This window comes from Crocodylus porosus, unplaced genomic scaffold (genome assembly GCF_001723895.1).
Source record: "Crocodylus porosus isolate Cpor-Errol unplaced genomic scaffold, CroPor_comp1, whole genome shotgun sequence".
Classification (NCBI taxonomy): domain Eukaryota; kingdom Metazoa; phylum Chordata; order Crocodylia; family Crocodylidae; genus Crocodylus; species Crocodylus porosus.
This window is the reverse complement of record NW_017728922.1, coordinates 4,160,195-4,227,658: the sequence shown is the minus strand read 5'-3', so window position 1 is coordinate 4,227,658 and position 67,464 is coordinate 4,160,195. Positions and strand designations below refer to the sequence as shown.

At 46.7% G+C, this 67,464-nt stretch overlaps 1 protein-coding gene across 1 annotated transcript; it reads right to left on the bottom strand.

The window, feature by feature from the left end:
• Nucleotides 1–13,705: 13,705 nt before the first annotated feature.
• HNF4A (hepatocyte nuclear factor 4 alpha) lies at nucleotides 13,706–41,150 on the bottom strand. Its single transcript, XM_019539619.1, has 10 exons — nucleotides 40,915–41,150; nucleotides 33,428–33,602; nucleotides 31,537–31,631; nucleotides 29,370–29,476; nucleotides 23,332–23,487; nucleotides 19,365–19,452; nucleotides 18,153–18,308; nucleotides 17,576–17,812; nucleotides 16,651–16,776; nucleotides 13,706–15,173 (listed from the first exon to the last, which is right to left on the bottom strand). Exons 1-10 carry the CDS (start codon nucleotides 41,033–41,035, stop codon nucleotides 15,031–15,033), a joined length of 1,404 nt encoding a protein of 467 aa, XP_019395164.1. The 5' UTR covers nucleotides 41,036–41,150; the 3' UTR covers nucleotides 13,706–15,030.
• Between the last annotated feature and the right edge of the window lie 26,314 nt (nucleotides 41,151–67,464).

The following is a 67,464-nucleotide window of genomic DNA, read 5'->3' as shown; positions in this document are numbered from 1 at the left end:
AACTGCGTGGCGGTGACAGCAGCATTTCAAGTCAGGCAGTGCTGAGGGAGTGCCTTGACTTCATGCCTCATTGTCATCTACCTGATCTCATCTAAACTCCTCATCCTACAGGTATTAATGACCCTCTCTCCTTTGCAATGGTCTTGATGTTCTACCAGTCAAGCTAGCCTTTGTTCTGCAGTCTATTAGCTGCCCCTGGTAAGGAAGCTCCTATTTCACAGCCTTACAGATAGTTGTAAAATCATTCCAATGAAAATTTTTTTGCTTCAATCTTAAACTGAATAATCCAGTTCTTGGCCCCTAGCATATTAGTAAAGCTTCTAGTTTATTTTTAACTGGATAAAAATATGTTGTTTTATATATGATGATCTCACCATCTGTACCCTCCTTTCCAAAATTTGGTATCTGCCCATGCATGCAATTTATACTGGTTTAAACCTCTCTTCTCTGAGGTAAATACACTGGTGAAAAATACCAGTATGGATTTGTAAAGACTGAATAGATTGGGAAATCCCATACCATCACCTCGGGCCTGTGAGAGACTTTCTGAAAAAAGCCAACAGCAAAGCGAGCTGAGGCCAGGAGCTGTAGTTGAATTCTCCAATCAGAAGCAAAGGTTTCTGTACAATAAAATGATCTTGAAGGATTATTGCACATTTCAGAGAAGTTTTCATGCCTTATATGAATGACAGATGGAATCCAAGACACATAGTCAGTTTGTAATCATCTTTTGACCTTTTCTAGGGTCTCTCAATTTCAGGAACCACACATGTGTTATAGATTTTAGCCAAGCATAACTCACAACCTCAGTAAAACAGGAAAGGGAGATAATGCTAGAAGTTGCAGGAAAAAACCAGGCCAGCTCTCTTCAGTAATATAAAATAGATTTTGGCCTGGTGTCTGAATTAATAAACCTTTCATTTTACCAAACAACATCACACAATCATCCATGACCATATTCATGGCTCATCTAAAATGTGGCATGTTTAGTAGCCCAGCACTCCTTTGTACTTTGCTGGACATATTGGTTCAACTTGACTTGGTCAGAAGAGCCCCACTATTGAGTCTACACCCTCAAGCTCTATCTCAGGAAGATATGGTCTCCCTTCTGCGGAATGACTCATCCAGCGAATTATGGACACCATACATGCTGAAAGGCTGTATAGAAATGTCAGGTGTTATAAGAGGAGGTGCGCATAGTGGATATGACTGAACACAGTTTTGAGACCAGATGTAACAATTTGCTTACTGCATAACCCAGGAAGTAGTCAACTACTTACTTAGAAGTAGTTTATGGTTTGGGTCTTTCTTTTGAGGAAGGACAGCCTGTTTTTCCCCTGAAGGTAAAGGAGCCTTCCCTGTATATAAAAGGCTACAGTATTTTCCAACAAGATTCCCACAGCTCCTAACACGGGCACAACATGGTGTGGGACTTACAGGTGGTTTGATTTATTCCTTTGGATTGTTTTGAATCATCAGAAGGTGTCACTAAAGTTGTCCTTATTCCTATTGGATCATGGCTCATTTCAGTTTTTGAATATTTCTCATTGTCTACATGGGGGGTGGGGGCAACCTGCCATATGAGTGCCACAGTTAGTACAGGCAGCCTGTGTGTGTGGCATGTAGCAGATCCTGAAGGGGTTAGGTAGCACAGTGCCAGAGAGGGCAGAAAGAAGAAAGCAGAGCAGTATATCAGGCAGGAGAAGGGGACTGGAGTGGCACTTGGGGAAGATACAGGGCTAATTTGTGGCACACCTGCCAAAAAAGATTGGCCCCACTGACCTAGATGATAAGCTCTTTGGAGCACGGATGGCTTGTTACTTAGCACTTTGTACAGGACCGAGCACAGTGGGGCCCTGATTGCAGGTCAGAGGCTCCGCTACAATACAGTTGCATATATCATTCTAACATTACTCTGTGCTCAGTCTCCAGATTTGCCAGATTTTGAAAGCGATCAGTAGGAACATTTGGGGAAAAAAGAGGCAGATCATACTACTTCACTGCAAGTCATTGCAAAAGAGAGCTCTCAAAAGGGATGAAGTAAAAAATACTGAATGCTCAAAAAACACAATCTTCATCAAAGAGAGCCTCAACTAAGGGGATTTGTGCTACTTTTGCTGTATATCCTTGGTGCAATTCAGCCCTGCAAGCAACAGAGGGAGACAGAGACAGTTTGACAAGCAGAAAAAAGCCAGGCAAACAGACCTATTTGCCTCAAAATCATTTTCTCTGGTTTAGTCCAGATGCACTTCGGTGTCAAGGTTTTATCATCCAAGGGTAACTGGCATGCAAGTAGAACGACCCACATGCGGCAGCCTAACTGCAGCTTTCCTATCTCCTAGATGTTTACCAGAAAAGACTCCTTTTTTAGAAAACTGGGTAATAATCACAGTGCTCAGCAAACAGGTACACTGTTTCTCTCAGCTAATGACCCTCTCTCCCTTTGCAAATGGCTTCCTGCTGTGGACTCTTCTGAAGTGTTGGCATTTTGTGTAGATTTCCATCGTCTCCTCTGTCTTTACAGTACTTGCTATATTGGTTCTTGGCAGACTTTCCCCGAGACACATCAACATTTGGAAATACTGATGGGCTGTTCGGGCCCAATCCATCTCCTGCCAGTGGAAAGGCTCATAGTCTGGAATCGGAGCTGGATCTGGACCTTCCTTTAGTCTTATTAACAACTGAGAAAACCTTTGCTTTAATGGCAATTGGAAAAAAAGAGTCCAAAGAACCATCTGTCTGTGTATCTGCAACTTCATGGAGGGAATTAAGAGGTCTCAGCAAATGCCACCCTCTGTGGCTAACTAGACTCAGTTGTGTTCAGAATATTCCATTAGGCTCTAGAAGAAGGTTTGTAACTAGCAGAACAAGGAGGTGTTGAAACAGCCTCCCAGTAGAAACAAGGGGGCAAAAACATAACTACTTCCAGAGTTATATGAAGTGGTTCCTATGATAGCAGGACTGAGGACATCTCTTCTAGTTCTTTATTTGTATATTCTTAAATGAATATTGGGACAGTTAGCAGAGTACTGGATACCAGCAGTTAGAGGTAGAGACCCCCTGGGAAAGCTTTCAAGATGTTTCCAGAGAGAAATGCAAAGGAGAATGTTTTTCCAGTCATATAATGACTTGTTAATCTTCTGAGTCAGCTATATGTTCATGTCTGGGTGGTACCCTTATATTGCTACAATATGGCTTTGCAAACCAGACAGGAATCCATAGCCTTCCAAAACACAGCAGCAGCTCACTGCAGTTCAGACCCATTTAATGACCACAAAGATAATAAAAAAACACCAGAGAGGATCCAGAGCCTGCTTCCATAACAAACTCCCTTCTTCTAAGTAGCACTAAACTTGCCAGAGACTGTTGCATTTTCACAGGTTTACAGCTGCTCAGATAATTAGGATCTTTGCTGAGTTGTAAGAGAAGATTGTCTCTTGCTCCCTCCTAAAAGGCACATTTTAGGACCAAAGTTAGCTTTTAAAAGTGACTTGAAAGACTTTTCTAAATACCTTTTAGCTGTGAGACCATGGCTCTTTTGTATTTGTACACCATGACCATAAGCTGCTCTCTGTCAATAATAACTATAAAACACAGTTCCAAATCAGCAACGAAAAAATCTAGAGTACTGAAAATCTTATGAATAGAAATGTTTTTTAAAGAAGTTAATGTCAGCTCCCCCTCTCATTGGCCAGCACCCCAGTTTAGCATTCAGTCTTCCCTCAGCAAGGGGTGATGGCATCTTAAACAGCTCAAGGAGTTGCTCCATATTTAGGGCCACTATGGAGATGGGTCAATTTATGGCCGCTGGAGATCTGTTCCTACTTATCCAAAATGTGCACCAGAAGCTCCAAACTAGGGACATGACAAATGTGTGAGATGCTCACATTGTTACTGCCTGAGTTGTGGTTGCTGTGAATCTCAGCCTCCAGAGCTGTCAGGCCAGCAGTAAACATACACTTGCTGATTAATTGGGAAAAGCAACTTCGAATTAAGTAAAAATAAGCCTGAAAAGCTTTTGTAGCCATGAGCTGATGTGGAAAAACAGTAAGTGTACAGCTGCTGAGCTTGAGCCTACACACAGGGGCATTAATGTGTCTTAGTCATTGGGTCCTTTGGATGGATTTACAGGAGATCTCGTTCCAAGTCCTGCCAGTCTTTCGATACTTTCACTTCTATCGTGAAGTTTTTTGTGGAAAGAATGATGTCAATAGGATGTAAGTGCCTAATTCCTCATTGGTGGTATCATTCTGTCAGTACTAATGCAGCGTTTCAAAGTTAATTGGTTAGTGAAAAAAGATTTGCAGCCCTCTGCAATGCTATCTATGTGGCACTAACCGTTTGGGACCCAGATAGATTTGTTTCAGTCCAGCATCTGAGCTGCTTGAAATGGTTTTGGAAAATGGCATCACAAGAAAACCACGTTATTATTGCAAACCGAATGCACAAGGTACCTTGTACACTGCTGCTTCTGAAAAGCCACTTTAACAACTGTCATTCTAGGAAATCTTCACAAACGAGTGAAATACAATTCCGGGAATTCCAGCATAGGAAAACACATATTTTAGCAACAAACTGCTCTTTCCAGACACATTTCACTGAAAGCAACTATTGCAGGTTGAAGGGATGTGCTGCCATTTGGAAAAGAGGGACAAAGTTAAGCTGACTGCAAGACAGTGCAGTAAAATCTGAGAGAAGGAGCTCAGCTTCCGAACCTTGCGGATTTTCTGAGGAGGCCTTGGGGTGCTCCAGGACAGTGCAATTTTCTGTATTGTCTGTTGTGGGCTGTTTCACTGAATGTACAGTACGTCATGTTCTCATATACCAGAGTAACTGGCCATTAAACTTCAAATAAATAAATAAATAAATAAATGTCTGGATATTTCTTCCTATGTGGTTTGTGGATTAGGTTTGCCTAACAGAACCAGCTAAACTCATAGATTTTTTCAAAGAAATGGTCAGGACTTGGATCCAGTTAAATTCAAAGCACTACATTTTTAGGCATGTATGACTTGTTCTTGAACTGAACAAGCTTCTTCTTGTTCTAGGTCACACCTCAACTTGAAAGGGGGGATTTTCTAGTTCTACTTTAGATAGAGCAGAGAACCACGATGGTATTTGGCTGATGAAGTATCTCAAGGATTAGCTAAACGTGTGAGATTCCTATCATTCAAGACAGCAGGCATCTGGCAAGAACTGCTCCTGAGAGGCAGGTGTTCTTGAATAAGAACTCAAACTCAGTGTCTGGATTAGCCTTTCTCTTGATTCCCATACCCAGGCTAAATCTAATTAGAATCTGAAGACTGTTGTCACCCAACTCTGATTTGGAAATATACCAGTAGTATTTAAATGTATTCTCTTCTGGTTTTGAATATGGAGTATGGGTTGGGGGGATATGCTCAAGTAACTTCTCACTCCTCTTACAGATCCTAGTTACAATGGCACTATATTTGCAAATCAGGATGAGAGGAAAAGCAGTATTGTCAGTTCTAGGCATGCACAAATCACGAGAAAAGCCACACAAGAAAAATAGCCCAACTTTTTTTTTTAATTTCCTGGTCTCTGAGTTTCCACTTGACCTTAGACTGAGTCTCTAGATGTTTTACAATGGGCAAAAATGTTTGAGAAGTGTAACAAGCACATTTCCAGGCACTTTGGCCTTCCTGGTTTCCTCTTGTTGTGTATTATTTATGTCACCATAGCAGGCAGGGAAAGGCCTTAAGCAGGTTGGAGCCCCATTGTGGTCTTGTTTGGAGACCTGAGGAGACCAAGGTGTTTCTTGCCTATGATATTTCCAGAATTAATTTAAAGAGGAAGTAGTGGAAATGTCTCAAGGAGACCTGTTTTCCTGAGGTTTCCAATCTGATATCTAACCTGAAGAGGCACACGTTTTTAGAGTAGATTCATGCCAGCTGGGAGATGCAAGCTGCATTTGAATAATGGAGAGGGAATCGCTTCTGTTCTAATCCTCCCGCAGCACCAGCAGAAGTCCTGCAAACCCTCCCTGGAGGACTCCAGGTGGGTCCTGTTTGAAGAAGCTGCTGGGGAAGTGTACCCTCTTTTCTGCCTATCTTATCCACCCCCAGGCCTGTACAGAGAGAGATTTGGGTCTGTTTTCTTCTGCCCAAACCTGCCCCTGCAGAATATCCAGTGCTAGGTGCCCTGTGTTCTCATAAACCATGCAACATAATGACGAACCAAACTCTGAGAGAAGCTAATCTAGAGGTGGGATCTAGGGCAACCTGTGATTTGCAATCTGCAACTTGCTTGGAGCTTAGATGCCACATCTGATTTGCATATTAATTTGCATTAGCACTTTCTTTGAACGTGCCCAAGTAACATTGCTTCCCTCTAGGTGGGTGAGAACAGTTTGCTGTCCCAGTTCACAACCACTGCAGTCCTGCGGCTAAATAGTTTTGTTCTTGCCCTGACATGCATTGGGAGCTTTGCCATTCTTGTTTTACCCTGACATGCCTGTATCATAGGCATCATGTTCTTCTCAGTTCTTCTGCCCTGAGCTCTTCCCGGGTCTTGTGACTTTAGCTGCCATTAAGCTATGAACAAATGACTGTTGGGATGAGTTGATATTTAATGGGTTTCATGTAAAGCTCTTCACTCATTTACTTATTCAAACAATCGGAATACCCAGCCTGGGAAAGTTATCTTGGCTTCTCTATGCTTTGCCATCATTAGCAATAAACCTTTTACAGTCCTGGTGGGACGTGCAATTTGTACGAAGACGAAAACAGCGCGACTTCAAACAGCATCGTTAGAAGAGAGAGATTTGAACTGATATTTAATCACTAAACTGAGCAAACATAACAGTCTAGTAATAAAGATAATCTTCCTGCAGCGTATAGTACAGGAGAGACTCACATACGTTCTCAAGGTTTGCAGCCTGAAGCCCTAGACCCCTAGAAGTTATACAAGCCCCATGGGCTTGCTTTGCCTCTCAGTGAGCAGTCATTTTGACAGGATTTCCTGGCTGCACCAGTTCGGGCAGGGAGCCCCTGCATCTCAGCATCATGGCCCTGATTCTTAAGTCCTGTTGTATCACTTTGGCAGTGGAAAGGGGTGAAAATAGCCCTTCATAATAGGGGGCAGAAGGCTTCCCAGGTCTGGGTAAATCTGCTCTGGTGAAAGCCCTGGTAAATGGGTTTCATCAAGGCATTACTGAAGTCCTTCTCTCTCTCCACATCTGCCAGAGCACAGAGCATAAGTCAGAGAGCCCTGCAGGTGCTCTGCTTTATGGAGAAGGCCTGGCAGGACCATGTGCAGGAAGCACAAAGGTAGCTGAAAGCTTCAAGGTACGTTTGTTGCAAACACACCTGTGTGTGTTTTTTGGTCAGAAGAAGCAAATACAAAGATGACAACTTTAGCTTTGAGAGGCCTTGTAAACTTAGCCGTTAACCTACACAAACATGCAAACTTATGCAAACTGTGGTATGGTGCACTAATACCGCCACAATTCAACCTTGGAAACATGTACAGTCAAGCAAATACATACAGTACAGTGCGAATTCATACTGCTCCATATAAATATGCGAACATCTGTAAATGAACAAATCTGAAAACTTATGCAAGGAGACAGTTGCGTGCACACACGCAGAGCTGCTCTCTCTCTCTCTCTCTCTCTCTCTGTCTCACACCCCGCCACATGCAAATAGGCAACTATAAATAAGCATGCAGTCAAACGGACAATGCAGCATATGCATACAAACACACAAATGGTGGTTTGTGCTAGGACAAGGATCATTTCCTCCTTAACATGAACAGCGCGTGCCCTCGGCGACTGTGGGGGCACAGTGGCGGCAGGAGCCTGGCAGGGGTAGCAAGCGCTGACCATGGGTCGGCAACCACCCGCAGGCGCCGCCAGCAGTGTCAGCGGCAGCCAGGGGCAATCAGGGACCCCCTTTGTGCAGAGGATGCACCACCATGCGCAGGGGGTGAATGTGCACCTGTGTGCACCTCCAACGTGTTGCCCCTGCCCCTTAATATTACCTTCTATTTCTGATTTTTTTTTTTCTTTTGAGAAATCTGCTGTTGAGGAATCTGCTTCTTGCCAGTACCTTGATGAGCAGTTTAAGTAAAGAGGCCAAGGATGTTACAAAAAGAGTGTCTGCTGTGTTTAGGGTCCCTGGAGGGTTAAGGGAGACTTTCAGGGACAAAGCAAGTTCTCGTGCTGTACCTGTTGCCCTGAGTTGTGAGGGAAAAAGTGACATTTCATACAGGAAATAATAGAACTGAAATGCAAACATCGAGCCTGCAAAACTGCAACCATTTTCTCTCTCCTCATGCCTCTGGGAATGCAGTGGAAGATGTCTCCAAGGAACTGTCCCTGTATATAAATCCTGACTTACCATAAATCAGTCAAAAAGTATTTCCTAAATGATGACTTGGGGTGACTTAAGTGGAGAACAGAATTGAACTGGGGATCTCAAGGATTTATTTTGATATCTGTCTATAACCACCCAGCACATAAAAAGCTTTGTCAAATGGTAAGAGCAGGGGGACTCTGCATTAAATATCAAGGATTCTCTTTCTGACTCTTTCCGACTTGTATTGTTCTTGGGACACAGCTGCAGTGCATACATCTCTAACTGATAACCCTCAAAACAAGGACCTCCAGAGCTGAAAGGATACACTGCTACAACTCAGACTAAAAGACTAAGACCATTTGGCTGGGGCTGTAATTTGACTCATGAACTCTGCAGATTAGCACAGAGCAGGACATATAACACACGCTGACCAGTGGCTTATACATGTATATTTTAAATGGGGATACAATATTACTACTGCTACTGCTGCTACTAAAAGGATTTGCACAAAAGTTTCTGAGATGAGTATAAAGCATGACATCACAAAAATGGGAATATGGTGCATGGGGCACTCTGCTAGAAGTGTGAACTAAAAGGTGAAAAGGAGTATGTCCAGACAAAGCTGCAGAGAATTAAGTATATAAAACGCATTAAGGGATTTTTCATTCATTCCTCTTCATGAAGTGCATGCTGTGAGACTAGATATGGCAGCTACTGAAAAGGAGGGGAGAGAGCACTTCCTTGTGGCTTTTTCCTTTCCATTTATGAGTCTTCAACTGAAAATACAAGGAAGCACTGATAAACATGATGTGTTATGGTAGGAATTAAAGAAAATCTAGGGCATTAAAAGCATAATCATAATACCAGTTACTGTCCAGCTCATTATGTTCCCTTACTAAGAATGATCTCCAAGCAGACGTGTTGCCTTAACAGCACTAGTAATGTGTACAAGCGTCCCAGCTCAATGGACTGCTGGGGCTAGAAGGATTTTTGACTTTGACTCTCTTGGTTGCAGTTAAGTAGTTTTAGATCCTCCCCTAATTCCTCCATGGCAAGTTCTGCTCCTCAATAGAACAGAAATAGTGAGGCCAATGGCATAACAAATGCCACTTGCAAACTCAGGAAGTTTAGTTCTCACATCACCTTCATCTCCCAAACTAGGTCTTTCCAGGTCTATCCTGGCATAAAACTAGCGTAGCTCTCTTAGTATCAGGAGACCTAGGTTTCTTTATGTCAGCTGAGGATCTGGTCCTGCTGAGTGAAACAAAGTGAATACAAAGCCTGACAAAGCTGCACTCTTCTTTACTCCATGTGTCAGCTGACAATTTATTGCTGTTTTATTGGCTTGGATGGTAATTTATGGCTCTTGCTGTGCTTACTATTGATAGGATCTTACTTCTGTAAGCAGCTTAATTAGGAACCGTGAGCAGGATTTTAAATGAATGCTCGATCATGCCCTCCCCTCCACTTCTCTGGGGGGAAAGGGACTTCATTGCATGTGGCAGTGTCCCCAAAATGAACTGTGATATGTGGAATCAGCCTTGAAGGACCTGCACAGCCTGGCACTTGGAAATGCCTGCCTCAGCAGTGCCACGTTGCTGAGCTGTCCCTCAGCCTCCTGCTTTTATGGCTATCTGTGCTTTGTGTGTACTTGCGAGTTTAATAGCAGCAATAGTTGCTTTTGTCAGGGATGATATACAGGCTATAAAACTCAGTTACCACTTCTATTTTCCATTGAGATATGAAAGCACTTGGAAGAGGGGAAAAATTCCAGGGCCTATGAGCTATTTCAGAGCAGCGTTACATAAGAAACAAAAGAAGAATGGATTTTACAGTAGCCAGGGCACCAAAATACCACTTCCTTACACCTCAGCTTGGAGTGAGGTGTAAGGAAGTGGTATATTGTTTCGACTGTCTAGGGAAAAACCCCAAATCTAGAAAGTAGGGTCAGAAAAGAAGAGTACAAATGAACATGCTCATAAGCAGCATCCAACACCCACCTCACAGTGTGCATTTGCACCACCAAAGACTCTCCTAGGGAGAGCCCCAGAGATGTATGTGCTGCTCACTAAAAAGATATAATGTGGGTGCCTCAGTGGGGTGCTGGGTACATCCCCTAAGCTCTGTCTTTGACATGCTTATTGGTGTGTGCTGAGTACTTTAATAAGCTGTTATACCCACTTTGGTGTGTTGGGTCCCTGGAGCTGGCTTGTCACACTTCATTGTAGCACTCCCGAGGATGGTCTTTTGATGGTGAAAGCAAAGTCAGCCATGGTCCTGGGAGTCATCTCCCCAGGGCTGGGAAGGAGACCCAATAGTATAAAGCACTGTCCTACTGTGGACTCTCCAAAACTTCTGAAGCTACTCCTGAGCAGGGAAAAAGTCAATGAAATATTACAACAGAGGATGAGATTAGGGCTGGAATTGTGTTTGAAACAGTTGTGAGGTTCTTTTCCAACCCAAGTTGAACTAGCAAAGAGAATTCCTGTGTAGGTCGGACACTGATTTAAGATTAACTAGGCAAAGGGTAACCTCGATAGAGCAATTCATGGGAAGGACTCCAGAAGATTTTATTGCTTCAAAGATTTGATACTGTACCTGGAGTTATTAAACACATACCCAGGTAAAACCAACGGCAGAGTTGCACTGTTGCTGGGCCACACTGAGGGAGTCATTGTCTTTGTTGCACATTGTTAGAGGCAAGAAGCTAACCTGTTTCCTTGTACTGAGGCCAGCTGAACAGCAGGTGCTTGTGTGTGCGTGATGGTGGCAGAGGAAGAAGATTGCCTGCTCCTTTCTTTGCTGAATGGCATTTCTAATTACACAGTGTAGTTCAGGTTCCTGGACTGTCAATTTGCCAGCTAGAGATGGGGTTGTAAGCCTTGAAGACATGATGATGTAGACCTAGATCAAGTCTGGGCTCTGGTTTTTTGATGGGGCAAAGTAGAAGCCTGGGGTATGAACAGCCCCAAATTTGGGGGAAGCCCTGCACAGACTTTGTGTCTTGGTCTCACTTTTACTTAAAAGTTTTACCGGCCTTTAATCCTTCTAAAGAGAATCAACTGTACAGCCTTAGGAGTCAAGCAGGTCCAGAGACGAGGTATGTGATCATCTCCCACTAGAAAACAGACACCAACCAGTTTCACACGAGCCCCGGAGCAGCTACCTGACCCTGATAGGCAAAGCTGACCTGAGCAGGGTGCAGGGCCCGGGGCAAATCAGCCCATGCGCAGCCTTGCCCCTGCTCCAATCCCACGGGCCCTGGACCCAAAGAAGCTGCCATCAGCAGCAGCAGCAGCCTGGGGTAATGAGATGCTGGACTCGGAGATCCCGCTCCACGCAGCCCCACCCTGCTCTGCGGGGCCCCCCAAAGTGCCCCAGTTTGCCCCCTGCCCCCAGAGACGGCCCTGCTGATAGGAGTGCTTTGCTATGACTGACTGTCCCCTGGGGACTAGAACTGAAAAGCTCAGTGTCTCCCCCCCAGTGTTTGCCTTCCTTACCCCAAATCTGTAATCACCACAGAAATCTTGGCCCCACTATCTTGCTGTGCATGTCACAGCAGGCCTGATTGGGTTCTTGTAATCAGAAGAGCAGGTCCTTAACTGCCCTCCTTAATCTTTAGTGCCTTGCTTCACTTTTACAACCGGTAACAAATTAACTTTCACTTTATCACCTTTTTGTGCCTCCCATGCTCAATTCTGTCTTCAGTGATACCCACTGGCGTCCCTGGGTTTGTTCAGTGTCACTGCAGCAGAACCGTCATCTCCACATGCTCCAAAACCATGTGTCTGCCCATGCTCTGACACTGGGAGATTGACTTAAAAGTTATTGTATTAAAATAATATTGATAAACTGGCTTCTTTTACTTTGCTTTCTGGATTGTGAGCTTTTAGATTGGAGCTGCTTTATGTTTTCAAGACTTTCCTCTGGAAGTGTTAGGGCAAGAAGCTGACAATTTATTTAAATAAAGGCTGAGAATTTCATGCAATCTTCTCATTCCAGCACCTGGAGCTTTTAAGACTCATTCCAAATATCTTGAGGCTTGCAATAAAAAGGTGGCATTTGGCCAGGCTGCAGACGGCCCATTTGTTTTTCGGTTGTTTTCTTTTTTGGGGGTGGGGGAGTGCGGGGGAGGCAAATTCAGCTCTGGTGTAACTGGAAACAAAGAAGCATTCCTGCTTTATGCCAGGAATGAGCTGGGTCCCCTGGCTTTAAATTCATCCTCACAGAAGAAAGAAATCCATCTGTCCGGGAAAAGTTAGAAAATATTTTTGCATTTATTTCTGGGGTTTTTTTATTAATACAAACTCTAGTGAAGAAATAGTTCTCTGTTTCCATTGGAAGGCAGTAACCAGCAAAAATTAATGTACCATATTGGGGATGTCTGGCACAAATGAAATAGACGCCAAAAAAATCTTCCCCACCAACTACCTCTACTGACAGAAAAAGTGGCTGCAATTGGAAAAGACAGTCTCGTTATTAAGTTGTTCACAGTTAATTTCCTGATTATAAAAAATCAACATGATTTACAGAATAATTTATAGAAAATGATTGGCTTCATCATTGCAATAAATTACTCAGCGGAATGACACCAGGCTGGAGGTACAACACAATACTTTGACACCCGCACTGCAGGGGTGAGTTGCTTCTTTTTGCATTGGCAGTCGAGGAACCAGGTCTGCAGCTGGGCTTAACTGGGTGATGGACACCAGCTGGGGATCAGTCCCAAGAGTTTTTGGCAGTTGTGACTCCACCACTTCTTCATGTTCTTGCAAGGCTAAGACTCCAGAGAGATGCAGCAGGGGGGGAGGGGGCGGTCAGCAAGCACTAGGGTTTCCCCGGAAGATGATTGCAGTTCTGATGTAGAGAGCAATGGCTAGCATATCTTCAGGAGTTTCTGGGGAACAGATGCAGTACATGTACTATCCAGCCTTTTCTCATGGAAGTTCTCCATTCCAAGTGTCCCTTTCCCCTCAGTCATAGTGCTGCCAAACAGGAGGGTGCAGGCTTCAGAGCAGAGCTCTACCCAGAAGCCAGAGCTCTGGCAGACCTCTGTCAGTCACAGCCCTGCAGCCAACTCCCAGAAGAGGGAAATGCTCTGAAGATGAAGTCCTTTTCCACTTTCTGCCTTAAAACCAGCGCATGGCTTTCCCTCCCATGGGGGATAGGAATCAGTGTGGTATCAGCACCAACAGGCTTCAGTGAGCAAAAAGATAATGTAGGAATAGGTAAAGTGGGGGAGCTTCCATAGGAAGGTGCAGGCTCAGAGCTAGGAGGAGCATTTGCAAGATAAAACATCTCTCTCTGGCCACTTGAGAACTTTGCTGAAAAATTTGAGGTTCCATGGTTTCATTTCTGCCCTCATGTGTCTATGGTCTGTATCTTTGGGCTGTCGTGAAAAATCTGTCACCTTGGCCCTTAGCATATGAATTCTGCTGGACATTTAATCATTTAGGATTGAAGACAAGCTTGAACTAAAGCCCTGGATTTCAAACACTGGGGAAACAGCTCTGATCGTCTTCCTGGCTGGGGCCCTTCTCTCCTTACTCTTCCCCACTTCTCTTCATGCCTCTTTGCTCCATATCCGCCCAAGTACAGGTTCTACTTCACCCCTGTGAAGAAGTTTCTGTTTAATGCTAACCACGTAAGTGGCAGTAGAGGCCTAGCAATGCCGGGGATTGGCACTGCTCCCTGCCAGTCATCTCACTGAGGTCTGTGCAGGCTTTCAGGGTGATGAGTAAATACTGTCCTTCATCTCCGTCTTCCTTGAGACATTCCCTAATATCTGCTGAGCCCCCATGTCCCCACCATCATTCCAGTCCATTTAGCAACAATACTGGCATAACATAATGGCAGACTTGGTGACATTTGTCCCCTTCAGTCAGTATTGTGGGAAGGAAATCATAGTGCTGGGATCATGAACTACAGCATCCCTCCAAGAGATGAAACATCTAAACTGGCAGTGACTCCTAATGGGCCAATGATGTCCCAGCCCACATCAGTCACTATGTGGACCAGGCTTTGTGTAATCATTAGTCATGAGGGTTCATTTTACCAACATTTAAGGCAGAACGTTATACCACAGGATTTTGTCATCCCTGAAAATAGCTTCTAATGACCCCTTAGCCCTGACCCAAGTCAGTAGATGTGGACAAGGCAGTAAGGCGTTGGTTATTTCAGTAGTGACTGATGCAAAGCGCAGTCCTCTTCTCCTGGGACTGTGCTTTCCAGGGAATTTTTAGCTCCATTAACTTTGGCTGTGGCTTGGAACTATTTTGGGCAGCTTTAAAGACAGCAGGCATCTCCTTTCATGCAGACGCAATGGGTTTATCTGGAGACTCATTTTTAATGTAGTCGGGTTTGCTTTGAAACAACTCCAAGGCAGTAGAGAAATGGCCAGGTGCAACTTCATAGCCAGTCAATGCAGATCTTGAGACAACCGTCAGCAGGCTTGAGGTTGGAATCCAGGCTGTCTTATTAGCAATAAGAATTTCACTGAGGCTTTAACTTGCAGTTATGTAACTCTCAGCTGGCTCCTGGCACAGGCTTCGTGTAGCCCCATGAAGACAGCTTTTTGCTGTTCCAATAAACAAGTCTGTGTGCTTGTGCTCAGGAATCTATGGGTGGTTCCTTTTTTCATAGTGACAGAGTCATTTGGGGGCTCTCTCCAACACAGTCTTTCTAAAACAGACTGATTTCCTTTTGCTTGATGCTAGATGACTTCTTGTTTTGTGATGGTGGGTTGAGGGATTGAGGTCGGCTGTTTTGCCACGGTAGCGATGGCCCCAGGAAGTAGCTTGTACTGCTCAGACCCTGAGCCTGCAGGTGGGGAAGGCTGGGGAGTTTCTGGTGTTGCTGAAAAAAGAAAAACTGTGTTAGAAAGAAAAAGGGAGCAGGACTCTGCCAACTCAAGGCACAACATTCAGATCCAGTGGACCAGGTTCCATACCCTCCAAGTCTTGAGTGTGGTGTTGGGTCTGGGGTTTTATATTAGGTCTCTCTATCATTGACACAAGAAACATGCTCTGCAGTGGGAAATGGCTTTTCAAGGCTTTGGGTGCTTGCCATGGCTTGACCTGCACAGCAGGTTAGCACTGGCAGCCACAAGTAAATGGTGTCAGACTCATGGGGGAATCTGCAATAAAAAACTCAGGACCAGGGGGGCTGTCTGGTTTTTGCGGTGCTCTGAACATTCACATTGTTGAGTTTAGATGTTATTTGCACATGTGAGTGTTATGCTTCATAGGTCAAAACCAATGGTCCTAACCCAGCAATATGACATTTTGGGGGCATTTGGGGATAAGAAGAGGAGAGGGAGGTCAAGGCAGAGACAACATTCAAAGAAAGTCTGCTGGTTTTTCACAGAAGCTGTGAGGCCAAATCTATTGGGGCAAAATGTGACACTGGTCAGGCCGCAGCTAGAGTACTGTGTCCAGTTCTGGGTGCCGCACTTCAAGAGGGATGTGGACGTGGACAACATGGAGAGGGTCCAGAGGAGGCCACTTGCATGATTAGGGGGCAGCAGGGCAGGCCCTACGAGGACAGGCTACGGGACCTGAACCTGTTCAGCCTCCACAAGAGAAGGCTGGGGGGTGGGGGGGGGTCTAGTGGCCTGTTATAAACTAGTCAGGGGGAACCAGCAGGCACTGGGGGAGTCCCTGTTCCCCCGAGCACTACCAGGAGTGACTAGAAATAACGGTCACAAGCTGGCAGAGGGTAGATTCAGACTAGATATCAGGAGGCGCTACTTCACTGTCAGGGCAGCTAGGATCTGGAACCAACTTCCAAGCAAGTGGTGCTGGCTCCTACCTTGGGGTCTTTAAGACAAGGCTAGACAATCACCTTGCTGGGGTCGTTTGACGCCAGTACAATTTCCTGACATGGCAGGGGGTCGGACTTGATGATCTGCTCAGGTCCCTTTCGACCCTACTAACTAACTAATGCCACCATCACTCAAGTTCTTGGGAGTCTTTCTACTGATTGCAGTCATTACTGACTTGGAACCTCAGTTCCCAAATTAAATTAGAGCTGTTGTAAAACAGTTGCAGTCTGCTTGGGGAAGTCTTTATTGAAACAGTTACTCAACCTATTGTAATCAAGCCTATCCATCCTTTACATGCCTGTCTGCCATTTCTACACAGAAAGATCTAGCACACCCATTGACAGTGTGCCTATCTTGGACTAATGTCTCTTCACAAGCTGAGAACACCATCATGATGGGTGAACTGTTTAAATCCACAAAGTCCCTAGAATGTCCGTATACTTTTTTACTGTTCCCAATCATCCCATTTCAATTTATTCCAAACAAGTGAGGTCTCCTGGGGATACTCACACATCTGCCCATTATGCATCTGGTGAGCAGGCATCGTGTTGGCTACTATGACGTTCGTCCCCAGATTCTCCTGGATCAGGTGAGGGTGCAAAGGGTGATGAGGATGAGGTGCTTCATTTGTTGAGCCTGAAACCATTTCCATGTCAGTGACTGCCACCAGGACAGAGCAGGAAAGCACTTGCCCATCCCAAAGGGGAAAGACCCCCTAGCGTCAGATTTTCCCAGCCTGGCCAGTTCTTCCACGGACACCATGCTGCTCTGCATTCTGCTCTGCCTTTTATCATGCTCAATGTCCTCCCAGGCCACAGGGGAAGAATTACATGCAGGAGCAGCTGCGGGGCAACTGTCTGCTCCAATATGTCCCAATAAATCATTACGTTATTTCTCAACATCTAGTAGTAAATCTGGACCATGTTCTTAACCAACCATGCTGGTTTCCCTTGCTCCCATGACTCTCAGAAGAAGGAGAAGAGGCACAAGTTAAAAAGCTGGCCTGCATCTCTAATACTTTGAATGTGCAGAGGTCAGAGAGGCAGCTTGTTATTCCTTTAGCAACTGTTTCCTCTGGAAAGCAACACCTTTGCTGTGGAGTTGTTTCCATGGGGGACAGATTGCAGGGAGAAGGAGTGCGGAGATGGCAGGAGGAAGTCAGTCTGGGTGCACAGGACTAAGTTCAGGGGTGGCTCTGTAAACAGCTGCATAAATAAAAAGCCAATTTGGTTTCAGAAGAATGGAGCACTCGCCTATTATTATCAAGCATATGGCATGTTAAAAAGCTGTAAATGCTCAGCTCACTCCAGCTCAGGGCTCTGAATGAGGACAGATGACCCGGTGGATCTGAGCACAGGTCTGGGAGCCAGTCTGGAGGCTGACTGACAGTGACCATTTGCAAACTACCTAGTAGAAGCTGAGGGCTGATACTCACCCCCCAGCAGCATCTCCTGCAGCAGGTTGTCGATTTTGGCCATGCCGAAGAGCTTGACAAACTGGATCTGCTCTATCATCTGCCAGGTGATGCTCTGAAGGGTGGGAAGTAGGAGAAGCAGCTCGCCGAAGCGGCCCCGCGAGTCGTACTGCCGGTCATTGATGTAATCCTCCAAGCTGACCTGCACCTGATACCGCATCCTCTTGATCTTAGCTGGGTCGCTCAGCCCTTTGGCATCTACAACAAACCATGAAACAAGAAGCTGCATGCTGTTTTGTAGGAATTCTGGGAAATGGTCCCTGGGCTCAACTTGGCCTCTGACTCCATGCACCCTGACATGGTAGACCTATGGTTCTTCTCTAGGGCTCATCTCTCCCAGCATCTCTGCTTCACATAGCTTGGGGGGAGGAAAGCACTTATATTTCTATTATTCCATATCCCTGCATCAAGTAGAGCAGCCTTGGAGCTGCTGGCTTATGTGGGTGAGGACAGAAACTGGCTGCCCTTGCCTGGTTGTTGCAAGATTTGGAAAGAGCAGGCTGTCTCTGATGGCTAATCCTTGAAGGCTTGTTCATACCTGGGTCAAAGAAGATGATGGCTTTCAAGCAGGCGTATTCATTGTCATCAATCTGCAGCTCCTGGAATGGCAGAACCAGTTCATCGAGGATGCGGATGGCCACACGACTCACCTCCACCAGCTCTGGGCAATTCCTTGGGATGATATGGTCATTTCCTTTAGAAAAACAGAATATGTCAATGGCCTTCTCTGCTCATATGCAAACTAGCAGTAAAAGGGATATGTGCTCCTCAGATGTTACATTCATCAAGATTTATAAAGTTTACCATGGCTTCACATATTGATATCCAAACACCAGTACTAAGCTTGGGGTTAAACGTGTGTAAGTGGAGATACATCATTATGGCCTCTGGAATTAAGAGGCCAATTAAGACCTCAAGAACCCTGAGTCTGCTGCTAGCATGTCAAAGTTGATAACATTTTCCCACCCAGCTTTTGTATGCTTTCTGCTGGCATTGAGACATCAGAAAACTTCTAATAAACTTTCCAGGAATATCCTCTGATTGCTAGCATTGCTGAAGCCCACATCTGCACTGATCTTCTCATTCTGGCTACCTAGACTGAAGGTACAACATGCCACAGTTGTATCTCTGTTTAAACAAGAAGATAGACTCTAAGGCATTTTTGTACCATTCTGGAAGTGTCAAGGGGCCTTAATTTGTTCCTTAATGATGTGGGCCTTTTAACACTGCAAGGTGGTATCACAAATATGAATGTGAACCAGGACCCTGGACTCTAAGGGTATGTCCACAATCCAGTCTGTCCGAGCTCTCACTCCCATGCACAGACACCAACTGGAACATACAGCAGTGAGGTCACTCTGGGAATGTCCATCCCAGCCCTCCTGAGACTGTCATCTCTGATGTATTTGAGAGTGGCCACTGGGGATTCTTTCAGAGTGGCTTTTCCACTGCATTCCCAGATCTGGTGCCTCTAAGCAGGAGTGGTAGGCAGGGAATGCTCAGATGCATCCCCCCTAGGACCCACTGGGTATGCAGTTTACACACATTGTCAAGAACTGACTGAACACCTGGACTGTGTTGGGCTCTCTGAAATGTAAGATAATTCCGATCCAATAGGCCATTCACCGAAAATATGACAGGGCAAAATAAAGCACCCTCCCTCTTCTAAACCAGAAGCAGAAAACTCATGGATCAGTGAATGTGCTTCATTGTGGGAATCATCAGTGTTACAGCAGAGAGGAGCATTTACCTAATAACAAGACATCTTTAAAGACCATTGACCTCTTGGCGGCTCCCAGGAGTAGGTGTTCTCCTGCATGTGCCCGCAGCAATGCCACCTGGAAGGACAGGGACATTTGGGTATTAGTGGGAGAACATGGATGGAGCAAATACTTTCATTCATAAGCAGAGTATAAAGAAAGCAGCCCCACTTCTGTACCGCATGGTTATATCTGGGGTGGGAGTTAGATTCTTTCTCCTGCTAGTGCTGGGGTTTAAAAGAGGGAGGTCTAAAATGTATCTCGGCAATTCCAACTCTGTGCAAATGTCCAAAGCATAAAACCTGAAAGGCATTTGACCTGAAAGCACCAGAAATCCCAATACACAAAGCACTGGGAAGTACTATAAATGTCAAAACAGCAACAAGCCAGACTGTCCCCTATCCCAGTCCAGAACATTGCAGCAGCCAACCAGTAATCTCAATGCACTGACAGTGGCCAAAGTAAAGCAGACTCTTACCAAGTGCAGAAACAGTGTCCAGTGCTTACAGGTGGAAAATGGGAGAGGTACAATGCCCTGTTTAAACCCAGAAGAGCAACTGTGCATCTAGTGTAACCAAGCAAAGGCAGAGACAGAGGCACTGCCTATTCCACTGTCCCAAGGGCAAGACGATGGTCAGGACTTATCACAATGTTTCATTAGAATGTGATCAGGAGAAACTGTGACTGACTTGGGTGACAGGAGAAAGACTGGGGCTTCCTCAGTCAGTTGGGCTCCAAGGGAAAGTGCTGACAAACAAGGACACCAGGGTCCAGTGCCCAAAGAGCAAGTAACCCAGCCTGGGTAGGTCAACCCTGTTTCTTAAGAGTTTCTCAAGGGCTCTTTTTCTTTCTTACACTCAGCAACCCTTATTCAGGTGTCTTGCCACCACAATCACGTTGAACGGAATGAACGGAATGGAATCAAAAACGTATGTAGAAGCAGCAGCCAGCGTATTCATGCAAGGGGAAAGGGCCATTTCCATTGCCCATGCTTCCTCACAAAAAAGGAGGATAATTTCTGTGTCAGGCCCTAAGTCCCACCACCAGGTGGGGATCAGACTTCTATCACTTGCTCCCCTTGTTGCAATGGACATTTGGGACCAATGAAGGCAAAGGGATGTTTTTCTGCCCTGCCGTTAATGATTGAAGTATTTCATTTTAACCCTTCAGTGATTCTGGGGAATGTTCTGAATCTTTTGCTCTACTTCTGTTAAAAATTTCAAAGATTTTTGTGGAAACAAAGGTTAAAGATTGGACAATGTGACATGGCTGCTTCTTAATGGGCAGCCAGGAACCTCCACCGAAGAAAACAACCATTAAACATTAACGGAGATATTTGGAAGAGTGTGTCCTGATGGGGATGATCCAACCACTATGTGCAGAACAAACAGATGGAGAAAAAGGGGCTGTAGAGATTGAACCCAAGCAGGAGGGACATATCACCATTTTTCAACATGCTATCTCTCTCAGCATCAGGCAAATCCAAGACAAGTCTTGCCCTACCATAAATGTCAAGAGGATGCAAGCTGGGTAGAACAAAGCTCTGATTAGCAAAGATGCTGACACTTGAGGGATGGATTTGCAAAGCAGAGCTGGTAGAAGGGCCTTGTGCAAATACATGGAACAGAGGCTCCTGTTAAAAGGCTGTGCGTGCTCATGGTACCGAGCAGCCTTTGGTTCGACAGCAGAGAGCAACTGAGGGCAAAAGCACCTAGTTGGTGTGTGAAATTGCAGTTCTCAGCAGCTGCTAGTGCTGCTTGGAAACTGGAATTTCTGGTCTGCTGCAAATTCCAAAATTAAAAAAGAAACATTATTCCCTAATTGGAACCAAATGTCAGAATTTTGAAATGTCCTGCTCACCACAAATTTAACATTATTCACTTTGGAATTCTTGATATGTTTCATTTGTATAATATCCAAGTGTGTCATTAATGGAAAAACATGTTGTTTTAATATCACAAAAATATTTTCGTTTGGGCTTTTGTATTTTAAAAATACGCAATAGATACCAATGGGAATTAAGATTAATATTACAAATGCATCTTCATATACTACAAAAGTTGACACGGACAGAATGAATCAGTGTGATGATGGCAAAACACAATGCCTTTGCCTTACAAAAATAAAGGTACTTTAACATGATCAAGATAAAAAAATCAAAGTATTTGTGGATTTTTCTTGCTGTGAAAAGTGTCAGTGAAATGGACACCTTCCCAGAAAGGGTTTTGATTTCCACAAAACTGCTTTTCCCAATAAGGAACAGTTCCAATGCAAATTGTTTCACCAGCTCTTGAGAATCCTCTGTAATTGGCTCACATGCATTTTTGCCCATTCATGCTCCTGGCCTCACTGGCATTCTGCACACAGCCTCACACACACTCTTCAGCTTGTGGACTCTGACACAGTAGCCTGACTTCTTTTTTCCTTGTGACAAGGTATTTAGGAGAATCCATAGATTTATTGGGATCTGAAAGGCTGCGCCATAATGCACTGCTGCTGTTGCCTCAAACTTGCAACCTCTGGGCTGTCAACCATGCACCTTAGCACCCGCACCACCCCAGAAGGGGTGACTGGGGTAGGGAGCATGACAGAGGAGCCAGGGAGCAGTTACTAACATGAGGGGTCTTGTCAGCAACGATCCAGGGATCATGACCCTTGCTGTGAATACAGTAGACAGACAAGCTGGCTCTTGCTTGCTTCTTCTCCAAAGAATTCCCACTGGCAAGCTTGTAATAAGGACACACTGCTATAGATTCTGCAGCACACAGAGTGGGCCCTGCAGTAGGCTTTCCAAGTGACAAGGAAAGACTTGATGAATTCAGTAGTGCATCCAGCCCTCTCTATGGTGCAGCCTGTTTGCTGCATAAATCTAATCTGCCACGGGAGTCCGTTTTGTTTACTGTAATTTCTAAATGTATTTGTTTTAGGAGCTTAGCAAACTGCTTATTACTGTCAGCAGTTCAAAGCTTCTATGCAAATGGCCAGAGGTGGGTAAATTCCTAAAGGCTATAAAACATGTTGACTTCCCAGTGAGCTGCAGCTTGGGTGGGGTTTTTTTTGAGTAGCTGGACACTCTGACCTTCCATGTATCCTATTCTCTCAATACAATACAAGCTCCCTCCAGACCAGGAAGTCACTAGACTGGACACCAATCTTGGCTGAAAATCATCCTTTATAGACTTGTGAACAAAAAGTAATTGAATGTGAAACCATGTCCCCCACAGTGCAGGCACCCTGCAAAACCTAACCTTCATGGGCATGCAGTTTGAGAGTATACATACATAATGGGGTATGTGTGCACACAGCTTTGCCATGTTTGCAATGGTTTCTTGCATCACTGAGGCTGCTTTAGATTTCAGAGCTAACAGAGGAAATTAAAAGTACTCTGTAAGTAAGGGCAGAGGCAAATGCCACTCTAAAATTCTCTTTATAATGCAAATATGGTATATTTGTAATTTTTAACCCTACACAGAGATATTGTTATTAGTCTGGGAACTTAAGTCCTTTTGTATTATGATTAATTTCCTATCAATAAAATGAGCATAGATGCCAAGAAACCATTGGGGTGAGATCCCGAAAGAGGTTTTTTAACTTAAGCAATAATAAGTCTAATTATCCTAAGCGTGTGTGTGTGTATAAGATTTCAAGTGTTTGAAATACTGCAGTAATATTAACTAATTAATAAATAATTGATTCATGCCAATGCAAAATGTATACATTAATGTGTCTCATTTGATTTCACTGTTATCACTTTTGTGCACTCAGGCTGATTAACTGTCTCAGCAAGTAGTCAGCTTTAGTATTGTATGTATGCAGCCCCTCAATCTGCTTCTGCAGTCATGATAACTGAGTGAACAATGTGCACTCTCTCTGAAGACCTGGGTTATTCTTCTCTCCTTCTGGCTTTAGACTGACCGTGACAAAAAGATCTAGGAGAGGTCAAAAGGCAGCACCAACCTGGTCATCCAGGGGCAGCTCACAGAAAGCTGGGATGTATTTGGCCCACTCCACCAGCACCAACAGCTGCTGCTTCATCGATTCGCAGACATCTGCGATGTTAGCAACCTTCTTCCCTCGGATATCTCCGCTGATCACAGAAACTGGTGATGATATCTGCAAGGATGAGAGAGGACTTACAGAGGACCTTCATATTTCAGAGCTGAAGGGGCCAGAGATAAGGAAGTCCAAGAACCTAGGAAGGCTCATGAAAGGTGGGATCAGGAGATATAATGTTGATGAGATGGGCATCTTTCACCTACAACACCCAAAAGCCAAAAGCACTGATTCATTATATATATCTACTCTGTTTGCTTACAGACCTGCAAAAATTAGTGCTGGTTAAACCTGAAAAGTTTCAGAGCTTTTCTTCAGAGAAGCCCCCACATACTCATCTGTTGATCTCCATGTTGGAGGGAATTGAATGTGCACTTGAAACTGGACTGAATGTCACTAAGCTTCTAGGCTAGGGACAGAAATTACACATACACCAGTATAAGTGATCAGAAACCAGTTCAAACCCGTAACACAACAGAAGTTCAGTGTGTATGTATAACCCATTTTCAAAATGGCCAAAACTAGTTTAAAATAAATCTGGATGGGATGTAGTATCAGATTTAACTGATTTAGGTTCAATCAGTTTATTGAACTTCTGTCCCAGATCTCCTCCAGGTTCAAGTTAACTCATAGTCCCCCAGCATCCCAGGATGCTTTGCACCACCCCTGCAAACCCCGCACCCCCTTGCAGGGTTGGGTGAGCTAGCCTTGGCCCAAACTGTCTGTTCCAGATGAGCGGGGAGCAATGCTCTAACACTCCACAGCTTCCGGCCTGGGGCACTGCAGGCATGTGGCTACATTTCTGGAATCAAAAGTGAATATCTGTTCATTTGCTTATCAGCTCAATCTACACAGCTCAGACTAACCTGGGAAGATTGAATCAACTCAGCCTTGGGCTTTTTGTACTTAGGCCTAATGCCTGCATGTTTCACTTTTCATGATCCTGCCTGTAGAAAAAGCCACAGAAGATATATGGGGTAGAGTAGGATGGGTAGTAGAATAGGGAGAAACATTAATGAACTAAAGGGAAAAATAAAACTGAAAGTTATTTTAATTTTTCCAACTTTTAAACTAACTCGGTCACTAGGTTTTGGGGGTGGTGAGGGGAGAGGAGGCTATTTGTAATGTGTCACAAATGTTTTGGTCAGTTTTTTTAATTGAAAACAGTATTGGATCACTTTTTAACATTGTTCTCGATTTTTTAGTGTCTGTCTACTGAAGAACTGAGCTTTTACTAGATCAAGGTTTTAGGTGCTGGTTTGAATAATAAGTCTAAGTAAAATGGGACTGGAGAACTACCCTGCCACACCTATGTTCCCAGTAACCGTGGCTGTCACTCTTCTGCCTCTGCCTGGCTTTTGTCTCTGATGTGTGTAATACTGAAGAGACTCACTGTTTCTTCCTTATGCTGGCATAAGTCAGGGGTCTCTTCACTGGAGTCTGCTCCCCCCAGTTTCAAGTCAGAAGCATTTTAGGCCCTGTTTTGTAAGACTAAATGGGCGCCAGTGTGCCCACAAGAGTGGTCTGTTGCCTAACTTGCATGTGCAACCATTGTGACTGCCAAGGCAAACCAGACCATTTCACTTGCAAAATGGCAGGCCGGTCCAGCCTGCGTGTGTAGTGACTGGATTGTCGCCCAAAGCCTCAATCCATATCCATATAACTGAGGTGTAGGCCTGCATGCATATTTTATATACAGAGCTGCACGCCCAGCTAATTTGAAAATCTGCCCTTAATCACCAGTTTATCCTCATGCTTCTGTGAGCGATTAACCAACCTTATCACTCCCCTCCTTCTGCCCTCTCTCGCCCCATTCAGCATCGGTGATTTCCATCCCGTTCTTCCCAGCACTTTCACCTCAGGCCCTGTCTCCCTCGTTCACAGAGTTGCCGCACTGAGGAAATGTAGTTCAAAAGCCACCTGCAGGGGTTTTTTTGTTTTTTTTTAAAAAACTATTCCCCCCCAGTTCATTTTCTGGAACCTCTCCAGATCTGGAACTGTTATTGAATAAATAAGATTGTAAAAATCTCCCTGTGTATTACCCTAATCAGGGAGGCCGGAAGGCTTAGCAAATAAATACAGACCTCTGGTGAGTGACCTGAGATCTCAGAGAAAAGGGCTCCTCAGCAGTACCTTAGTCTAATTAGCCAGGAACATAGAAATTACCAATTAGTAGGCTGGATCATTTAACAAGCCTACATGTACTCTGCCAGAGTGGATTTCTTGGCAGCCGCTGGTGGCTGACTCAACAGTTGTATATCATGCTCTTGCAGAACACACAGTCTTACAGAAAAACTAGCCAGTTGCCCATCAGGAATGACAGCGGGGTGGGGAGAGCATGCAGGGATGGAGCCCAGTGCCCCCGCCCCCTCCCCCCCCAATCTGGGCCCACTCCCCTTTACCTCCTGCTGCTTGGGGTCTGGGCCTGCTTCTCACTGCAGTGGTGGGAGGAGGAGAGGACTGGGCCCAGGCCTGATATGGGGGAGGACTGGGCCTGAGGGTGAGGAGAAGCTGGCCCGCCACAGCAGGGGAATGGGAGGAGTGGGCTCAGAGCTGACAGGGGGAGGAGGCCTGAGCTCAAGCTGGGGGAGAAGCTGGCCCATTTCGGTGGTGGAGAGCAGTCGGCCCAGCCCGATGAGGCAGCAGCTGGGGCAGGGGAGGAGCGAGCCTCCTCCCCACTCGGGCTCGGGGCCAGGCCTTCTCCTCCCCCACCCCGCCTCCTCCCCCAGGCCACTCTGAGCCCTCTCCTCCCGTTCCCCTGCTGCCACCGGGTTGGTCCAGGCCTGCTGTTCCCTCTGCCACAGTGGGCTGGATTCTCCCCTGGCTCTGGCTCGGTTCTCCTCCTGCCCCCCCGCATGGGACCTGGGCCCACTCCTCCCTTCCCCCCCACTGCCACGGCATGCCCACTATTCCCCCAACCCACGTTGGGCCCAATCCTCCCCCCCCCACTGCGTCCTGTGGTGACAATGGCAGTTGGGCCAGCTGAGGCCAGAGCTGTGGCCTCGTCCCCTCCCCATGGCATCCCAACCCCACTTGCCCCCCTGCCACAGCCGCCATCACCTGCAAGGAGTAAGGGGGGGGCGGGGCAGGAGGCCAGTGTTGCTGGCCTCGCCCCCCCATTCCATCTTCTCCATTGCCCCCGCCTCCAAGGAGGAGGGTGGGGGACATGCAGGCCTCGCCCTCCCCCCCATGCCCTGTGTCCCCACCATCATGGCGGTGCTCCACCATGCTTCAAATGCTTGTTTGCACTCTGATTGGCTGACAAGCAGCCAATCAGAGCATGAATAAAATGTTACGGACAAACAGACAACCAGTCAGACTTAGGCTTTTGTAATACTAGAATGCTGCTCCCTTGCAAGCCTGGTGACCAGAGGACCCACTGTCTTGCTTTGTAGTAAGGAGCACAATCATTAGTTTTATAGAGGCCATAAATGTGCTACGAGCCTTGCAGAAAAAGACATGGGCCAAGATTTTTCAACAGTCATTCCTTGGTAGAGATTCCCCTCTGGATACTGCCCAGGCTGCTATCTTTTGGTCTCACCATAGGGAGCTTGTCTGATCTTAAACTTCCCTTGAACTAAACAGGCTGCTGCACAGGCTCTTTCCTGGGCTTGTTTTACACAGACTCTCTGGGCGTGTCTACACCTGCCCCTGACCGCACAGTCGGTACTATGCGGCCATTTAGTACTTGCCTTACCCACCGGTACTGCACGGTCCTAGCGGCTCACAGGTGGTTTTTGATTCTACTGTTCATTAGCAACGAGCTACTGTGCAGTAGTGGCAGCATCATAGTTAGTGCCTGCTAATGCTATGACGCTGTAGCACATTGCTACAGCGATGTGTCATGTCATGTAGATGCACCTTTGTCCCTTCATGGCATTTCCCCATAAGATGTCTCTTATCCCTTCATGGCATTTAAGTCTCATGGTCCAGACACCCAAAAATTGAAGAACACATTTCCCCAGCACTCCAGCCTCAGGCACTCTGGGTTTTCAATTTGCTCGTCCAGGGACATGTGATGGTTGGAGCAAAATGAAACACAGACCTAGCGAGGAGTCCAAAAGCCAAACCCTCTTCACTTTAGCAAGGACTGTACAGGCATACAGGCCCAGGGGCAAGATAATAACCACTGGCACACATTTCCCTGCCTTGGTTCCCTCAAGTCAGATTCTCTGAGGATTCTCCCTCCTTGAGTCTCTCCTGTGAAGCATTTTTCCGTGTTCCTTAGCCAGTCACATAATTAAAACAGGCCACACAGCTGGGAATGAATGACCCCTTTTCTTTTCTCCAGTCCAAACTTCCCATATCCTAATGAGTGTCTCTGAGTTTCCCATCCTCAGACGTTGGGGTTTTGAAGACCTGGAGTTAACATTTGCTTTTTTTCTTCTGTTTCTGGGGAAATTCCAGTGCTTCCACTCCTTTCCCTGCAGAGGAGCTTGGTTGGATTGATTTCTCTGGGCTTCAGCCATCCCACTGTCCTAACTTGCTCCCACCTGGAATAGGAGCCATCAAAGTTTAATGACCTTCCATTGCCCCTGGCCTGAGAGACACATGACACAGGCCCAACAGGATGTGGCTGGCTGAGGCATGCAGCGATGCAGCAATTTCAGAGCCTCAGCCAGAATTTTTAAGCTTTATATATCAATTCCCCAAATTTTCACACCCAGGATTTGGGGAGTCACATTTTTTGTCCGAGCACCCAAGCCTTGGAAATCAGCTGTCTCCACAGAGGCATCTGAAAACAGAGACCCCTCAAATTGCTAGCCACAACATGAACTCAGGCCTGCAATATTCTGAGTGCCCTGGCCTCAGTAGAGTGCCTTCCACTCCATCTGATGTCAGCAAAGCCCAGTAGTCAGTACCTACAGCTTGGACAGGCCTTAATGACCTCATTAGGTTTTTCTTTTTCTCACCTTTACTCCTTTGCAAGGGTTTTGACAGTTGTCACCTTCCAGGAGGGCTTTGAATGATGTGAGGAAGGTGGTTTGATATGCAGTTTTAGAAAGAGCATTCCTTGAATAAGAAGCACCAAGGAATGAGATGCCATGATGCCTATCAGAGGAAAGAGGCGGGGGGGAACAGGCTGGCACCGTTGGTAGAGCAGAGAGAGGAAAGTTGGTGGTGAGGTCTGAGATGGGCTTCATGATGCATGGTCTTGAACAAAGACTTCCCTTGTATTCCACTACTGGTGAATTGAAGGACTATCTTAGATTATGCCATTGGATGTAGGGCCATGTGGATAGATATTGCCAATGCTTTAGGCCCAGGCTGCCTCGGTTCGAGATGAGACTGGATGGGAAACTCTCTGAGCTGAAAGCCTGATAGAGCCACCCCAAGTGTTTGCCTGGCTTGAAAGCCTTGGTTTCAGTTCTTCCCAAACAATGTCAGTTTTTAAGCTGTGCATATTTATTCAAATTCTTGAACAAATTTGCTTCCTTTTTTTTTGGGTCCCTTTCTGCAAATATTTCTGTATATCACTTTCCTGGCAGGATGTTTGTGGAAGCAGAGGAATTTTAAAACCCTGGAAAGAATATTTGCATAAAGCAAAACCTTTAAATTCATAGTTATCCCAGGTAGAACCAGCATCAGAAACCTGAATCTGAGAGTTATTCTTGTCCAGTCAGGAAGTGGAAATACCACATGTGACCTGAGGACCAGCTCCTCATCTGTCATAAATTGACACAGCTCATTTGACTTCAGTGAAGCTCTACCAGTTCGCTTCAACAAAGGTCCTGCCTTTATGTGTCCGATGAAAGCAGCTGAAATTTCAAGCACTGCAAGGGAAGATTTAAAATAAAAAATGCTTTTGAAAAAATGGTGTTTAGTTTGCAAATCTGTCATCAAAAGAGGAAAAAAAAGGGAAAAAACCACAGAATCAATGAATCTACTGAGCACTTTGCCGCAGAAGCATTCTCTGTAGTCAGATGGGAAAGAGGTATTACCTGTTGTGCAAGGACTTCTGCCTGCAGTAGGACATTGATGGAAGGCAGGCTGCTGTCTTCATAACTGGACCTCCGGGTGCTGATTCGATCACGTTCATTTTGCACAGCTGCAAGAAAGTATTTTGGCTCAACCGCTACTCATGAATGGACATATGCACCAAATACACTCACACCCATTTGGTATTCCCTCTACACAATAAATGATCAACTTTCATATGCCATGGTTTTGCCGCTATACAGTGCAGTGTGGGAAGAAAGCTAGGATGCAGTTGTATCTGGTTTTAGACATTAAACGTAAGGAGCTTGACTTGCCTAAATTTGGTGCCTGATTCAACATTTGGGATCTTCTGAGTGCCCTAATACAGCAAAGGCTGCAGTTGGAGCAATAATGCTGATGAGGTGAATTCAAGTGCCTGCTAAGCAGCACTTGTGCTGTTTATAACCCACAGTAGTCAACCCAGGGTGGGCAACGTACAGTCATCCAAACTATCTGCTCTACGAGGTTATCGATCCACTCCAGAGCCAATTACAACAATCTCCCCATGAAACTGGTGGCTCCTTGGATTTGTATTTTCTGAAGATATAATACAGCTTGATAAAAAGCAATAACTAGCCAGCGCTAAAAAAAAAGCTCTGCAGTCAGCGGCTGTAAATAGGAGTTCTCAAGGTTACGCTGTTCGTTATCAGTGGCAGGGGCCCCAGGTTCAGTCACGCCATGATGTTTTCCAAATGTTTGTTCAGTATTAGCTGGTCATGGACCTAATGTAACTTCTATTGAATATTAACAGACACCAGCAGAGCTTTAAATACAAGATGAGTAGGTTTGAAAGAGAGAGGATTCCTCTGATCTTCAGGAAAACTTAAGCCAAGTTTTTCAGGAAAAAAAACTAAAGTTTTTAGTCATGCCTGGTTCCCGTTGTATGGGAAGAAATATTCACCAGGTAAGGGAGGCTAGAGGTCTTCTAGAAGAGCTGACTTCCTACTGCAATGGTGTGAGATGTTGTGTGTTATTTACTTTCAAATGTATGGAAGGTTTTTTATCCTAAGGGCTTGGCATCGAGAGGAACATATCCCGGGATCAGGAAAATTTGGGGCTTAAGGTATGTACTCAAGAACAACAGGGTCAAACCCACCCCCCATGCCAGTCCACTCACTGACTCAGTGGGAGAAAGATTTGTTGCATAGACATTATCTGAACTATAACAGATGAATCCAGGCTCACTGTGGCTACTGTATGATATGGGAAACACTGCAAAGGCCTTGAAGGCAGATGTACAAGGAGGCTTGTGGAATGACTTGCAAGGCCTTGGTCATGGTGGATGATGGTGGTGCATAACGGTGGGTATTTTAATGACTGTTCAAACATTTTACCTGTGGTGAAATATCACCAGTTTCCACCACAAACTTGGAGAGATTTCACCATTGCCAGTGCGTAGGACAGACCTCTGCAACTCTCAGGAGTGAAATGGGATGCTTATGCTTTTTGCTGACCTCCTCTAGACAGGGGTGCATTTTACCCCATACCGAGTTTTCTCCTTCTCTGGGTGTCAAAGAAAATTTTGAGCAAAATGAATAAAATTGTGCTGCTTTCTAGTCAGCTTCTGCAGTGCAATTCTGCTTGTGTACAAATTACCTGATTATATGCTTTTAATGTAAAAGCCACCGCACTTCCTTAGGATAAAAAGTATAATAGGCAATTCACTCAAGTGACCTTTATCTAAAATAGGTCTTTGCGGCAGTTCCCTTGGTGAAGAAGGAGTAAAGAATATTGTAACTTCGCTGCTACGGAAAAACAATCGTCAGTCAAAGCTTTGAAGCATCTAAACGTGTTCTCCTCTAAACTGAGCCCTCACATTGCAGCAGACCAGGTTCACTGTAAGGGCAAAGGGCATAGTGACTCACCTCAGAAAGAAGCAGCCACAAAAAGCTATGGAGGCCTTCTCTACCTGGGGAAAGTTGTACTATTTATACCAGCGTAGTATGTAGGGTGTGTGTGTATCTGTGGGTCCAGGTGACGTGTCTGGAGGTGGGGCAAAGCTGTAGTCAAAGCAGTAGCATAACTGACTTTACGGGATGTCAGTGGGTGGCATGAGACTGGAGGAGTTTCCTAGTGACTAAGCCATCCCAAGTTGACGGTAAGTCATAAAATAACTGAGTAATGGCGCACCTTCCTTCTTCATTCCCGCTCGAAAGCACTTCTTAAGCCTGCAGTAGCGACACTGGTTTCTTTTATCTTTGTCTACAACACACTGTCTGTTAAACCTGGAAAGGAGAGAGAGATGTCAGTGGCAATAAAGAAAAACAACAGAGCAGATCCACAGATGCCCTGGCCTGAGAAGGGAATATTAAAATCTGGCACTTCCATGGTCACTTTGCATCTGTTAGTTTCTCAACAAATTAAACAAGAATTATTCCATGTGGGGTGGCACAGGGCAGCTAAGGGATTTGGACACATAATCCCTATTATTTTCAGGTCTCCCTAGCAGTGTCAAAAATAGATGTCACTGGGTCAGAGTCTGTCACTGTCACTCCTATGCTCCTATGCTGCTAAGTGGGATGGGGGTCCCAGGTAGGACCAGCTAGATAGGAGCTAGATCCCGGTGACTGGAGTGGTCCTTAGTTATTTTGTACCCAGAACTCTGAGCAATAATAAATGGACTCCATTTGGACTGTCACACCTTGACCTTAAATAAAAGCAGTGCTTGCAGCCTTGTTGTGTACTTGTGCTTAGAGGTATTGTGCAATCCTCAAGCACATGCAGCTTCCTGGAAGCTTACTGGTGTCACTCTCCGAGCTGTCCTTCCTACAACTCCTGTTCTAACCTGTGGATTATTATGAAAAATGTTATTATGGAAAAGGAATCATTGCACTACACCGTATGCCCTTACATTGTGCTTTACCACAGTTAGGCATCCTGACTCCTAATCCTTTTCTGACCTCTAGATAACACAGAACAAAACTATAGAGCCGCCTTCCAGTATCACCATCAGTCTTCACTGGGTAAAATCATTGCAGCTTCTGCCACACTGCTATACCCACATCCATGACTCCCAAAGGCAAACACTCCCGTCTCTTTTTTTTACGGTAATGTCAATAGCAGTTTGTGTAGAGTTTATTCGGAATTTGACATGCTTTCTATTTAATTTTAAGCTGGCTGGTCAAGTCTGGTTAAATATGGGGCATGTGAGCTGCCACAAGGGGATAGTATCCTTACCACATAGATTACTTCAGCTTTTGAAAAGCCTGGTTTTATAGTGCTTTTTTAAAACCCTAGGACAAGATATTCCAAGATGGGTACCTAACAGCAGTTTAGGTCTATGGCTAGGCATCTATCTAAGCTGCCTCATTTCCAAGACAGTCTCACTAAAATCAGGAGGAGCATCTGTGTGTTTAGCACATTGGAAAATCAGGACACTAAATATGGATTTAGGAGCCAACATTAGGTACCTATTTTTTTAAAAAAAATCTAGATGGAGGCTTCAAGTTACACTGCAAATTCCACTTCCATCTTAGCTTTCTTTCTGTCTCCCAGATTTCAGATCTGTGTTGTTAAATCCATCCCCCTGTAACGAGATCTGGGGTAAAACTTACAAAAGCAATGAAGCAGATCACTTTCAAAAGTGACATAAACTCTTAGGAGCTGAAGAACCATTGATTTTTAATGAGACTTAAGTTCCCAAGGCCAAGCTGCACAAAGGTGTTTCAGTGATATGGATTTCATGCTTGGGAGGTTTGGGGGTCAGTGCCAAAGTTGCTTTTGAAAATGGGTTTGGCATGAAACCTGCATCTCAGGCTAGAGATCTTGAGTATGCTCCTGGGTGTAGGCATCTTCCTACACACCTTGCTTGACAGTGACTGGGGCAGGGCTACCTGACACTATTCTTAAGTGACTGCTTGAAGACCAGAGTAGTGAGTGTCTCCAGCCCTCTTCTGCTGGAGGGAGAAATGGAGTAGAAAGAGAGAGCAGGAGAAAGTGAACCTAAGGTCCGGGGACTTTTCAGTTATAGCCTTATTAGCCCCAGTAAAGCCTCTGACAGTAGGGCATACTCCATCCATACCTGCAGGAGTACATGTGGTTCTTCCTGACGCTTCTCCTGAAGAAGCCTTTGCAGCCATCACAGCTAGAGGCGCCGTAATGCTTCCCTGTGGCACGGTCCCCACAGATGGCACACAGCGCACTCACCCCAAGGCTGTTGGATGCATTAAGGTTGGATGTTTCTGATGGCGATGTGTCTGTTTTGGGGAAGGAAAAAAGGGAGGAAGTCAGTGAAAAGTCACAGCAGCTGCTTTTTACTTAAGAGGAGTGGTGGCAAGAGGTCACCAGCAGGACCTCATAGTGTGTGCATTCTCTTTCTCTTGTACACACACACAGCAGATTCCAAACACCAAGGCCTTGCCACAGATATGCACAGTTGGTGCCATTGGGTTCTTTGAAAATCAGGCCTGTAGCTCATTATTTTCTCATTTCTCATTAAGCTAGACACTCAAGCTGATTCTCTTAAGTCAGGGGCGGGCAATTATTTTGGGCAGAGGGAAGCTTACTGAGTTTTGGCAAGCTATTGAGGGCCTCATGACAGGCAGCCAGGGGCAGATAAATATTTTCTAAATTTTTTTGAGAAAAAAAATTGGGCCGTGGGCCAGATAGAATGGCCTGGCAGGCCGCATCTGGCCCCTGGGCTGCATTTTGCCCACCCCTGTCTTAAGTGCTACACACCTGCATCTCTCATTGACTTCTACTTGCAATGATGGGTGCTTAGTACTTCTTAAAATCAGATGGTTTATTTGGATGCCTAGCATAAGTGCCTGACTTCAGGCATTCAGATGTAGAAACAATGCCCTAAGTGTCCATAAAAGCTAAGGATCCAAAAACAGAACCCAGGCCCAGAGGCCATGCTTGAAAAATTCATTCATATCGATCGCTGTGCTTCTGTTTAACGGGGGCAGCATACAAAGAGCATTGAGACCTGCTTGTGAGAGGGGTGGGCTTGCAGAGCATGATGATCATTCAAACAGTCTGAACTCCAGAGACAGCCTCAAACAGGGGAAACCAAATTCACAGCTGGCAGTGACCAGAGCCAATAATTATTTGGGATTTTCAGATTTGGGGTTTCTGTTTTGATGCACTGCCACGACTGGCTTGAGAGACCTGTGGAAGCAAACAGGGAACCAGTGCAAACTTGGAGCATATGTATTATGTGCTCAGTGCAGGACTCCAAATTTAATACGGAAATTTTCTGCAGCTGTATTCTGCAGAAGCTGTGGTCTTCAAAGAGCCCCAGGTGGCTCTTGTCAGAGTATGTTAGAGAATTGAGATGAGGTTTGCATTTGAGAAATTAGTAGCTACCAGAGATAGGAAAGCACCTTATGGGCTACTTGGTAACCCAAGGGCAGCAATTAACCCAAAAGGATCCTGAGATCCTCACTTATCTTGGAAAATGTAGACAACCCTCCTCAAATACAGTCTCAGCCAGCAGTCTAAGTGCTTTCCCCTGTTTATGGGCCTCACACCCAAGTCCTGGCACTGGTTTCACTTTCATGCAGACCCTGCTTTCAGTCAGCTAGATTGTGCCATGTTATAGTCCCAGAAGCAAGGCCTCACCCACTCAGTGAGCCCTGCTGACTTCAGGCAGACTCCTCATGTGAATGAGTGCTCTCCCTTCAGATGCCTCAGACCAGAAAGGCTAGGGACAGAAGTTACACATAAATCAGTTTAAGCCATCCGAAACTTGTTTAAACCTGTAACAGAATAGAAGCTCAAAATGGCTGAAACTGGTTTAAGGTAAACCTGATTAAATATAGTATCAGACTTAACTGATTTGTATCAAACCAGTTTATGAAACTTCTGTCCCAGACCTCTTCCTGATTCAAATTAAATAACAGTTCCCCAGCATGTTTTCCAGCCCTGGATTGGGCTGTGCTATCTGCTCCAGAGAGCAGGGCTGGTCCCACCCCTCTGCTCCCTAGCTGGAGCAGTGAAGGCTGGCTGACAAGGGGGGGTTGAGGGCAAGTCCCGCTGCGGATGCAGCCCAGTTCATTGGGGGAGGGAGGGACTGCCCCCAGGAAAACTCCAGCTGTGATCTGGGGCCAGGGGGCGTTAAACATCATTTCCCACACTCAAACTTATTGCTGGCTGCAACTGTAGAATACAAACCCCAGAGCCACCTGGAAGCAGGAAGAGGAAGTGATGAGCAACCCTGCAGAATCCTGCTGCTGTTATTGTGGACTGCAAATCCCAGAGACCTTGAGGGGAGCAGGAAGAGGAAGCAAACACACAGCCAGAAAGTTGTGCTCTAGTGTTCTCTGGCTTCTGGCCTGAGCCACTGTAGGCATGTGACTGCATTTCCTGAATCAAAGGTAAATGTCTGTTCCATGGGTGGCTGATGCCACCTTAGTCAGGGGGTGAGGGGTATGTGCTCCCCCAGCGACCAGTCAGCGACCGGGGGGTCCCCCCACGGCCAATCTCACTGATGAGCGGTGTTCCCCACGGCGAATCACTAAGCCCACTTACAGAATTGGCTATGGCCACTCTCGGGAGTGCCATAGCGCTCCCACCCAACTGGCGCTTGCAGGGGTGGCATTCCTGCCTGCCCTCCTGCCCATTGCCTAAGCGGTGAGCGTAGCCACTCAGGGGGTACATGTGCACCCCTGTGCATCCCCTATGTGTCGCGACTGGTCTGTTCACTTCTGTTTTAATTTGATCTGTGCAGTTTAGATTAACCTGCAAAGACTGAATTGATTCAGCCTCGGGCTTTTTAACTGTTTGTGCCTAGCCAAAGAGAAGAACGAGACTTTAGGACATAGGAGGCTTAGAGCTGGACATCCTCAGGAATCTGATAATGTTACAGCACAAGCTACCATGAAATCTGTCCTTCAGTGGCTATCCACCAACATTGGCAAGAAATGGTGGCAGGATTTTGCTGCAGAGAAAGCCACCAGCCAGATTACTTGAGGAGGATGGGAAATATCACCCTCTGCGGTCACGGAGAAGAAGCACCAAATCAGCAGAAGGCTCATTCTGCTGCACTAAAACCCCCTCAGGGGAGTTAGTCAAACCACAAGGCAGATGGCATCAAAACTTGGTAACCTTGTAGGTCTAACCTCTACAAAGACCACCTTCAGGTACCGTGTATCTGCACAGCTACCTGCATCTCCACCCCTGGAAATTCCAGTTTTAAATTATTTTTCTGATTTTAAATGCCCATAGAAACAGATCACATAGGTCTACTGAATTACTGGTTCCTGGGTCTTCAGATCCCACCAGCTTCCTGCAACTAACATTAATGGAGCCCAGTAGAAATTAATGGGGACTACTGGAAAGCACAAGACTACCTGCAGGATTCCACTGGGGGGGGCGGGGAGGTACTGGGATTTCTACCTGGGCAAAAGGAGATCACTGATCATCATAAGTGACACAGAACCTATGCTAAGGTCTGAAACGCCTAGTGAAACTTAGGGGGCATGAACTAAACATGAACTGAAAGCACAATAAAGGCATGTGCGAGCCTCTGCCTTGCAAATCACAGGCACTGTATTTCATGAGTCCCAGGGTCAAGCCCATGATTGGGGTAACTTAATTGGAGTTACACTGGAAAAGACCCTGTGCCACCATCTGTCTGATCTAAGACACAATGTCCCACTCTCCTTGCTGTCCTGGTTTCCCTTCTGTTACGAAAGAATGCACAGATCTCATTCATACTTTGGCAGGGAGAGGGCTACCACTCCCCCCAGTAAAGGCCACAGCTGCCTGTAGTTGGTGCAAGGGATCATCTGGGAGAGGCCACAGCTGTGCTGAGTCAGGCATTGCCCCAGCACTCTATAAAGGGCTGTTCCTTGAGGTGATGGGGCTGATACTAGGAGCTCGAATTTGGGGGTGGGGGAAAAGAGGATAGGACAATGCTATCTCAAAAAGGTCTCCTGCCACAAAGTTCATTGAGAGGCCAGGCTGACCCCTTTGTTTAAAGCCCAGCCTCTAGGAAGTTCTTTTGCTGTTTGCTTGACCAGGTTCTGGATATGCCAGAGACATGGAGTTCTGCAGCCTGGGAATCTGGTCCCTGATTGACCTGTCCCACGACACAGAGATGTGCCACTGAAATACCTAACAAAATGTGCCCTCTGACTAAGGGCTGATCTAAGTATGGAAGTGGTATGGCATGGGTCTGGGTGTAAATCTAGAGCACTACACTTGCAGTGGTAGGACTCCTTGTGTGGAGGGCCTAACAAGTGGACATAAAAGGCTTTCCATATAGACATCTTACTGTTGCATACATACTAGGTTCCCCTGGTTGGGATCGTTTTCTGTAGTGGATACTGGAAAGGCTTTAAGTTTAATATAATCTAGTCCAGGCATGTTGTTAAGAAGAGGTGTTTTTATCTCTGCAAGCCAGTTGAATCTACACAGTTCAAATGTTGGAGTGTGAAGGCAGTCACATCTTTGTGAATCCTACAGTTGACCACCTTTTCTGGGACCCCCAGCCCCTGAATTCCCCATGCCAACTTGCTTCCCTGGCATATATAAGATGCCTATATGGAAAGCCTATGTGTCTACTTGTTAACCTAATGTTGCAGAGAGTGACCAATGCCTGACTATGTATATTGCTATGGGGGTACAAGCTGTACAAATTATAGCCTCCAGCATATGCATTTCTTAAGGCTGTATTACATGCTAGGAATGATCATTTGTCCTTACTGATGAAGCTGCAACATGCTCCATTTTTTTCACTCTGGCTTTTCCTCACTCCTAGCAAGCTGCAAAGACAATTTGTCCAGCCAAACGCAATGAGGTGTCCTAGATGCCCACTGTCACCTAGAAAGGTAACCTCCAAACAGCATCGCCCTTACCCAGCCCTGCACTGCTCCTGCTACCGCTGCAGAGAATGGCTCTAACTGACCCTAAGCTTGCCTATAGAAGACAATTTTCTTATCATCACAAACTCCCCCATGTGGGCACTTATTCTGAAGTAAAAGTTAGTTTTTCAGTTAACTTCAACAGATTCCAAGGAGATCAAACCTGACCAGGAAAAGGCCCTCCATACAAGGAGTCCTACCTCTGTGAGTGTAGTGCTCTGGATATATGTAATGGTAGACCCAAGAAGCCACGTACAGGGGCAGGGGCCCTTTTGTGTTCAGCTTGCATCCAAACATAACGAAAAAGACCATTCCTACCTCAAAAAACCTTCCAATCCACCCAGCCTCCGTTCTTCTAAACTGGAAACCAGCACTGAATGATTTGCTGGTAGATGATTCTCAAACATTATTTGTACAGTGCCAACAGTGTGAATGACTGGCTGTCCTCAAGCCTTTGCTGTCCCAGCAATGCCTGAGTAATGGGGATTAGTTTGAATCTAGGATAACTAAGAACAAAAACAATCCCCTTAAAGGTTGAGGGATCTAATAAGACTGAAAATGATCTTATAGCAACTTTTATCCTGGAGAGTCCTGTACCATTTTCCAAAGCAGGAAGCATCAAAAGAGTAACAAGATTTAAAATTTGCCGCCATTTCATCACAGAAAGATGGTGGCTGTTTCATAATGCGCAGCACTTTACAGCAGTTTGGGACAGGACGTGTGGAAGACTGTGTCCATTTTGTGGGATAAACAGAAGCAAGTGGATTTATGTTTTAGTTGGGCAGAACGTAATTGTCTGAGCTGGACTGTTGCCAGGATGCTGAGTTAACCTTCACCCTCATCTTTTCTAAAGACATAGCCTATGACTATAACTTTCTCCACTGGATCATATTAGACACAAAGCTATTCAGCTGAATCAGCTGGGTTACTAGCCGGCTAATTCTGGGCTTTTTTCTGTATTATGTTCAAATATAACAACCTCCTTGGCAAGTCACACACAATGAAACTGTTCGTTCCCACTCTCCCCACAGGGCCTGCTGCAGGTCATTCTCTGGATGATCAATCACCTTTACTACTCTTTATAAAATCAGAGTAACACTGTGGAAGTCACCATCCCTCTCTGCTAAATCACAGGCAAACTCTACAGATAGTGCCTCCACCCCTATTGCATGAGTGTAACTCTTCTCCAGGCTTTCTGGACCTTAAAGGGCCTGATGACTGATGACCTCAGTGCGGGATTTCTATTTGCTGGACATTGAAGGACTTCAAGCTTAGCTGTCAAGTTCAGACATGTCCTTAAGAATAGATACCGGTATCTCAGCAAGCTAGCTGTTGCAGTGTGAAGGCAGCCGCGTCTTTGTGAATCCCATCACTGACCCCCCTCTCTGGGACTCGCACCTCCCTGAACTCCCCGTGACAGTTCACTAGCCAAGAGGCAGGGATTAGAGCAGAACCCAAAACGAGGTATGTCAGAGTTATAAGACAGCAGGGGCACTTCAGTGCCATGGACTTACACTCAGAGCAAAATGGCTATCTTGGGCAACCCTGTGTCATTGGTTTGCAGTAAAAAGGTTCTGTCTTGCAACCTAGTCAGTATATGCTGGTGACAAGATTCCCTAATCAAACACCAGAACGGGATTTCTTACGCAGCTTTGGAGCAGCCTGAAGAGAGAGCTAACCAGAGAGAAAGCACAAACCTGGGATCCCAGAGAGCAGACGGTTGTTTTTCTGCAGCATATTTAGCTGAGTGATTAACCCAATATTTAGAGAGGATTTGGGGTAACTGGGAGAGGAATCTGAGAGGAATCCTTACAGACTCCAGACTCAAACCCATGGGATAATGCTGTGTATCTTAATAAAACACATGTGATCTCCTGGAGGGAGAGGACTGTGTTCGTGTATCCCAGTGGGAAGATAAACTGAGACTAGTCCCAGTTAAACGGGCAGAGCCTTCCTTTCCTGCCTCACATACATTTAAACTCACACCAGTTTTCGCCACGTAAATGGTTCAGTCTAGCTCTGGGCTGTAAAGAGAAGGGCTACCTGTACCTGGTCTGGGGGCTGCCACTGGAAATATAGCCTTTTTTAATAAGATACCTGCCCCCACCATGCACGGCACACCTTCATCCTACGTGTGGGTTATCACTAAAAATCCAACTGCAGTCCGAGTGTCTGACTGGCACAATGCACTGAAACTCTTCCGGACGCCTTTTCTACTTCACAATTAGGGGAGATTCTGTCTATCGCCATGCATCTGTGAAGCCAGGGAAAGCAGCCCACTTAGAAGCCTTCACAAGTAAAGAAACAGCTGATCTCTGCACTTTCCCTCCTGTTTGGGTTTTGAGACCGGTAAAACCCATTTGCTCTCAGCTCTGGGTCCTTGTTCCTTTGCTGCAGCCAAAGGATTAGCAGGGAAATTCTGTTCTCTCTAGGGTTATTATGCTGTGCCCCTCAACGAGGTACCTGCGCTGAGCAGGTTCAGTCAGTGCCCAGAGGAGCATTAATCAGACGGCAGTACTCGAGAGAAGGAGGAAAAGCCACTTACATACTGGTCTTTCTCTCCTGGCCCCTTCAACTCCCCATGCTCTGTAGGTGAGTAAATCCCAATGAAAAGCCTATTGCCTATAGACTGGATCTCCAGAAAGCTCTGGCTAACCCAATTAACTTTAACAGAGGAAAGCAAACCCCAAAGCAGACTTACCATTGCCCATTGCCAGCACCTGCATGTTCTCAAACTCCAGAGTGGTGTAAGCTGGGTCTAATGCTGCGCTATAATCTGCCATCTCCATGTCTATCAGGGCTTTGGAAAGACGCATTATCATCAGCAAACACGGACCAGATTGCAGCGATCCCCTCGTTGGAGGTTATTGGCCCCTCAGCCTCTTGCTGTCTTCGCTGCTGCCCCTATCTGTTGTCTTTTATTTCAAATATTTCTCTGGAGGGATTTGCTGAGCTTCAAGGCCTATACTCCCCAGAGGGGTGGAGGCAGGAGGCAGGGGGGTTAATCTTTAATCATCTCACCCAGTGCTGAATGCTGGAAGCTGGGATTTTTTTTTGTTGGTGGGGCAGACATGATTGTCATTGCCCGTTTGTTTATTATTGCATCTCTTTTGCTGATTCCAGCTCCTGGGCACACGCCGCAGTGACAGCAGTTAGGGAGAAGCACATTCTCAGTGAGTGGAGTATATTTCCTGAGCTATTGACCTTGATACTTGGGCGTTTTCATTGGTCTTAATTGTACCCAGTGTGAAACCTTGGAAAAACCCTGTCTGCTCCCCAGTTCCCTAATTTCCCCCTTTCCCCAATATCCTTTCCCTCCCCCCACCATTGGCCTCTGATTCTTGTCTTCTTTCTTTCCTCTCTCTCCCTCTTTTCAGAGGTCAATATAATCAGAATTGCCGTTTACACCTTGTCGTGTCTGGTAACAATACAAATTTTTCATTTTACTTCCCTATCAAGTGAGTTTTACAGGGCCTGAGCTTGCTGTAAACACCTCCCACTCTACAGTGTGCACCAACAACCTTCAGGGGAAGGCTTGTGAAAGAGCCAGGCATGCAAATGCACAAGGCAAATGTGAGTACAAGTGTGTCTGCCCAGGCTGCCCGGTGAATGGTGGATCAGGTACATGACTACACTGCCATTACTTGCGGGCCTCAACTTTGCGAAAATCTTACCCTGAAAACAAGCTCGATACCCACTGGATTTGATCTCCATGGGTCACTCTGAGAAACCTCACTCTCAAGTTCTGATTTTGGGAAAAGAAAACTCCAGGCATGTTGTAGTGCAACACAGTGCTATTGTACAGACTGTCTTGCCTACAAACTGAACCACCCAAGACATTCTGTAGAGCAGAGGTGTTAACCAGGTGTCAACCATATGGCCCACAGGCTGGATCCAACCCATGGAGCTATTTTATCTGGTCTGCTGGAAATAGTAGGGCATGGCCTGCCACAGAATTAGGGGTTCCTGGATGCAGCAGGGGGGCGAGCTAAGGCTGTGTAGATGTAGCCCTTGCTCACCCTGTGCCCACAGGATTCATGTCACCACCTGGCCCCAGACCTGCTGTAGCCGCTGCTGCCACTGTGGAGTCTGGGAGGAGCCCCCATGATCTAGCTCCACCCTGGGACCCAGGGTAAGTCTGATACCCCTGCTCTGGAATTAAATTCTAATCCAAAACCCACCGAAAATCATGGGGATCCTTCTGTTGACTTTGATGGACTTAGGATCAGGTAATATAGGACAGTGGGCGCGTCTACACAAGATGCTTATTGTGCATTAGCCTAACAAGATTGTACAGTAGTGTGGTGGTCAAAAACAGCGCTAATAGCCTACTGTGCAGTGTTATTAGCCTAATGCGCAGCAAGGGTCACAAATTAACCATGCGCTCGTGCTACTGTGCGGTAACTCTAATTACTGTGTATTCAGTTAGTACTTTATTAAACAAATACTAACTAAATGTGCAGTATCTAAGGCACATTAATGAACATGTAGTCGTGCCCAGTAAGAACATATTTTACCAATGACAGAAAATAGTGCACTGCTGTGGTTTAGATTGGGATGGCTTTGGATGATTCATTATAATTTCCATTGCATAGCAGTGCAAGATCAACAAGTGGAAATTACTTTATCACTTAACAGCATCAGCTGAATTGCATAGAACAGCTAGTAATTAAGGATTAGTATCAGCTTCTTCTGTAATGAACACATCCCAATTTATTTCACAATCAATGCAGGCCAATTTAGTTGACACTGCATAGTTAATAGGCTCAAATTAGTTTTAACTATGCTTCACAAGCAAGCAGAGCAGAGCGGACTGGGCCTTGCCAAATCAAAAGGCCATTACAGGTTTAAGGATCCCTGCTCTCAGAGCTCAGCACTGAAATTCTAGATCCACAGACCCCCAAAAAGCACATGCCATTGGGGCTGTGGCATTTGGTGTATTAACAGAAGATCATCAGTATGTCTACAGGATAGTGAATGTTTCACAAAGTAAAGCAAGAAGATTACAGCATGTCCAAAAGATGCACATGCTGCCTATCTGCTAGGAGGTTGGGTCTGTGCATTCTGTTGGCTATGCTGCTTCAACTTTGTTCCTGGAGATACAGAAAAGCCCCGCGTTTCTTTTTTGGGACTAGTGTGGCAGCAAGACCTGACCCATGATCCCTAATGACAGGAAGGAACCCCTTTGAACCCAGATGTTTGGTTGTTCTTTCCCTCTGGCAAGGAGGGTTCTGAGCTGAGAATACATTTGTTTGAAACAATGTGCATGAGAGGGAGGAGGGGAGTACAGCCCCTTAATGGCCTCATTCTTGAGACCTCCGTTCCAAATCTGGTTTGGCCAGAATGATCCCTTTGATTAGATAAACGCTACAGACACAAAGTCAAATATGTGCGGGATTTGCCATAATGTCTAGTAAAATATCATAAAAACCTGGACCATTTCGCTCGGTTCAGCAAAACAGGCCTTTGCTCAGATAGGCTGCTCTCTAAATAAGGCTGAAATACCTGCTCACTCCAATGAGGTCTGGAAGCTCTAGGTCAGGGGGGATTAAGGATACTAGGAATAGAAAATGAAGAGATATGTGTGGAAGGGGAGTGGGGAAGTTTGAGGAGAAGTAGGTGGCTCAGGATGTAAGGAATATCAATGGGACACAAGGCCTTTTACCTCTAGGTTGATGTGACTGCAGTTCCCCTACGTGGTGTCCTCAGTCCAGTGCCTGGTACATAAGTGTCCCCATCAAAAATCCTGTTTCAGCAGGGAGGTCAAGGGCTGAATGAGGAAAGGAGAACAAAGACTATTCTCCTCCTTTGCCCCGGAGATTATCTTGCCAGACAATATTGGAATGAAAAGCTTAATTTCCACACCAAAAAACAATGAAGCAGTTCCAACTATCCTATTTGTTAGCGAAGACACTTGTTGCTTCACCCCCAACTCTAGTATGAGAGGATCCTTCTCTCACTGGGAGGCTAATAAATCTACCAGAAATTTAGAAGAGGCTCCAGTGAAGAACCAAGGTAAAGTGGTCCCTATAACGTAACATATTTAAGTGACAAATCCTGGGCTAGGCACACTGACCAATGCTGGTAAATGAGGGGCCCGAGGCAGCATAAATTAAAACATTTCTGAAGGGAGAGAATGGTTGAGAGACAACAGCTAGCCTTGATTTTAGATCATCTTGGCCCACTTAAAGATGCTTCCCTTTCTGCACCAGCCAGAGGGACAAATTCTGAACAGCTCTTTGCTAAAAAGCCAGAGTCAATCCACTGATGTTAGGAGAGGTGCCCCACACTTGAGCTGATCCAATGCCCTCTGAAACCAAAGGAAGTATTCTTACTGACTTCAGGGGGTTTAAGATTTGGCCTAGTGACACTAATGCTGCTGAGAGGGGAATTTGGCACAAGATTAGCAAGTCGTAGTCATAAGCCACAGATGGGTTTTGGCCATGGAGTCTGGGGAGCGGATGCTTTCACGTTCTGTCTTGGTGCATGGCAGCTCCCTGCCTAGGGCCTTTCACTAAATCCAGTTGCTTCGGGAAACCCCATCCAACCACCTCACCAGTCTTACTCCCTCCCCAACCCTGCCACTACATCACTTCATCCCAACACTTCACATTACAGGAGCCAGCTGTAATAGGAAAATATTAGAACTCCAGGAACCAATGTACTTTTGGAACAATAATTTGATTTTATCAGATGAGCAGTAAATTCTCCTGTGTCCTTCCTCACATAAATACGACAAGACTAATTCTGCCTCATATACAGACCAAAAGTAAAAGGGATTCCCAGGGAATAAGATACGTACCTCCTTAAATGAGGAACAGAATATAGGCTATTTAATAAACACGTACTGGGAAGTATATCATCAACCAGAACTCCTGACAGCTACTGATAGTGGAAGAAGGGGAGACACACCTATGGACACATAATGGTTCTGCCTGCACTACCTACACAGACCTAACTGAACCAGGGACTCAGTTATACTACAATTGCCTCCTGACCTTGTTCAAACTTGCAATGTGAATAGGGCAAGATCAGAACGTAGGTGGTTCCTATCCATGCTGCAGACTTCAATCAGGTTTTTACCCGGGTTGTATTCACAGTGTGCATGAGCCCAAAAGCTTGAAAAAAGCTTATATTAGCAATCTTAGGTCACGACTTCTGTTTAAAAAAAATAAAAAACCTCTAAAAGGCAAGGAAGAAGATCTAGAAAGAAAGGCACCTTAGTACTAGCCTCGTGTCTTCACAATTATGTCTACACAGCAATGAAAGGATTACTACAGCTGAGGTAGCCATACCTGAGCTCAGGTGCAGCTAGCAGTGTAGCAACGCAGGGCTGAGAAGGTGCTATAAAATGCACCCAAAAAGATGGATAAAAACTCAGGTGAGCTCCAGGCTGCCACAGCAACACTCCCACTTGCCAAGCAAGCTAGTTCAAAGCTAGCTTGGGTATGCTAATACAATCTGCAGTCACATCTTGGCTGGCACATATCTTTGTGGAAGGGAAAATACAGCAAGCTATGCTATCAGAGAATTTGTCATAGGTTGTCTCATCACCTCTGCCCCATTATGGTGTGAAACACCCTTCTATATACAACTGATCAGCATTTCAGTACCTCTTCTGGCCAACAGCAATGTTAAAAGTGAGTTGAAAAATCTTGTACCCAAATTGTGGTGTTTTCTTAATGCTGTTTATCATCATTAATGCAGACCTGGAAGAGCAGCAGTGGGACCCAGGAAACAAATCAGCAAAGGTGGAAGTTAGGAGTTTGGCTACTGGCATACCTGGTGACTTTGTGCGGGTGACGTTGCCTCTGCTTAGATTTATCATCTGGAGAATGGATAAGGATGAAGTAATTGATGTTCATGAAGACTTTGAGATCATTAGCTGATTAAGGCGTTTGCGTATTGAATTGCAGTGCATTTTTCTGATACAGTAATCACTGTCTAAACAGCTAAGAGACCAGTGGAAGCTGCTCTCTAGCCCTCTCTCACTCAGCACAGAAGTCATCTCTTTCCTTATCCAGGAAGCATGTATCTTGGAACAAATACAAATGATCAGAGGCAGAGAATGACATGGCAGAATCCTGTACGTTGCAAAAGCACTACTTTAATGGTCCATTGTTTCTGAAAATCAGGATCGCAGAAGATCAGCTGTGATTCCTCAGGGATCAGAGAGAAATGCTCTGTCCAACAATCCTTGAAATAGATGTTCCATGTTTGCTTGTTGAGTTCCAGAGTCTCCATGCAGAGTAGGATTAGCAGAGCAGGGAAAGCAAGAGTCGGAGTGGAGATAGTGAAGAGGAACTACAAGTGTGAGAGAGATGATGAATGGCAATCAGAAAAGGACTCAAGTGAGGGTTAGGGCCTGGGGTATTAGAGGGCATCACGCTGAGTGATGGGAAGGGTAGTTCTACAGCTGGAAGAGGAGAGACGTAAATGTGTGCCCATGAAGTCATTCTGACTAGGACCAGGAGGCCTCCAGACCTGTCTGTTCAGAAGTCATTTACCCTGCTTGTACCTAAGGTACAAGACCCATGTTAAATATTCCCAAGATCTTTGGCAAAGTCGTGCTAAAGCAGCACATGAGGCTATAGTCTGAAGTTGTCATGTGGTGTGGTGCGAGTACCATGAAGGGCATGGCACCAAAAACACATTTGCAGTGACTAGCCTTCCTTTACCTTAGAGGCCCATTTTTCATTGGAGCTCCTGGTTTTGTACCCACAACAGATTTCAAGCACTAATAGTAATGGCTGGACAGGCGAGCACCTAGCTGGCACCTGCTGACATGCAGCATCCTGTCCTCTTATTACCATTTGTTGCCATAATCATTGAGGCCACAGACATTTTGGCCTACATTTTCTAGGCCGGGGCGGGCAATTATTTCAGGCGGAGGGCTACTTACTGAGTTTTGGCAATCCATCAAGGACCATATGACAGGAAGCCACAGTCAGATAAATATTAATTTTCTAAATTTTTTAGGGGATCCACGGACTGGATACAATGACCTGGCGGGCCACATCCAGCCCACAGGCCACATTTTTGCCCACCCCTGTGCTAGGCTCTGTCCTGTGAATGGAGTGGCTTTACCGAGGGTGGTTGTAAAGCAAAGATGGGCTCAGGCCCTAAACTCTGCATATGAAACCCCTCCAGACTTTGGAAAAGTTCTGAACAGGGTCCTGATTTCACAGCCAGGCTGTGTTTACTGTTCACTGAATGCATTGGCAAGCCTCTCTCTCGCTCTAATCTTTCCCTCTAGTTCATTAAATCAGCTGAAGGGGAAGCATGAGCTGCTGAGTTACAAGACAAAGAACAAAAGTCCTGGGGGAATCACGCCAACATAGTCATCTCCATACACAGAAAGGTCCCTTCTGCTTTTTTTTTCCCTTTGAAATTTCAAATTCCAGTTTGTGGACAAAGTCCTGCCTATCTGAGAATATAGATCTCCGACCACTGACCAAACTCCATTCCAAGCAACTCCCTAGCTATGCTTTCTCCCTAGCTCAGTCTCCTCCATTTACTCCCTGGATTTGCTGAGATGACACCGAAGTGCTTTCACCACCGCTGCTGCTCACGCCCAAAGTGGATTTTTGCATTTTCTGTCTTAATCTAACAGCTTCCTTTCCAGGTCAGGGATGGGGAAGAAGATTCTGATCGTCTGTAATAAACCAGGTAGGATCCTTATCACCTGCATTTCCTGTGTGTAGCCCTTGTGGTCTGAAAACAAGAAAGGGAAACAAGGGCTTCCATTGTGCTTATACTAGCGATTTTAGGTCATCACTTTAATTAAGAAAAACAAGGACAATTTTATAGGGCACAAAAAGCAATTTGGGAGAATTAGCTCTTGGAAGAAGAGACACTCTATATGGTTAACTGATAACTCCAACTAGCCTCTTCACTCTCATCCTTCCTGATTCCCCCGATTAAGCTGAACATGCTTGCATGCTAATCATTTCTTGGCCTGTTTATTTTGCATTAAAAAATTAACAGAGAATAGTTTACTGCATGACTTGCTCACACAAACCCTGCAAACTATCAGGCTTGAAACCCTTATGCAAGACTTGGGTGTCCAGCTTTGAATCTGGGCATCTAGAGAGATTTTCTTTTTTTTTAAAGAATGTTTTTTTGCTAAAGTCAATATAAATTCTGCCCCCCTCCCCCACCTTCTGTCCTGAGTATATTTGCTTTGTGGCTGTTTCCAAATGGGAAAGATAAAGCCAAGGGCTGATGTTTTGTCAGACTTTTTGTAAACAGGGATATTTAGGCCACATTGTCAAATCCCACTTGCCTTTTGCCTGCATTTGTCCCATAAACAATTACAGAGCAGTCTTCCACGTGTTAATAAGCAGCTCCAAGGAATTTGGCTGGAGACAGTGAGAGCGGGACAGGGGTTCAGTTCTCTCCACCTGAAACCAGCACCAGGTTAAAATGGTGGGTTTGGTTCCTCGGTTCTTGTTTGACAGACACCAGGTGAGGAACTGCTCGAGGAATATCTCCAGGGAATACTCTCGGTGGGTGGGTAAAGCCTCCTGGCTGCTGTAGGGTTCAGTAGAACTAATGAAGGGCCAGTTTTCCTTTTGATGCCTGCATGCAATTCCCACTAGGCCTAAGGGAGCATTTGCATGGGCATCCTGAGTGGGATGAGCTGCCCCCCCAGTGCAGTCAGAAAGCTGCAGAACTTGTAAGGTGGCCGAAGCAAAGCTAAGAACCGGCTCGGACTCCTGTGGTAACTGCAGTGTTTCCTCCCTTATTATTCAGTCGCTTTTTCCCCTTGTATTTAAGTTCCTGTAACTCTAGTCTCAGCACCTGGACTGATTATATCTGGAGACTCATTTATCTGAGCTGAGGTGATCGTAGCATCATCTGCGATGCCGTATGAAATGTTAATGCAGCCAAGGCAGACTTGCTGCTGAGTCCCTTGGGGGCCCCTTGCACTGTGGCACGCATGCCACACTTCTGCATTTTGCACTATGTGGCCTGTTAACAGGAATAGGGGCTCAGCCGTGGCACAATGGACTAGGCTTACTGCAAGATGCTGTCAAAACTGGGGTAGTTCACCTGTGCAGGTGCAACAAGTTCTCTGACAAAGTCTAGACCCAGGAAATCATTGTGGCTCTCCCTGGCTATAAAAACTGCTCAGCTACCCAGGACTTGCTTAGAATGGTTGAGAGAGAAGACGTTTCCAAAGCACTTAAACTTATGTGCAAGATCCATGCTTTGAAATAAAGAAAAGATTCTGATGAAACTCCATCCAAGGACAGCCGACTGGAAGCTGAAAGGGCAGGCCCTGAGAGCTGAAACTAATTTAAATGAGCCATAACAGCCAGCTGCTCTGGAGACTGACAGGGAAGAGAACTGCAAGGCCATTTCAACAAGTGCTTCTGTTACAGCGCTACTTTCATCCCTGGACCAGAGAAGGAGTTATTAACGTGGATTAACAAAACCTCTGAACACCCCCAAGCAAGTAATTTTTCATACTCTTGGGGAGGAGGGTTGGGTTTGATAACACCACAGAAACAAAGAGAGGCCTGGGTTTCGAGAATTATACATGTAAAAGGCCTGGTGAATTTGCACATCTAATTGGCATGTAGTCACTGAGACTGCAATGTGATTGTGATAACTGCAGCACAGGGATGCATTTTTATGCATACAATTGCATGTGTGCAGCTGGGAAGATATGGGACAAAATCATGCACTAAAATCACAGGGTGAGTCACTGGCAGAAGTGGGGAGAACACCCGTGAGTTCCATGTTGTTACCATTACTCAAACTCCTTCGATTTGCCCCAAACTTGCAGTGTCCATTTCAGATTTCATTTTAATCTGGGAAAATGTGCCCATTTTTGCTCCCCAAAGCGCCCTATTTTGTGGATGTGCCGATTAGAAAAAACATTTTGTTTTCCAGAGAAAAGTAGTCTGTTTTGGAGAAGAACAAAGGTGCACTGCATGTGGCTGAGAAATGAACTGTTTATGGGTTGATGTATATTTTCAGCAGGTTTTCTGTTTGAAAATGATAGTTTCAGCCCATTCAGGAAAAAAGCAAAACCTGAAGGACAACAAAAGTTTGGTAATGAAATCATGAAAGTTCAGGCCCAGAGTTTCCAAAACAAAATCCCCACATCCACAATATCCACATCCTCTCCTCTTCTCCTCACCCCTACCAGGCCCACCTGCACAGCTCTGGTTTGAGGAATTTTATTTACTGGGGCAGTAACACCCTGTATCTCAGCAGTAAATGTATGGGGCTAAGGGTCTCTTGCTGGGAGACTAATACAATCCCTTCTCACTTGGAATCCATAACAGAAAAATCCTTAACCAATATATAGGTTGCCAGATACAGTGAGCACCCTGCCACTAGCACCTGCAGGCTGTTTGCTGTTCATTTAGACTAAGTACAGACAGTCAAAAAGTCTGAGCCTGAATTGATTCAAATTTTTCAGGTTAGTCTAACCTGCATAGATTGAACCAATCTGCAAGTGAATAGACATTCACTTTTGATTCAGTAAATGCAGGCACATGCCTGCAGTGGCTCAGACCCGAAAGGGGGGGGGGGCGGCTACAGTGAGCCCTCCCTCCCCTTCCGCAGTGATTGAGGCAAGCTGAGCTGAGAGGGGTGTGTAGCCAGGCCCTGGTAGGCCTGAGTATGACTGGGGAGAGGTTTAAATCCTACCCTGGCTTGCAGGGACGCCAGCCCAGGTATGCCTAGAGGGGGAAGGGGGAAGCAGCCCTTGGCAGACTTTTCAGGGCGGGGTGGGGCATATGCAGACTCCGAGCTGGCTGGCAGCAAAGGGTCAAGCAGTGAAAGTGGGGGCATGGCCAGACCCCCCACCAGCCCTGTGGCAGGGGAGGAGGAAAGGGAGGGCCCTGCCTGCTGCAGCAACTCCCTTACAGCCTTGCTTCGGTGTGGGTAGCCAGGAGTCCCCCCGTCCCAGCGCTCTGCCCCTCCAGCCCTGAGCCCCACGGCAGCGCCGCCCAGAACCCCCTCCCTCAGCCCCACAGCAGGGAAGGAGAAGGGGGAGAGCCCTCCATGACAGCCCAGCCTGGCCTGGGCACAGGGAGCCTGGAGCAATCTGGGCATGCAGCTCCCACGGCCCCAGCCCGAGCCCCACCTCCAGCTGAGAAGGACCCTGCTTCCGTGGCCAGGCGTGGCCCAGCTCTGCCATCAGCCCACCTCGCCTGGGGCTTGGGCTGAGCTGGGTGGGCCCGATGGTGCTGCTGAGGGCAGGCGCAGAGGGGCCAGGCCTTTCTAAGCTGGCTGCAGCTCGGCCTGAGGCCGTGGGAGCTGTGCACCCAGATTTCTTCTGGATCCCCGTGCCCAGGCTGGGTCGGGCTTCCAGGGAATCGCTGTGGGGGTCAGGGCTCTCCCTTTCCTCTTCCTCTCCTGCCATGGAGCAGGGGGTGGTATGGAGAAGGGGCTTTGTGCAGTGCTGCCTCAGCAGCTCCCTAACAACCCGGCCTGGCCTGGGTGCAGGGAGGTGGGAGCAAACTGGGCGCACAGCTCCCGCGGCCCCAGCCTGAGCTGCAGCTGGCTGGGAAGGGACCTTGCCCCCACGGCCTGGCCCAGCCCCGCCATCCACTTGCCTTGCCCAGGGCTGGGGCTGCGGGGCTGAACCAGGGCAAGTGGCAGCAGTGGCAGGGCTGGGAGAAGTGGCTATGGGGGGTAATCGATGGCAGCGCTAGGGGGGGCTTGGGGAGCTATGGCCACCCCAAAATTTGCCTTAGCTCCATAGCCACCCCTCCCAGCCCCATGGTTGCTGCTGCCCACCCTGTGCAGGCTGTGGCAGCGCTGCCCACCCTGCTTCCGCCCATAGTGCAGCTCCCTCTGAGCCCCCTCGCTGAGAAAAGGATTGTGGTCCCCAGGCACATGAGGCTGCGGCCCCTGTCAGGATCCCTGTCAGGCATGGCCAGATGCTGGCCTGGCATGGCCCTCTGAGGTGAAAGGGTCAGGGAGGGGATCTTCTCCCCCCTCCTTTCCTTCTCCCCTCAGGGGACCCCAGCCAGGGTCTGCCTGGTCAGAGCACAGTAGCCCCTGTCAGGGGGTCAAGCGACAGAGGCTGCAGCCGGGGTCGGCAGACCCTGGATGGGGTCCCCTGGTAGGGGAAGGCAGGGAGCATTGGCACGTGCACCCCCTGAGATTGGCCAAGCACCCCTGGAAGCACCAGTCACAAAACCAGAAGTACTGGCGGAAGTGCACTGCCAGTTTTGCTGCTGGTGGTTCCAGGCTTGGCGATCAGCCACTGGAGGACCCCTGCTGGTGATCTGGTGCCCCCCCAGACTCAGGAGGCACCAGTCACCCATGCGAGGGAGGGGGAATAAACCCCCTTCCTGCCCCCTTCACCTCAGAGGGCCAGGCCTAGCTGGCATCTGGCCATGCCCCCACCCCTGCTCTGGCTGGAGAGCAGAGTGGTGGGGCCAGCCCTGCCCTCTGGAGCAGACAGCCCAGCCCAGCAGAGCATGCTGGGATGCTGGGAGACTCTGATTTAACTTGAACCAGGAAGGGGTCTGGGACAGAAGTTTCATAAACCGATTTGACCCAAATCAGTTAAGTTTGACACTACATTCAACTACAAGTTTATCTTAAACCATACTACAGGTTTATTTTAAACCAGTTTTGACCATTTTTAAACTAGTTTATGCACACTGAACTTCTGTTCTGAGTTTAAACCAGCTTCTGATCACTTAAACTGGTTTATGTGTAACTTCTATCCCTAGCCTTAGGCTTCATTTACTTGTGCTTGGTGTTCATTATATACAAATGAAAATGTTCCCCTGGTAGCTCCACCCAGCACAGCGATAGGAAGAACCGCTGCTGTCAGAGGAGGAGAATGGCCAAAATCAACAAAGGTTACACAGAAATTTTTTTTGTTGTGAAGTAGGAATGGGTTAGCATGGTGGGCTTGCTGGCTAAGGGATGAGTCACTGTTGGTGCCACTGGCACTAGCCACTGCCAGCACTGGGTAAGGAATTACAGGGGCCAGAAATACAGACTGAAATAAATGCTCCTAATGGGCTGAAACAGGGGTGCTCAACCTCCACCCATAGGCAAATGAGACCTGTGTAGTTGTGGCATCCAGACCACTGGGTACCATGGGTTGGGAAGCTGGGTGGCAGGAGGGCAGTGGCAATTAATGTGGCCACTCTTCCCTACTTCCAAATTCCCAAACCCTAAGCCCTGTGAACAGGCCATGCCCTCTTCTCTCTGTGTAGCTGGACTGGGACTGAGCCATGCCCCCTCCCCCAGTGCAGCTGGATCAGGGGCAGGCCACGCTCCATTTCCCCAAGGTGCCCCCTACAAGTGCCTGGATAGGACTCCAGGTGCCAGCTTGGGACCACCAGCCAGATTCAGCCCATGGACAGATGGGGCACTGTCCATCTGGCCTGCTGGGAAAAAATGTTGAGCACCACTGGGCTAGAATATGGGGTTGAATGAGGGGATTGAGCACTGTGTCCTGATGAGAATCTCAGTCCTAGCAGGGATAAGAAAAGAGGAGAGAAAATGACTCACATTCTGCAAAGGACAAAAAAGCACCTTCCTGACACACAAACCTTCCAACTGGATGGCCAGTATAAGAGAGGCTGTGGCAGAACAAATCTGGTCAAGTGTTCAGCCTTGCACTTGAGGGCATTTCAGATCAGACCCAGCAGATGGAGTTCCTTCATTAGGAACTCTGTCTTGCTGGAAGCAGGAGTAGAAATCTATGCATTTACACAATCAGGACAAAAAATGAGACCTTGGCAGTTCATAGGCAGTAGCAACTCTACCAGCTGAACTAAGCAATAATCCTATTAATAATAATAATAAAGTAGTGGGTTCAATTCCCTGCTCTGCCACTGGTTCCTTAGGCAACCCTGGGCAAGTCACTTAATCATGCCATAGCTCAGTCTCCATCTGTAAAATGGGAATAATAGTATGTCGTTGAAATCTGTGAGGCACTTGGAGATGGGGAACCATTTCTTCCTCTTTCATATGACTTATGTAGATACAGAACAGCAACTATCAATTTACATTTAAATTGGCTCCTACCCTGGGGGTCTTTAAGGGGAGGCTTGATGCCTACCTAGCTGGGATCATTTGAGCCCAGTTTTTTTCTCCTGCCCTGGCAGGGGGTTGGACTTGAAGATCTACAAGGTTCCTTCCGACCCGACTTCTATGAATCTATGATTTAGGTGGTTGAGCCAGACAACTGACAGGATCTGCAGAGTGTATCACTGTGATACCTTCTTCATATTTGTGGATTGGGCATTGAGTTGTTATATGTTCCGTAGTATGTTCTGGGTGACCCCAGTTGTACTCTGCAGCGTTTTTAATTTTCCAGTTGCGCATCAAGTATCTGCATCTCCTACGGTTTGTACAGATATGATTTAGAGTTGTCCGTGAGCATTGCTGGAGATAGGAGAGATCTATCACAAGATGTTTATTTGGGACTTCCTGTGAACTCCATTTGGTTTTTCAAGCTTTGTCAGGGCTGATGTTACATTGTTGAAGGTTAAGCGCATAGATCCAGGTGACTTGCATGACGTCAGGCAATGGTGAGGGACACTGTTGAGGTCCTGGTGGGTGGAGAGATTGTTTTTCTTAATTCGCTGGACTTTCTGTAGTTGCTGCCTTGTGACAGATGGGTGGTGAAGTGATGCAACAGCATGGGCAGCCAAGGTGTTGGGGCCAGTCTGAGGGTTCCAGTAATGCGCTGCACTGCAGAGTTCATTTGGATGTCAGCAAGTCGAGTGTGACTGCTTCTGGTCTATACCAGTGTACAGTTCTCGGCTATGAAGTATGCAAAGGCCAGCGTTGATGATCCTGTAATACTGATGCTGATGCTCCCCAGTTGGGGAACCACTGAGAAGGGTAATTAGATCCAACACATTCTACCATATGAGTCCATGGGGCCAGATCCACAAATCTGTAGTGTGAATCTACACACTTCTCTGCTTCTGTAACACCCAGCCCTCAGGTAGGTCACTGGCAGTGGGGATCAAACCCAGGATCTCAAGGCATAAGCATGTACTACCTGTGCTAGAAGGCATGTCTGTTTTCTACTGGTGCTTTCACTACACTCAGTGTTGTGATAGCTGAGCATCTTCCATTGCTGTGTGCATGATGTGAAGTAGCTAACATCTGGCACATGTTTGTTCTCTCACCTTTTTCCCAGGGAGTGCTTTGGTTTGGGGAAGCAGGGCATTATATGAATAATATTGCCAGAAGTTTATGCTAGAGAAAGAAAAGTCAAAGAAATGTGCCCTGCCCTTAGCAAAGTTTGCGGTGCCCCCTCCTGGGGCAGTTCATTCTACCATCTTCCACCAGCCCCCAGCCAAGCTTTGTCTTCCACACAGAGCAGATCTACTTATTCTTTAGAAAGTTCCCTTGTGCAAGAGAAGCAAAGTTGTAGACTACATTCTTCATCTCCAGAGCATTAAATAATCCTCTTCCCAGGCCACTGAGTATGTTCATAGTAAGGACACAGTCCCCAATTCAGTATTCAGTAGGAAGATAGGAGCAGAGAACAGGGTTGATGTGTTTGAGGTAGCCTGGGTAGCTGAGGAGACATGCTACAGCCTTTGTTCACCAGGAGAGCAACAAGCTCATCACTTGCTATTTATGACTGTTCTCTTGCTACAGGGGGATGAGCCACCAGACTGACTAGCTGTGGGTTATCCTAGCAGCACAAAACTGAGTAGCACTTCAGCTCTAAATCTGCATGTATCTTTCCAGCTATTTCCAACAGACCTAACGTTAGGTTATTTGCTGGGCAAAACTCGTAGTATCTGTTTGACAGCAAAAATCTCTGAGGATTCCTTGTGTAGTCCTAGGCTTTCCAAGGCCAGATATGGAAATGGGCAAATTCAGGGACTCTAGGGCAAGAAAGAATCTACTGTGATTGAGGCCAAGGAAGTTGTGAACTGAAAACAGAGACATTTGGGTATTAGTATTAAGACTGGAGAGGCATTGTGTAGGTAGAATCATAAGGAAAAGGAAAACTTCAGCTGGCCTGTAAAGGAGGTCCGAAGTATGAGTTAAAATTCAGGATACGGGGATGATTCTGATTTCTGGAATTAGACAAAAACAGACAAGTTCCCTGGGACCTCCCTACACAGGCAGAGGTAGTGACTAATCAAATTGTCTTTTCTGCCCATAACATTCCTGATTTCTTGATTAAGGAAAGTGGAACTTTTAGTTCCTCTTCGAATATTCAGTCCAGATCTCAAAGAATAACATTATTATTTATCCCCTTTGGTTCCTCCAATAGCACTCTGGGCTATTGGCCTCTTCAGCCATAAAAGAATTAAAATATATTATGACCATAAACCACATAATTCAGGCGATTAAACATTTCAAACAAACATATCATGATTCGCCAAAGCCATGAACCTTTCTAAATCAATCATCAACTGATAAAGAATGCAATGATTAACTGGAAATAACTTCCAGTACAAATGCCCCCAAATCACTTTTCAGCAAGTCATGCCAGCAGAGGGTGAGTCCACCCCAGGGGGACAACTGATGGGGCATGGAAGCCAGGACATGTGGTAAAAGGTGGAAAACCAGAAAATGATAATTTGTTTTTGCTCCATTATTGGAATCAAATTGAAGCCTTGTAGGGATCTTCCTCCATTGAATATCCAGTCCTCCAGTAGTTGCAGCACTCCTCTGGGAAGTAGAAGACCCAGGTTCAAGACTGCCTGATTTGGGTCACCCACATCCCCGGGGAAGCCAATAACAGATTTAAGCTACATCTATACAGTATCTTCCTCTGCCCTCCAGCAGCACCCCCAAGCATGCCTTTGAAACTAGAAGCAATTAGCATTGCTAATCAGCACGGGGGCAGGCTTACTGGCACTATCATGCTGTAGTGCTAATTAGCTTCCTTATAGCTCCATGTGAAATGGCTACCCTGCTTCTGGGTTAGAAGGCAGTGTGGCGTGTTTGATGGCACTGGTCCTTACCATTTTGATGTGGCCTCAGTGTCTCAATCCCTGGTGAAGCTGTTCCCCTTTATATAAATTCAGTGGGCCAGAGGACAAAAGAAACTCAGTCAGGATTCTGGTGGTTAGGGCATTTGCCTAGGATTGGAAACCGGAGCCACTTGCTTGACAAAAGCTTTGCTGAAATCCCTACATTTCTGCAAAAATAAATCAGTTTTGATGAACTGTTTTTTTTCTGGTGGTTTTGTCAACAAATTCGCAGCCCGCTGTAGTCAGAAAAAGAAACAAGTTGGGAATAGTTTTCATCAAGACCATCTCCCTCCAGAATCTGTTTCTCTTTTGTTTGACCGACATGGATTTTGGCACGGGTTAAAGGGGTTAGGCAGCTCAGCACGCTGGAGCCTGTTAACTAAAGCGCAAGCACAGAAGTGAACAGGAGCTGCAGTGCAAGGATTACCTTAGGTGGCCCTGACCTGAAAGACTATTTCCACAGGCACACAGGGTGTTCAGGATCCACTGCCCCTTCCGTTCCCTTGTGATTGCCAGCAAGGGACTCGGTTAATGCCAGTTATCACGGTCAATACCAGGAGGCTGACTGAGGCCTCCCGACTCATGCCCCAAAAGGCACCGAGAGCTGTCGGGAGGCAACAGCTATAGAACAGAGCTGCGCTATTTCTAACCAAAGAATGTGCACGGCACGCCACCCTCCTCCTCCTCAGCTTCATTTTGAAGTCTTGAAAATGTCAGAATGAAGTTCTGGGCTACTGAAGTCAGCATAATACACAAGGTTGGCCAAGTATTAGCCAAACAGTTCACCCCCACAATGCAAAATGCATCTCAAAGTAACCAGGAATCATTTGTAGCAGTGAGGTGGGGATCAGTATTGTGCATATGACTCCTTCCAGAGCCCAAGTCTTACATGTATTTTTCAGTCACAAAATGCAGGGCTGGTCCTGACCATTAGCAGTGTGGACTTCAGGGACATAGAAAATTCAATGTTGGTTCCAGGGAGCACATTCCTGACTGGGATAACCAGTTCCAGGCAGCTGTCCCAGGGACCGCAGAGGAAGAGAGCATGCCATACTGGATGCTGGCAGTGCTGACCACCCAGAAACCACTGGTGACAAAATATGAGGGACAGACAAGAGGAAGGCAAACAAACATGTCTGCCCAGCCCTGAAGGATTCCTCAGTGCATTGAAGTGACTGTCCACACATTTCCCAGTGTCCCTGTCCTGGGGGGGACGATTTCAAAGCAGCCCTGTCTGGGTGCAGCGGGGGAAAGAGCAGGTGGTAGAAGAATGCTAATTCATCCGCACGGATTTTTGTATTTGTGAAAATACCCTTTTTCTTTCCCCAGAAGAATGATTCCAAAGTTAAAGACCTAGCACTGGTACCTGGTGTTTCCTGAAGCAAGGCATAGCTGCCGCCATTCATTTTCCAGATGATCAGCTGGTCCCCAGGAAGGAATTAGAGTTGTCTCACCCTCAGACAGGGACTTCCATCCATTGGGCACCACCAGGGTTGTGAGCACAGAGCCATGTTCAGTGCGAGTCCCCCAGGGCTATCCAGAGTGTGGGCTGCAGGGATAAGCTAATCCCTTAATGCTGGTCACAATGAGATTTGATTGGAAGCAGGCGCTCATGCAGCAGAGTTGCAGGTTTAAAAGGGTTCTGACCAATACTTGAAGAGGAATTATAAGGTAGCCCCAGAATTGCACCCCCTTGTCACACCCCTGGGGCTGCGCTGCATTTTCTGGGCCACCTTTTCAAGTTGTCCTCCCCTGACCTGGCACCTGCCTTTCCATACTCCAAAGGGCTGCCTTTGGAGGTGCAAAATTCATGAGCAGATTCGAAGGCTACTCTTGAAAACATGCCCTGGTGTGTTTAACAAAGGGACTCAATTTAGCTCCCCCTCTGTGACGTCAGAGAGGAACTTGAACATTTTAAAATGTTTCTGTATAACTATCCATAATACAACATCCTGGTACAACAACCTTTGTCTAACCTCTGTGGCATTCCTCAGAGACGCGGACTTACACGGTCTCCATTAGAAAACACAGGGCAGTGAGGTAATACCCCAGTGTTTCCAGAAGCCGAGCGCTCTAGGAAGGCTCAGTATTATTGTCATTATGGGGGTAACTCCATTACAGCATGCTTGATATTTGGTTTCACATCTTCCTGGGTATGCTGGGGAATAAACCCACCTCTGGGACCTTAACTGATTTACACAGTCCTGGTGTGGTTGTAACTGCAATGCCCTCTGTATGGAGCTCCTGCTTTGGCTGCTGCCAGTGCAGAGGGTGGCTGGCTGCCCACCTGCTCAGTGTAGTTCTCCTGAAGGAGAATACTTCACCTCTTCTCCAAAGTCTGCACTGGGGGCACCTATACACATGCTCCAGAGTGGGGCGTGGGGCACTTTAATTAGAGTCTCTCTCAGAGCCGCTCTAATTAAAGTGCCCACAGCATCATGTGTATTCAGTGCCCTGTGCTTCAAAATGGCAGTGGGGTGCTTTAACTAAAGCTTGTTTGACTTTTAGTTAAAGTGCCCCTGCTGCTATTTTGAAACATGGGGATACTAAATACATGTGATGCGGAGGCGGCTGGAGCATGCTAATTAGCATGCTCCAGCAGATTCACAGCAGACTCTATTGACTGAGTCTGCTCCGATGCATGCTAATTAGCACATGTTGGAGCAGAGGTCCATCATGTGTATAAGTGCCCTGGTTTCCTCTTACCCCCTTCCAAGTGCCAGATGAGGTGCTGATGATGACTTATAAAGCCATATATTCCCAAGCAGCCTACTGTCTTCCTGCACTAATGCCATGAGTGAAATAATTTGTGGCACCTTGGCTAGCTCTGAGTATCCAGGGGGAAACACCTAGAATCATAGAAAACTAGGGTTGGAAGGGATCTCAGGAGGTCATCTGGTCCAACCCCCTGCTCAAAGCAGGACCATCTCCAACTAGATCATTCCAGCCACAGAGCTTGGTTGGGCCGGGTCTTAAAAACCTCCAAGGATGGAGATCCCCCCCCCCTCTCTAGGTAACCCATTCCAGTGCTTCACCCTGGTAGAATGGCGATGCCTTAACAGGAAGTGACTGCTTAGCAATCTGAAGGTGCCTGATTTACCCAGGGTGTTGCCTGAAGAGGGTGAGGGTGTGGGGTGGCCTTCTCATGGACTGCAAATCTATTGGGGCTGAAATTCCTCAGCAGGTTTAGTATATTGATTCAATCAATTCCCCCACCCCTTTGCCCAACACACTCCAGGGAGCCCCTTGGAGATGATGGTGTCTCTCCTCCCTCACCCCTTCCTCACAACACACATTATCAGGGCTTTGGGCTGGCATGGGCTAGGGACAGAAGTTACACATAAACCAGTTTAAGTGATCAGAAACTGGTTTAAACCTGTAACAGAACATAAGTTCAAAATGGCTGAAACCGGTTTGAGATAAACCTGGTTGAATGTATCAGGCTTAACTGATTGAGCTCAAACTGGTTTATGCAACTTCTGTCCCAGATGCTTTCCTGGTTTAAGGTAAACCGGAGTCCTCCAGCATCCCAGCATGCCCTCTGGGCTGGGCTGTGCTCTTTGCTCCAGCAGAGCAGGGCTGGCCCCATTTCTCTACTCTCTAGCCGAAGCAGGGTCAAACAGGGTTGGGGGCATAGCCAGATGCTGCCCCCGCTAAGGCAAAGGGGGTAGGGAAGAGGTTTATTTCCCCCCTCCCTTGTCCCACCAGCACAGACCTACCAGACATTTCTCTGTTTGCTGCTCCAGCAGTAGGGACATGGCCAGCCCCAGCAGTAGCCTCAAGTGAACTGGCCAGGGAGGAGGGTTCATTTCCCCCTCCCTGGCCCACTGGCATGGACCTGAGCCAGGGTCCACCTGGTGTTCCCCCCTCACTGCTGCAGCAGTAGGGGCAGACACTGGCTGGCATGCCCCCCTGAGGCAAAGGGGGGCAGAGAGCAGGTTTATTCCCTCCTCTGTCAGCAGGGGACTGAGGTTTGCCAGCCCCAACCGCCACCATGGATCACTCCCTGTCCCCTCTGCTTCACAGGGCCATGCCCCCGCCACTGCAGCAGCGAGGGGGGAGTGCCAGGCAGACCCCAGCTCAGATCCGTGCCAGTGGGATAAGGTGGCCAGTTCACTTGAGGCTACTGGTGGGGGTGGTCATGCCCCCACAGCACAGCTTCCTTGCAGCCAAGGGTGTGCTGTAGCACCCTCCGGCTTCTGGCCTGTGCAACTGCAGGCATGTGCCTGCATTCCCTTAATGTCTGTTCACTTGCAAATTTGTTCAATCTGGGCAGATTAGACTAACCTGCAAAGATTTAATCAACTCAGGCTCTGGCGTTTTGAATGTCTGTCCCTAGCCCCTAGGCTGCTCTTCACACCAGGGCTCTTGGCTGTGCAGCATGCAGGCAGTATGAGCACATTAGTCCCCAGTAGCAAAGAATGGGATTGTCTGCCTAGCAAAGCACAGGAAAACCCAGCACAGTCTATTATAAATGCTAATATCCTTGATTGCTGATAGATGTGAAAAAAAACCCCAGCACTTTCCTGAAAGAGCAAAAGCATTCATTTCACCCAGCTCCCCACTGTCTTGGGCACTTCAGTGGAGCTTTTTGGCACTTTTATGTAAAGGTGATTCAATCAGCTATTGCATAAAAGTGCCAAAAAGCCTCACTGAAGCACGCAATCTATACAGGTGTTGGGTAAGCTGGCTCAGACTAATGCAATGCCTTTTCTGGGTATGTGCTGCACTCGGTGCAGGGGCGGCACCAAGCTTAAAGTGCTGCATGTGGTTTTTTTTCACATCTGTAAACAGCCCTTATGTCCAACATTGCTGTTTCTAGAGCACAGCCCTTTGCTGGAATATAGCCAGTTTTCCCCAAGGCTTTTCAACAACCCCTTGCAGTCTTGTACATGCCTCAGAGAAGAGCCCTGCTCCCTCACACAGAGCAAATGTGGGAGGGTTATGGAAGAGAGACAGCGGTTACTCTCCTGGTGAGTGACACATTGTACTAGTCTTGGTACACAGTGATAACATTCCCTTTCCCAAAGGTCTGACATATAGAGAGAGAATTATGATATGGAGGAGGAAGGCTATGTCAGGTGACTGCCATAGGTGCTAATTTGCCTGGGGACAGGTTTAAATAAAGTGTTTATAACATGTATAACCTGGGTTGGATCCCCAGGCTCTCACAGCTGCGGGGGAAACAAAGGTGGCTGTGAGAGCAAGCTAGAAGATGCATTAGGCTTCTCTAATGTATATGAGCTGGACTAGTGCCCAGGACCACTAGGACCCCTGGAGCACAGTCTCTCAGCTTCGCTGTCCTCCGTGTCCCAGAGCACAGCCTCTGCCAAGATGCACAGGGCTGTACAGGGGGAGGGAGCCTGGGGATCCAGCTTCTGGCCTTGTATTTGGAACGCCCTCATCTTGGTTAGACAAAAGGGCTCTTCAGGGCAGGGTCCCTGTTTTTTTTTCCACCTGCCCCAGCAACATCTAGCAGGGCTTTGGGGACAAAGAATGAGGAATTCAAAGAGTAACCACAGCCACCTCGGCCCTATGCTCAGTTCCAGAGCTGTTCTCCTGCTCGTCAGGCCCAGAAACCCATCCTTCATCCAGCATACTCTGTAATGACACACAGTCTTGGGGATGAATCTTGCTGCTTCCCTGTCCTGGTGGGGAATGTGCATGCGGCTGCATTTCAGCATGGCAAGGAGGGAGGGGCCCAGCTATGAACTCAATTTAACCCCGTGAAACCTCCTTCACCCTTTGGTTCCTGCCTTGATATTTAGTGCCTTTAATAGAGAAACACACCTAGATCAACACAGAACTCTCCCAGACAGGGTCAAACCCTGCACACGCCCGGAACCACTCCCATACGCACAGTAAAGAGCAGGCAGCTATGAGTTATGGGGCTGTATCTGCCCCCCAGAGGCTACAGGGATAGAGGGAATGCTCTGCAACCTCCATCCCGGGAAGAAAGAGCCAGTGGGTGAGGCAGTGTCTTCAGTGACTTAGACCTGATCTGGTTGGTGCCATTACCTCTCCCCCTGCATTAACGACTTCTGCCTCTGTCTTCATCCCACACTTTGCTGTCACCGTGATGCCATGTCCACCACCTTGCTATCTGCTCACCAGGTATAGCTTCAACAGCTCCCTGATCCCTAGTCCCTACGTTTGGTGAAGGGACTGTTCATGCCTTAGACATGGCCTTCCTTTCCAGTGCATCAAGCAGCTCGGCTCTCCCAGAACCCAGTGCCCTGCTGGTGGGTTTGCTCTTCTCCTCTGTCAGCACTGGGAGCCTATTGCCAAGTGGGGGATTTTACTCCAGGTGACTTAGGGATTATTAATTGAAGCTTGCACAGTGTGCGTGGACATGACATGGGGGCTGCTGGTAATGAGCACTAGTAAACAGAACTCCATGAGCAATGTGCTGCCCGTGACAGCAAACAAGGCTGATTATCAGGGCACAACGGGAAATGTGGGACAAACATCCTCTTACAAACCTTTTAAGAGCGCATGGCTGAGAGGTAGCAGGCTGCAGATATGAGAGCAACAGTAAAAGGCAATTTGGAGGTAGCTGCCTGGGCTCCTTCCTGGACTCCATTAGATGAGCCTAGGCCTTGAGTCATAAACGTGGTGCAGTGGATGTCGTTTATGTGTCAGCAAACACTCTGAGTGGGCTCGACTATTGATTCTGACCATATAAAAGGGTGTTGTGCCACTTGTACAGGTTTGTGGAGGTTTTACAGCTCTTGTTCTGAGAAGGGCCCGTGTGTTTGGTTTTGCCTTCTTCCTCCAGGCCTTCTATTGACATTGGCTCTGCTAGGTAGTGTGTAGGTCCCTGGCAAGAAGCTGAATGCAGCTCCCTCCACGCCTCCCGTTTCCCTGGAGGTTATCAGCTATAAAATCACCGACACACCCGTGGCCAGATGTAGGAGGGTTTCCTGTGTGGGAGGCAGGTGAAAGGTACCAGTCACCTCTATGCTTGCTGTGTGGAGATGCCTGGTACTGCGCTAATAGGAGCTGGGGCTGCCAAACAGGAGGGGCTGGATTTTCAGCAGGCCAGTGTATTTCAGACCTCATGGGCCAAGCCCTGCATGGCTAGGGACCATCCTACTCTGGGCAGACCCAAAAGATTGAGCTGAATGAGAATGGGGAGAGCTTTTCCATAATGACAATGATATAAGCAATTCCCTCAGTTTTCCATGCACAGCTCCCAGCAGCTTTGCAGATAAGGAAACAGAAGCAAAGAAAGGGGAAGTGACTTGCCTAAGGCTACCCTGAGAGTCAGTAGCAGAGCACATGTCTACACGAGATGCCTTAATGTGCAGTGGACTGTTCTACTGTACATTAGTGTGTCATGCCAATGTTACAGCATCTGGCAGAGGGGCAGAAAGGGAGCTTATCCCGCCACTCGCTCCACGCAGGGAGTGATCCGCAGTGGTGGCAGCGGTCAGGGCTGGTAGACCTCGGCTGCAGTCCCCCAGTGGCAGAGCAGGGAATGTGTTAATGCACAGTAGAATTAATCTACCGTGCATTAAGCATCACAAAAAACAATGTTTGCCTTTGTTACTGTGCATGGATGTAGCTACTGCACCTTTATGTAGTAGCTCGTATTATAGATACTAAACTTAATGTACAGTAGCAAAGGTAAATTAATGAACGTGTAGACATGCCCAACGTCGGCAAAACACTATGTGTCTACTGAAACTACCTCTGTCCGCTGTGTCCATGGGCTGGGGTGGAATGACCTTAGCTGCTTGGCTGGCACGAAGGCACAAGCATCCATGTTATGGCCTTGAGGGTTAGAGGAAAGGGCAGGGGAGTGAGCGTTCTGTAGGTTCGGCACCAAGGGTTGCCCGAATCTGGAATGGGCTTCCAAGAGAGGCGGTGCTCTCCCCTACCTTGGGGGTCTTTAAGAGAAGGCTAGACAAGCACTTAGCTGAAGTGGTCTGACCCCAGCGCTCTTTCCTGCCCAGGCAGGGGGTCGGACTCGACGACCTACTAAGGTCCTTTCCGACCCTAACATCTGTGAGTCTGTGTTTGCAGGATCTGGGGTGTTCAGCTCTTTTATAAGGAAGACAGAAAAGAGCTGGCAGCTGTTATTAAAAAAGACTCTTTTTTCTTGTCTTTGGCCCATGATGGGGAGCTGCCTATGTGTGTTTGCATGCCTAATTAACAGAGGCCTCTTGGAAGGCTGTATATCCCTGTGGACATTTAGCTGGTTCCTGGTGCTCATGTCCGTTTGTGTGATCACTTCATGCAAATGCTCACACAGCTCAGGGGCTGTACAGACACTCTGGGTGAGCAAGTGGACATGCATGGCTGCCAGTGTTTGGTCCTGGATCACTCAGTCTGTTTTCCTTGCTGGCAGGGACTCACCTCTTGTCCCTTTGCACTGCTGTAGTCACTAGATTATCAAGTGCTGTTAAGCGTAAGTCCTTCCTGTACCATTTGTTTCTGTATTAATGGATTAGTCTGAAGCAGGCACTATGGCCTTATTTACAACTGCTGCAGGAAAACACTGGTTGCCCAATGCTCAAGTGAGGGAAGAGAAGGCCATCTTTAATCCCTGTCACTTAAGTGGCACTGGGAGAAGTCACTATTCTGTTCCACAGAAGGAGTCAGTCCTGCTCGGAAGAGGAGGCTGAACACAAGATGGACTGTCTCAGAACGGTGCCTATTTGTCTTTCCCTTCGGGATTGTTTTGTTTGCTAAATACCATATTTACTTGAGGTTTTTTTCCCCAGTCAGCACGGGATAAAAAGCCTCTCATCTTACATTTACATACAAGGAAACCTTAGTAAATACAGAGGTTTTAGTCCTGTTATAAGGAAACTAGAAAAAAATTGTCTATCATTAAATGATTTTCTATCACAAAACTGTTGCCAAAAGTAACATGTGCTTAGTAACGGAAACCAACGATACAGCCAACACGCAGCATGATACAAAACACATGGCCCATACTGGCCAAACATGCTGACAGGAACTTTTTGGGGGGGCCCTTAAAAAAAAAATGGGCAGGTAACTCCTGCCCAGAGACCTGGCATTAGGCCTGGAGGTACTACAGTACCAGACTAGTACCAGAAGGGCCAAGGCAAGTCCCAACACCTTTTCCTTGGTGCCAAAAATGCTTGATCTTTGCCAAAAAAAAGTTATTAAAAATATATTTCTCTATATATAGTTATATATATATATATATCCTCTATCATCAACTTTTCATCAGAAACTTAAACCTCATAAAGAAACCCCACACACCCGTTACAATAAATGCACCCAGTCCCTTGTGCCTCTAGCCAAAAGACCAAAATGTTAGTGTAACCCATCTGAATGAAATATATACAGTAAAAGCTCTGTTATCCAGCATCCCCCAGGAATGGGCGATGCTGGATAACAAAATATGCCGGTTAATTGTGCGGCACTGGCCACCGCTTTTCACGCCACTTCCAGGGCGTCCCTCCGCCCCTCCTGTGGCAGGACAAGGAGGCAGGTCCTGCACAGCCCCAGACAGCCTGCTATGCCCCCAGGCCATGGGGGCTTGGCAGCACAGGCTGCTTTGCCCCAAGCAATGGGGGCTCAGAGGAACCAGAAGTGCACTTCCAGTTTCACTTTATCTTACAAGCCAACATACCAGGTAGTGGAACATACCTGCTTATAAAACACTGTATAACCAAACTTTTACTATAGTAGTACTCATTGACTGCAATCCCCTTCAGTGCTGATGCTTTTACAAGTCATGGTAAGCCACTACACTGAATACCTTTCCACTTCTTCACTCCCATAGCTGACCTGTACCTTTCTTTCCCATTCCTAAGGAATCCTATTTCTTCACCAGCCTTAAATGTCTGGCAAACATCACCAAGTGGGGCCCCAAACAGTTCACCCAGAATCTCTCTCTTAGCCTAGCACATACGATTAGTGTGGCCCAACCCTCCATGAGGTGACCAGACCAGGTTACCCTGCACCTTATCTGTATATAAATTATTGGAGGATCCCAGGACTTGTGACAAGAACACCCAGGCCATTACTGGGGGGCTAATTAACACGTGGACCCTTTGCGGGGGGTGTCTGTAATACACACACACACATACTGAGCAGTCCTGAGCTGTAGGGTCACCATGGTGTGAAATGCTGTTGACTCTGCTGGGGCCCAGCCCAATACAGTAAATTATGATCCTTTTGTCTTTGGACTAATATCATGTAGGTTTCTGGCCATTGGGCTCAGATCAAGTGGACCGCCTGACCCCTCCCTCAGCGCCTGATGGACTCTGAGAGCTATTCGCAACCATGGGCTACTCCATTCCACCTGGAAAGGACCCCCGCGA

Excerpts from the sequence above, each read along its gene's own strand:
- HNF4A (XM_019539619.1), bottom strand. The coding sequence starts at position 41,035 with ATGATAATGCGTCTTTCCAAAGCCCTGATAGACATGGAGATGGCAGAT. Across the intron at positions 29,477-31,536 it reads AGCGGGAATGAAGAAGGAAG|CTGTGCAAAATGAACGTGAT; the intron begins GTGCGCCATTAC and ends ACTTTCTTGCAG. Across the intron at positions 16,777-17,575 it reads GCAGGAGATGCTGCTGGGGG|GCTCAACAAATGAAGCACCT; the intron begins GTGAGTATCAGC and ends AAATGGTTTCAG.